Below are 61723 nucleotides of genomic sequence, written 5' to 3' on the forward strand. Positions count from 1 at the left end.
AATTACAAATGGGAAGCTTAACATGGGGACGTGGCAGGTAATAAAATTCATTTGTACAATGATCTTTCCAAAATCATTCAAACTTATGTTGGTTCTATATATAGTGTGTGAGGGAGAGAGGGAGGGAGTACAACTTTAAAGTGCAGAGTGAAAGTACACTTGGATAACCAAGCTTTTTTTCATCACTTTTGGAATATTTTGGAACTCGTTCATGAACAATTCAATTGTTGTCTGTATAATATGATATTTAAGCCAAACGGTTAAGAACGTTGGCCGATTGGTTAATTGGATATGATATTTAAGCTGAACGGTTAAGAACGTTAGCCGACCGGTTAATTGGATTGGGTCAACGATTGCGTGACTTGTATTAAGATCTCGTAATAAAATTAATGTATTGATGGGCCAATAAAGTAAACTGGGCTTGTAGTCCAAACAAATAAATAGCAGAATAATCAAAGATATCGGATCAAAGATATTGATGAGCTGTTTATGAGCAACCGAGCAAAATCAAAGATATATGATCAAAGATATTGATGAGCTGTTTATGAGCAACCGACTGGATTTTAAGATAAATTTGTTTAAGGTAAGTATTGGGCTTGTGAAAACTTATAAATAGAGAGTCAAGGCCAAAAGTCAGGTATGTTCCACTCACTCGAAAATACTCCATAGTGATAACAAATCACTAAATATTCTCTTGAGAGCAAAAGCTCCTTAACCTGCGCCTAACTTTGAGCGTCGGAGTACCTTTTATAGGTATCTCCTCCCGTTTTATCTCTCAAGAGGGAGAGTGAGCGACCTAGATTGAAGGAGAGACGATCCATGCGTTCGGAGGCAAGAAAGACACGTCAACAAGGTTAGTCTCCTGGTCCTACAAATCCATACTAAAACATTTTGGCGTCCACTGTGGGGCTTGAGACTTGAAGACACCCGATGGTGACCATAAGAAACATGGAAGAGCAGAACACCAGAGATTTAATCAAAGTTACAAGTCTAGATCGAATCACATGCACAAACCATACAGGAACAATAGGAGTTACAGTGGAAACAAGCGAAAGAAATTGCGATGTTAAGGGCACAATGACCCCACCCGAACTATCCGCCTCAAACAGACATGAGGATAATGAGGGTAGCCGTAACGGGGAACGATCTACCCATATCGAGCCTGACGGTCGGGGAAGAAGGGAACTCACACCAACACCCCTTAAACCATTCGGCCTATTTGTCTACTTCCGTTTACAGCGACCATCATGCAAACTCCTATGTCGGAGAAACCTCCTCCGACATTAGAGAGATACGATGGCTCGACGGACTCTGATAACCACCTCAGGATCTTCACTAATGCGATGACATTCTACACAGATAGTGATCCAGTCATATGCAGGGCTTTCTCCTTGTCGTTAAGGGATGGAGCGTTGGAATGGTACCATACCCTCCCTCCAAACACGGTAGACTGATTTGCCACGGTAGAAACTCTTTTTTGAAAACCGTATGCATCCAATCGAAAGCAAGAGATGACGCCAGTAGAATTGGTCAACACCAAGCAAGGAAAAGAGGAAACCTTAAAGGCACCACGAGACCGCGCAACGAGCGAAAGACACAAATCACACTTTCGTCATCAATAACTTAACGACATGGAGAAATCCTTGCATATGACTAGATCACTATCTGTGTAGAATGCCATCGCATTGGTGAAGATCCTGAGGTGGTTATCAGAGTCGTCGAGCCATCGTATCTCTTTAATGTTTGAAGAGGTTTCTTCGTCATAGGAGTTTGTACGATGGTTGATGTAAATGGAAGTAGACTGATAGGCTAAATGGTTTGAAGGGGTGTGGGTTCCCTTCTTCCCCGATCATTAGGCTTAGTATGAGCATATCGTTCCCTGTTATGACTACCCTCATTATCCCTTGTCTGTTTGAGGCGGATAGTTCGGGTGGGGGTCGTTGTGCCCTTAACGTCGCAATTTCTTCCGCTTGTTTCCGTTGTAACTCCTGTTGTTCCTGTATGGTCCGTGCCTGTGATTCGATCTGGGCTTGTAACTCTAGTTAAATCTCTGGTGTTCTGCTCTTCCATGTTTCTTGTGGTGACCATTGGGTGTCTTCAAGTCTTAGGCCTCACTGTGGGCATCAAAATGTTTTAGTATGGATTTGTAGGACCGAGAGACTAACCTTGGTGACATGTCTTTCTTGCCTCCGAATGCTTGGATCGTCTGAACTGCTCGGTCTCCTTCAGTCTAGACCGCTTGGTCTCCTTTAGTTTGGGCCGCTTGCTTTCCCTCTTGACAGATAAAAAGCGGGGAGGTACCTGTAAAAGGTACTCCGATGCTCAAGTTAGGTGCAGGTTAAGAAGCTTTTGCTCTCAAGAGAATATTTAGTGATTTGTTGTCACTATGGAGTATTTTCGAGTGTGAGTGGAACGTACCTGGCTTTTAGCCTTGGCTCTGTATTTATAAGTTTTTACAAGCCCAATAAAATACAAACAAACTTATCTTAAACAGGTTTACCTTAAAATTTGGTCAGTTGCTCATAAACAGCTCATCAATATCTTTGATTATTGTGCTCGGTTGCTCATAAACAACTCATTAATATCTTTGATTATTGTGCTCGGTTGCTCATAAACTACTCATCAATATCTTTGATCCGATATCTTTGATTATTTCGCTACTTATTTGTTTGGACTACAGGCCGAGTTTACTTTATGGGCCCATCAACGCATTAATCTTATTACGAGATCTTAATATAAGTCACGTAATCGCTGGGCCAACTATGGCCTAATCCAATTAGCCGATCGACTAATGTTCTTAACTGCTCGGCTTAGATATCATATCGAATTAACCGATTGGCCAACATTCTTAAGTTTAGATATAATACTATACAAGGGTTTTCTTAAAGAAGTCAATCTTTATAATTTGAGAAACGCCATTGAAATACTATACAAACACTCTTTAGAAGTTCTTGAGATTGCATGTGACTTCCCTTGCTTCTTATACATTTACAACAACAACGATTACAGGGGTGCAAAATGTGATTTGCTTTTTGGGTCATACAGAGTGTCAATGTAATGTATATAGTTTGTTTTAGGTTAAAGTTTGTAAAGTAAGAAGGATATTACAGAGGTAAAAAAGGGAGGGACATCCCAGAAATTGACTAGATCTCAGCATATAGGTAAATTCAATTTAATATGGAAGTGTTTAATATCTATAGTTTTCTATAGATGATGATGGTTAGAATATTTTATGGTAGGATCTGTGCTAGTGGAGTTGGTTTGGTTGACACGAATAACTAGTTAATATTTGCAGATGTTATTGCTTCAAATATTGAAAACAAACACTCACACACCTTGATTTGGTTAATGTAATATCCAAATTAATAACGTATTTCTTCTTTTATGTTTAAGGGTATATGGTTATGCGAGCATCGAGATCATCCTACCTCACGAAGAGTCGTTGTCACTCTTAATGGAATATGAGGTTTTAAGATCTGTGCTCTTTACCTCTTTGTCGTAAACTCTTTGTAATTTACAGCAGGATGTCTGCTCCACATCTACCTTTTTTAGCTAATGTAATTTGAATATGTTCTCAACTTGGAACAGCATTATGATATGATCTTTTAATGCCAAGACGTATTCTAAATAATTATTATTGGCGTAAATCAGACTAACACCGTCTTAATACTTTTAATCTCATACAAGCCTTCCTCAATTTATATAACAACATAATTTATTCTAGTAATATTAGATTGATTTATGTTTTATTATATTTGTATTTCTCACAGTTGTTACCCAATAAAAATGAAATTTAATTGATAGATAGCTATTATAAAATATGATTGCGCATATCTTTTATTTCACATAAATGGTTGGATAGGACTCGTACATTTGAAAATGCATATATGTTTGATCTATATTTGGACATATTTATTTAAAAAAAATACTAAAATTTAATGTAATTAAGATATATTATATAAAATATACTAATGGTGTCTCGTACTTGATATCACAGAATAAGTAATTGTTTCAAAGTATTCCGTAAATCAATGTTACAATATCAAGTATAAATTAATTTAAAATAACTTTGTTATCGAAAAAACATACAAACGCAAATATATTTTTATTGAAAAATATTTTATTTTGAAAAATAAGATTAGATTATATATCTCAGTAATTGCACAAACGGTTTTACAGTTAGATATCAATTAAACTAACTATTTTTAAATAAAAAATGAATAAATACGAAGTTTATGTTAAATTATTTAAGATTGAGATTTCTTATTAAAATTATGAATAAAAAAAGTTATATACAACTAGAAAAATACTGATAGAGGTAATATTTTTAAAAGAGTATCTATTAATTAAAGTTATGTGAAATATATATGAATAAAAAATTATTTGAATTAATATTAACATTTAAATTTATTTATTCTAGTAATTAGTATATATATATATATATATATATATATATATATATATATATATATTGATATATGCAAATGTCTAATTGATAATTTAAACAATACAAGAGAGTAAAAAACTATCATATAAGAAATATCACGTGATAATATTATAGTAGTTTTTTTTAATTTTTTTTACATGGAATAATAGCGAAGGTAATTGTCATCAATATATATATTTTAGTTAAATCAATCAAATAAATCATTCCAACTTTATATACTATTATTTTAATTTTAATTTATTACATTTTATGAAGTATTTTTATAATTATGAAAGTGTTTTATAATGCTAATATTTATTCATTCTAATTCGTAAGATATTATAAGTAAAGCAAACATGATTATATAATAGTAGATAGATTAATGCCCGGGTAGTTTATGAGAAAAATGAATTAAATAAATAATATGACACTATATAAAATTACAAAATAAGTAATGAAATTGATATAGTTAATAATATAAGAACATAAATGATAAAGAAATATAATAAATAAAAAAATTAAAATGTGATGATATATTGAAAATAATTCAACGGTACAAATTGAAAATAATTCTATACAATAATTTGTATTTAATACATAACTTATTAGATGATTTTGAGTGATTGATATTCTAGTTGTTAAAGCTAACAAATATCTATAAGATAATCTTTAACTTCATTAACGTTCTTTTTCAAATCATATTATACTTAAAAAAATTGTATACACACACAAACTTTATTTTAATCTTTTCATTATCTTAAAATATTTTAATGCCTTTTCAAATTTCAAATATTAAAAATACACACACACACACACATATATATATATATATATATATATATATATATATATATATATATATATATATATTGTTAACGTTATAGGAAAAAATGTAATATATTATGGAACCGAGATGTCCGAATCGTACAATTCATGATTTCTTAGGTAAGGTTCCTTTTAATATGAATAATTAATTAAAAAATTAAGAACGTTAGACGTGACTAATTTCGGGTTACTCAGTTTAAAATTAAGGGTTGATAAAATTAACTAGACTGCAATAAATGATCAGTTAATTATATTATATTATATTAAAAATATTGAATTGTTTAGATTAAAAACTGAACGGTATTTTTAATTTTAAAAATTTGATTGTCGTAGTTTAGTTAAATACTTATTAATTTAGAACTACTTTTTTTTTTTTTTTCACTTTTTGCTTATTTGAGAGTAAATCATAAATTAATTTGGTTGCTACTAATTCGACTTAATGTTCACTTGATTAAATATAGTGGATTTTCAGTCAAAGTCAATTAGGCTGAATTTTGGTGGAAACATACACTAATTAGTTTTGGTTGAATTTGGTCAATTTTTTTATTGGGATAACTTAACTAAATTTGATCGAATGTTGGTTAAAAACGTCTCTATTGAATTTCAATTGTGTCCTAGTCGAATTCGATGATCTTTTAACATGATCAACTCAATCAAATTTCGGCCGAGAATTACTCAACAAAGTTTTGATTATGGCAGTCCCAACCATATTTGGCCAATTTTCTACCATAGCCAACTTTCGGTCAAGACTGACTCAATCAAGTTTCGACTATGGTTATCTTTGTCAGGGCTAACTTGGCTAAATTCTACCAAATTTCGTTCAAGACCAACTCTACCGAGTTTCGGTCGTGGTCATTCTGATTAAATTCGTTTGATTTTTGGTAAGTACCACTTTGTCTAAGTAGGGTCAAATTTCAGTTAGAACCGACTCAATCGAGTTTCAATCGTGGACATCCTAACTGAATTTCGGTCCAGGCTCGTCTGAAGATTTCGGCAAAACCTAACTCATCTCAACCTTTGGCCCAACTCGAGTCATCTCAACCTTTAGTCTGACATGACTCATCTCAACCTTTGACCTAATTTGGTTCCCCTTAAACGACCCAGGTCAGTCTGTCTCAACTTTCGATCTTATCCGACTTATCTCAACCTTAGATTTAACTCGATTCATCTCGACATTTGACTTGATCTGAGCCGTCTTAATCTCTGGCCTGATCCATTTTAACCTTTGTCGTTATCCATTTTAACCTTTAGGAATTGTTAACTTGAGGGAGTATGAAGGAGATGATTTGGGAGAGAGTGTTTGAATGGATTTGAGGAGATTTGGGAATAAATTTTTTGTTGTTTATTTGAGTGAATTTGGAGGTAAGTGAGAGTGAATTTGGAAGTAAAGTTTGTGAGAACTAGTGTAGGATTTGATTGATGTGACATATTTGAAAAATTTGTTTAACCGGTAGAAATTAAAGATTACCAATATACCCATAGTTATTAAAGTAATATAAAATGATAATTTTTAATGTTATATTTAATTGCAAAAATGTTTATAAAAAGTAAAAAATTAAAAATAATTAAACGAAGTTAGAATATTACATGATATAAAAAAAAGTACAAACATAATAACACACAAATATATTTGTCATAGTTTATAATGAAGTTGTTTTGGTGAGGTATGTAAGCAATTTATTGAAACAATGTTGTATTGATATGCCTATTAGATATCTTGTATGAGATGAATGTAAAAATAAAAAATCGAAGCAATGTCTAAATAAATTATATTCATAGTATATAATAAATTATACTGGACTAATGATGAAATGAAATATATTCATATTTATTTTTCACATATTATAAGAATAAAATAGTAAACTTTTTACTTTAAAAAATTAGTAAAAAATAAAAAAAAAATAATTTCTAATGGTATAATTTCTATTTAATATTGAATCCTACATGCTGCAAGATAAAACCGACGTGGCACTCTCCTTAGCCTGCATTTGTCAACTGAACCTCTCTTTATAGCACGCGTCATCAACAAACATATGGTAATGATGAATCAGACACACAATTTTCATTTTACCAAAATTAGTCACTGACTTTGGCCATGCTATTGAGAATCAGAATGAAGATTAAAAACAGAGTAGCATGTTAGCTTTTGGAGGTTGGCAATTTCAAGCTTCTTTATCTTACACTCTGTTTAGGTACAACTCTGATCCACATTCTTCTATTATCTTCCTTCTCTTCCTAGACTGCATTATTCTCTTTACCGTTTTAACTTTATTCAATTGCTAATTAGTAATGTTGATGTAATACGCATAGGCATGCATAGATAAAACGTCTTTAATCTCTAGACATATTAAGTTTTTGTTTCAACTTTCAATAGCATTAGTTGGTGTATATATTATAGGATGGAATTTGAAGAAGCAGAAGAAGAAAAGTGGGATAACGACCAAGCTTGAACCGGAAGAAGACATGTTCATTTTTTATTACAAACTTGAACCGGAAGCACAACCGACATTTCCATCTTACATTAGTTTGGAAGAGAGAGAAGTGTAAAGTCTCTGATCTTGTGAGAACATCTCTACCTTTGGATAATAAATAATAAATAACTTATTTAATCAAGATATAAGATATAAGATATAAATTTATAAGATATAAGATAGAATTTTATTTTATTCTTAATAAATCTTATAAGATATAATTTTTTTTTATTCTACTTTCATAACATAAATATATAAGCGGTGTTGATTTCAGTAATCACCATTATATCAATATAACCACTTTAAAGTCAGTTATTTTATTATTTCTTATATCAAACATGAATTAATTATTTAATCTTCAAGCATGATTGTTATATTATACCAGTTTATATTAGAAAATTAGAAAAAAAAATTGTAATAATACCTGAAATATTTATTGGGTATTTATTTTTGCCAAGTAGCGTGTATTCGAAGCCCAAACCAGAGCCCGTGGAAGACAGAAGCGCGCCACGTGTTTTCAGGAGCCACTCATAACAGAAAATCATTGAAAACTACCCCTGCACATGATTTTTTATTTCAAATAATTTTATTAAAATGAGCCACTTATATTCATGCGGTTCCCTCTTATAAGAACGGTTAGTCGATTACTCTACACACAGTCGCGTCTCTTGCGCTTCTTTTTTTCTTTCACTCTCAAACCCTTCTTCTTTTCTTCTTCTTCTACATCGGTACGCTTTTTCTCTTCGCTTCTCTCTCATCATCGCTTCCTTGTTGCACTGTTTTTTATTCGTAACGTTTTCAATCATTGTTATCTTTTTCGTCATTGCCACGTTTTATCTGTTCTTTATTTCATATTTTTTTTTATCGTATCATTCGTATTTTGCGTTTGTGGATGTTCTTCAGTAGTTCTTTGTGTTCCGATCAGACAATAGAGTTGTTGTTGTTTGTTTGTTTAACAAGATTTTATTTTATTTATTTTTGTTTAGAAACGAAAAATTAGAGAAAAAATAATTTAGGTCTGGCTGGTTTGAACTGTATGATCATGTTGGATACTATATTTTGTCGTGATGGAAGCGAATGTGCATGTGCCTTGTTCTTCTTTTAAGCATTATCATATAGATTGCTGGTTAGTTCTTAAGAACGAGTTTATTGTGTGTCGATCATTGTGATTTCAACTGTAGAGGTTGACAGTAATGGTTGTCATTTGAGCTTTCTAAATACTGGTTCATGTGTGAAGTTTGAAACGCTTTTGTTACGTTTGACTGTATTTACACAACGCAGACACTGCTGTTTATTTTCTAATGTGACAGCGTAGTATAGTAAATATATATCGTCATGGGCTTGAACGATAAGCAAAACAATGCTGATGGGAAAGACCCGGATTTTGGAGCAATCTTTATGTCAAATAGTGAGACTAAAAGAGAATGCTTCGAAATGGGAGTGTTTGGCCTCCCATCAACTGAAATCCAGTTTGTAGAGCAGGTTAAAGCTGGAATGATTCTATTCTTATATGAAAATGAGAAGAGACAACTTCATGGTGTGTTCAACGCTTCCTGTGATGGAGGTATCAATATTGTGCCTAATGCATTTGCGAAACAGGGGAAGCAATTTCCTGCTCAGGTAACCATTCAATAACCTCATTTTATAAATTTCCCCTTCCACCGGGAATGAACAATTCCTTGTTCTGATTTTGAGTGCGAGAGTTAATTTTTTCTTACTTTGATCTGATGTAGGTTAAGTTTGATACAATTTGGTTCTGTAAGCCACTCCCAGAAAAATTATTCCGTGATGCAATCAGAGAAAATTACTTTTCAGCTAAAAAGTTTAACTTTGGGCTATCTGAAAATCAGGTCTGCTCTTGGTTAAACATTATTGGTTTTCAAAAATAATGAGGATGATTTGCTTAAAGATTTAATCAATTTGCTGTGCAGGTCTATAAACTTATATATTTGTTCAGCAAGAGAAAGCTGGAACCTGAGCTCCCTGGGAGACCATTGTCCAGAACCGAATACTTGAAATCAGAAAGGTACCCTTTAGGCAATTTAAGAAGATCTGTTGATCATGGAATGCAAATTGAAAGAGGACAAAGTGGGCAAGGTTTGGGTGATAACATATCACCTGTCATATTGCATAAACACCAAGGCGATTCTTTTAATTACAATGGTAAAGTTGAATATACTGGATTAAATGCAAGTGATATTAAGCGAGGAAGGGCTGCTCAGTTTGCTGCGGTGGATAATGCAAGTGAGTATGTTTGTGACTATTCAGGATTAAAAGATGAACGTAGGTTTATTGCATATGAGAATGAGGATTATATGGATACCTGTCACAGGCCAAAAACTAATGGTGGATACCCCAAAAGTCTATGTGATAAAATTAGAATTCATGGTGAGGGAAGCTTATCAATTAATGATAGGCTCATGGGTAATTCCCTTCCAGAGACGGATCAGAGGATGGTATTTTCAAATGATATTCCTGGTCAACATAATTCCCATATCAACTCATCTGGCTTTTACAGCAATCCTATTTTGGAGCATAGTTCTTTGGCTCAAAATCAGCTTAGGACAACTTCAACCATGGTTCAACCAATGCCGGTACAGCTCTTAAGTAATACATGTGCAACACAAGGAAGTGCTAATTCTAAGAGGGAATCCCTTCTATATGATCCAGATGTTCCTGGTTTAAATTTTAGTCAGGCATCATCTTTTGGAGTTATTGATGGTTCTAAGCCAGTAATAGAAAGGATTACCCCTGTAAACAACTTCGGAAGGAATTCCTTGAACAGTCAACCATATCTCATCCATAATAACGAGCTGAGAGATACGAGCAGGTGGCACCCTGTTGACTTTCAAAATTCTATTTTGTATAGTAGTAACAGGGATTTCATACCTCTAAACACGGTTCAAAATTCTGACCAGTTGGCAGCAGAATCTGTTGTTTCTGAGGCTTGTGATGATGTTCCTTCCTTAAAGTCTTTGTCATCCCCTATCCCTCCAGATATTGGAAAGAGTAGCCGCAGTCTACATGAGCCCTTTTCTTCCTTGTTCCATAATCACCAACCGTGGTTAGGCAACAAATTATATTCCACAACTTTGCAAGAAAACCCAAGCCATGAGATAACACTACAGAAAAGCAACGAAAGATTTGCTCATGATATTTCATGGGAAAATGAGGGTCATTTCAAAGAGGATGATCCAATAATCTATGAATATGATATTGGATGTTATGGTGACACTCAAAATAATAATTCTGGTTATGCAAAGCAAAAAATTAGTGTTTTTTCTCGATTATCTTTTATGCAGGATATGAACGAACAAGATGGACACAATGATTTCCATACTTCAGTTGATGAAGTGATGAAAAGGGTTCGGCAGAGTCACAAAAAGTGGATGACAAAAAGAAAGCTTGTCAAGCCCAAGCGCAACAAAGCTGAAAGTTTGAAGGATTATACTCAAAGAAGTAGCTTGAGGACGAAGGAGGGTGATTTCTCTGAAAATACCTTGAATGATCAAATAATGGATTCAACTACTGCAACTGTGGGCAATACTAACAAAACAGCCGAAGACACATGTTTTGTGGATTTCAAGCGGCGTAGCAAAGTCAGGAAACCTAGTGCTGGAAATGAGAATTCGGTGGTTGGGCAACAAAAGAGAAGAAAGTTGATCCGCCCAAATTTCTGCAAGAGTTTAACTTCTGATGATAAGGTCATTGATCTCGATGCTTCTCAAAACTTACGACTTGGAAGTTGTATTGTCGAGGATGTTAAGGGAAGCTGCTGTGCTTTGATTCAAACTGAGGTTAACACTAAGGCAGGTGTTGAAGTAAGAGACATTATTAGTGAAATACATTCTGATGACAAGAATAGTTGTCGTGCTAGGGGATATGGCAGCAGTGATGGAGGAGAAAGAGCATCCGATAGTGCTCTTGCTGTATTTAATGATAAGTCAGAATGTCTGGATAGCATTAAAGCAGATACTAATATTCAAAACATTAATGGTGGAACACATACTGAAGATAAGGAAACTAGTCATGCCTGGGGATATGTCTGCGATGAAGGAGGACAAAAAGCAAACGGTGGTGCTCTTACTGCATTTAGTGATGAATCAAAATGTCCGGAGAACGTAACCCACAATATTTTTTCTTCAGCTTCTTGCAGAGGCAATAGATGTCATACCAAGAAAGGTTTATGTACGATGGATATTATAAAATCAATTTCTCTGAACTCAGAATCATCGTTTTCAATTTGTCAAGACCATCAGGTGCATAAGATCGTATCTGCTGGCAGAGGTACCAATGCTGACAAAGAAATCCCCAAAGAGTGCAGCTTAACTATTGCAGTTAAAGATGGTTCTGAAAAGGTTCTAATTGAAACTTCTGCTCCTATAAATGAAAGTTTACATGGGATTGATAGTTTAAAGCAAGTACATGCAGGTACAGACTCAATGTGTTCAACATTTCAAGAGCACGATACTGGTAAGATCACTTCTTCTGGCGAAGGAAGTGATTCTAGAGAACAATTGTCGAAAGATGGCAGCTCCTTCGATGCAGGAGTTAAAGATGGATTGGACTGTTTACAGAACTCCAACATTGGAAGTGGTGCAATTGTTCCTTCTTTTTTCGAGGAAGTCTTATCTATGACTGGGAGTAAAAAGTCAGTATGCTCAGATTCAGAATCACTGCCTTCTATATGTTTAGAATGTCGTGTTGACAAGGGTAGATGTGCTGGCAGGCCTATTAAGACTGAGGATTGTAGATCCTCCGTTATTGCTGAAGTTAAAGATGGATCGGACGGTTCACAGGACCGTGACTACTATACTATTAAACAAAAGATGATTTGAGCGTATTGAAACCTCATTTCTAAGGTGTGGCTCCTTGCATCCGTGGTACTCATGTTTACAAGGGGTAAATCAAGTTGCTGATCTTTTTTGCATATTATGATTTGAATTCCCCGACATTGAAGAGTTGGTTTTGTTAGCTGAGACAGCGTTGGGGATTTCTTTTCCATGGGTTTTTAGCTTTTCTTTTCAATTTCCGTTCACCAAACAAATGATGGCTTTAGTGTCGTCGTTCACACGTCTTATTCGTAAGTTCTGAAACATCTATAGGATGTTCTGAGACTTACTATAGACCTTATTTTGGGAAGGCAGCATTTAGAAAAATTGAAGAGTTGCCTAAAAAGTCTTGTTGGTGTTTTGATCAGATGCTGAAAAATGAAAATCTGATTTTAGAACAAGTTCAAATGTTGAAAACGATTCGATTTTCACCTTGAAATAGATTAAATTCAACTTCAATCAAAGGTTTTTAATGATTTTTTTCTTTATCCAAAAACTAACTGGAATAATTAAAAAAATACAGGGAAGTTTGTACATCACTTTTATAAATTTAAGCATTTGTTTACGCTTAAATAAGTTGAGCGGTAAATTTTGCTGTACCTGTTTAAAACGTAATAATAGCCATGCATGATGAGGAAATGGTGATTCGTAATTATAGTATAAATCTTTATCCTCTAGATATGTGATTCAAAATTATGAATGTGTTTTTCAATAAATGGTGAGGGTGTTTTCTTGTTTACTTTTCAAATTTTATTCCTCATGTTCAGAATTATCTCCCTTCATCTTTGTAATGAGAATGGTTATTTATTGTTTACGTCTTCATTTACGACTATAGCCCCAAATAGTAGATTCCCGTGTTCATATAGCCATAAACCTCCTCTATAAGTGCCCAAAACCATTCTATTCATATTTGTTTACTCTTCCTTATTCTGAAGAGTTGGGAAGAGAAAAATGACAGGAGTGGAAAAACAGGCTAACATGGAAACGGGTTAAAATGCATAGCCCGTCCCGTAACGGATGGGTGGTTGATATGTCACTCTTGATTTTTTAATTATTTTGTTAACTGCAAGCCCAGTTTGTCATGTGATAGCTTTTTAAAAGCACAAACAAATAAGTGGCAGAAACCAAACAAATAATACTCCTGTTAATTAGAAAATAAAAAATGTGATTCTCAAATATGCACGAAATCAGCATAAATACAATCACACAAAAATGTGATTTAGAATACATAAACAGAGAGTAAAGCAACCTTAATCCACATGATAACACAATATGGAATTGGATAAACACAATCACAACATAACAAAATCGTAAAATGACTCAAAATAATTAGTCTCAGATCATGTTAAGACAATATCATCTAAAAATATTAGACTGTTTAAATGACACTAAAAGCTTTGCTAATCGAGGGTTTTTCTTAGACTCATTTGACAAATTATGCACGCAAAGGGAAATGAACCTGACAAAGTCCTCTAGTGCCAGTAACATCATCTACTCCCTTTAACATTTTCTTCGCCATGATGCTTTCCTTCCTCCTTACCCTTTTGATATTTATCAAATAAGGGAGAAAAGGAAAGGCCAAACACCTCATGCTGTTAAACTCAGGGGGAGTTTACTGTAAGGAAGCTAGCATTTAGGAGTTAGAAGAATAAAGAGCATGCATCCATTCATGTAAACATGTTTACTTAATGAGATGTGATATATTTTTCATGCTTTAAATATATCTTACATGCTCTGATACATTATTTGTATGTTGCTATGATATTTCTTGATCTGATATATCAAAATGAACTAATATGCTGAGAAAATGAAATTGGATTGATATTACTAGAAAGTATGCCTTTAATGTTGATAAATAACTTACGGAAGCTATACATCATCTGATATATTGGATAAAACCTACATAATATTGCTAAGAGTATCCTCAATTAAGATTGCTCTGATACATACATGTTATGTGAAAGCCAAATCTGCTTTGATACAAACATGAAATGCTTACTCTGATATGTACTAAAATTATGATTGGATGAAGCAGGTTAAGTTAAAAATCTAACATGTCAAATGCAAAGATCTAAAAAGAAAAAAATTTGGTATCAAAATAAAAGCTTTGGAAAACTCGTATCACACAATCTGATACAATAATATTGAAAATATCATCAAGAAATATAAAAATATCATCAAGAAATATAATGTGAATGCTCTTATACACATGCTCTTAAAAATAAATTCAAAATCAAGTAGTTTAGCATGAATATTTGTTAAACATAAAAAAGGGAAAGATTGGTTAAGATAAGATCATCTAAAACGACTAGACTGTTTAACAACTCGAAGTTTTGAAGTTTAACAAATATACATGATGAAACATTCCTCAGAAAGAACATCGTCTGAGAAAACATTAAGTAGGATTAATTGAGTCTAGACAAGAAAATCCTAGATGAAAAACAAGTATAGACAAACTAGCTCAAAATAAGAACAAATCATGAAACAAATCGAACAATATCTAGAACTCCTAAAGTGGACCATGGCGTCACACTGGTAATGGTTGTTGGTGGCAGAAATAGGCCACGACTAGCCTGACTTAATGTGCAAGCTAGCTCGCCAGGTTGATAGGTTGGGCGGGTCAAATTAATGAAGATTGACGATTTGAAATCATTGTACCACACAAATTTTTTTGGGTGAGTTGGCTTATCAAGTCTTGCCTATTTTGTCATCCCTAAAGAATGCACCAAAGATTACCTCTAGTTAAGACTACATCTAGTGTCTTAAGCCATATGCTTAAGAAAATCATTAACAATGTGTATCAACCTCTTTAGGTTACAATGAGTCACTCCTCTTTAGGTGTGAGTTTATCCTCTCTAGGACCACGAGTAAAAACCTTTGTAGGTTATAATGAGTTTAACGTCTCTAGATTACAAGTTTAACCTCTTTAGGTATCACATCTTAATTTCCCCTTGAGATAAAGAACTCACAATTACAATAATCAAATGACCTCTCACATAGGAAGAGTTACAATAATGTTCAAAGGGTTTACTTCACATAAAGGATTTACTTTGGTTTCACTCGATCCAATATCACTTAACATGAATATGATAATATAAGGTTTTAGAGTATTCTCTCTTTCTATTTTCTCCTTTCTCTTCAAGAATGAATTTAGCAGTATTTCAATACATCTTATTTTTCTTTCTTGTCTTTTGTCTTCTTCATCTAGGTCTTTATATATATATATATATATATATATATATATATATATATATATATATATATATATATATATATATATATATATATATATATATATATAGACACTACTCAATTCTCTTAATCATTTTGATCATTAATTTCAATGTTCAGATTTTATTGATCAATTTTTAATTGATCTTTATAAGCCTATGTCTTAATAGATTTCTTTTCTACCATTATAAACATGATTTGTTTGATCAATCTAATAATCATTTCATGTTTTTATCTATCTATATATATATATATATATACACTAAATTCTGTTAATCATTTTGATCATTAATTTCAATGTTCAGATTTCATTGATCAATTTTTAATTGATCTTTATAAGCCTATGTTTTAATAGATTTCTTTTCTGCCATTATAAACATGATTTGTTTGATCAATCTAATAATCATTTCATGTTATGACTCTTTAGTAGTATAGTCATTCTTCCATTTAGGGCATGTAATAGATATTTCCATTTAGGGCTTCTAATGGAAGTACTCCTCTAATAAGTGTTCAACATTATGCTTCATGAGTTAACTTTGACTCGTTTAATAGATACTCGTCTAATATCTTTGTGTGCCTTTGCATTGACTTGTCAAATGCATCATATGTATGCTTTTATGCTTGTTTTGACTCTTCTATGTTAAGAAGTGGACTTTAAGCCTAACTCAACCCCAAAAAACCGGTTTGTAAGGTGAGGTTTGCACCTACTTATATATTATAAATTGGTCTTATCTCTAGTTGATATGAGGCTTCCAACACACCCTCCTCACGTCGAGATATAGACATCATATCGAACGTGAGACTAGACATTAATGGGTGGTTCGATAGCGGGTGGAACAACATGTCCAACAAACAACAAATATCGCTAAGATAGACTCTAACCATAACTCTGATACCATGTTAAGAAGTGGACTTTAAGCCTAACTCAACCCCAAAAAATCGGCTTGTAAGGTGAGGTTTGCACCCACTTATATAAATTGACCTTATCTCTAGTTGATGCGGGACTTCCAACATTTTACTCCTCTGTATCTAGTGCTTTATTACTTTAGGTTGACTCGTTTGGTCAACACGATCATCTAATACATTCATTCTACTCTTACACTATTTGAATCGTCTGGTCTTTGTATTTTGACCTATATTCTTAAGTCATTTAACACTTGTGTAGAACCTGAGTTGTCTAATGACTTGGTCCTCTGATCTAACCTTCAACTTGTCTAATTAGTGCTTTCAACTAAGCTCGTCTAAGCCTTATTTTTTCATATGTATGTTTCTTTCTTTCAAGCCTTTACCTATTCTTTGTTGTGTTGTGCTTGTTTAAATTAATTGAACACAAATAGCTAAACCAAAACACAGACACATTTATATTCACACACATTTATATTCATAAGTAGTGTACACATTGCTGGTTTATGTAATGGTCATGTGTGTATCTCTTACAAGTCTATTACTTAATTGACTTTTTTTTTTGTCCAGAACTTTATCTAAGATATTATATAAATTAATCTAAACTTACCTAGAACATGTACATTTACTTATCCGTGATTGTTTCTTCATACATTTTGTTATAATAAAAACCTATTCAATCTTAGACTTATCTAATCCAACGTCCAATGCTAACATTATTTGCATGGAATGAAAACAAAAGGCCTAATTGTTACATTCGAAATAAAGACCCAAAAGCTTATTTATGTTGGTTTTTTTCTCTTTTGTAAAAAAAGGTAAAAATAATTTGGAAATGAAGGGAATACACAAAATGTTTGAAGTGAGAGAAATTCTCTATTAGGATTCTTTCTTGAATAATTTTGATCTTATCAAGATTTATATGTGATTTTCAAGATTTATCTTATTATTTGTGCTGTCTATTTTTATGTCTTGTCTATCTAATTAAAGGTTTGCAAGTCATAATATATATTTCTTAATTTTGTAAGTTTTTTTTTAAGATCAATAAATGTTATATTTTTTAAATCTCATTTTTGTTTATGTTTCTTCATATAATTTCATTTGTATTATGAGTTATTTTTAAACCCTAATAAGATCCAAAATTTATTGAGATCAATAATAATTCTCATAATTTAAAAAACTCTTTATCATGTTGTTAAATGGACAAAATAATAATATATACACAATCATAAAAAAAAATAAATTATTATTTTTTTCTTCCTTTTTGTTGGTAACTTTTTTTTTTCTTTCAATTATTTGTTCTTTTTTCTTTTCTTCTATGTTATTCTTCCTTTTCCTCAACTCCTCCTTTTAAGTTATTTTTATCTCTTAACTCCTTCTTTAAGTTATTTTTATCTGAACTGCTCCTCTTTTCTTTATTTTTCTCTTTCTTCATTTTTTATTTCTTTTTTTCTCAACTCCTAATCTTTTATTTTTCTTTTCTTCATTATTTTTTTTCTTCATTTTTTTTTTCATGACAATTTGATCATGTTTTTTTTTTCAATATTCATCAAATATTTGATGTCTACTCTATGAATCATGACTTTCTGGGATTAAATATATTCATAATGTTAAACAATATTTTAACACTTATGACTAAACAATATTAAATCTTTTTTAAGTGTTAAAAAAGTATTCGGACATTATGACTAAACAATTGAAATGATTGTTTAGTAGTCTTAAAAGAAAATTGAGAATAATTAAATATGTAATTACTGCTAATTTGTTTACCATGTAAATATAAAAAAAAGAGAATTTGTTAGTTTTGTGTTAATAGTTACTGTTTATTATAACGAATTGATTTGGTTAATATGTATGAGAAGTCCAGCCCATTAGAAAACACATTGAACATTTTATTGCTCCACAAAATCATGTTTTAAAACATAGCTTCATTTCATCATTTGAGAAGTAAAATATAAATACGACTTTAATATTTTTAAAATAATATAATAAAACAATTAAATTGAATTTTTAATTTCAGAAAGTACGGAGATATACAAACCCAAAGAATAAAAAATATTTAAAAGATAGTTAACTGTATTAATTATTGTATATTATTTTACTATTCAGTAATTAGTGGAAGTTGGGTGAGTGATTATATTATACAAGTGTCTAATTAACTATCTTTCTAAACTATAGATTCCTAAAAAGGGCACAGTGGTCTGTGCAATGCGAGGTGATCCCTATTCAAAAATGGCGGAAACAACGGCAGAGCACCACCGTCACCGCCACCACCACCACCACCACTTGGTACTGAAATCTGCAATATATTCCAGACTCCTCCTCCTCGCCCTAATCGTCTTCTTCCGCACTCTTCTCTCACCCTACGACACATCTGCAGCGTTAAACCCTCCGTGCCTCTCCACCCCCAACGCCACACTCTCCTCCCCTCTCCAAAACGCCGTCGTCTGGGACTCCGTCTACTTCCTCCGCATCGTTCGGTGCGGCTACGAGTACGAACAATCCTTTGCCTTCCTCCCCCTCCTTCCTCTCTCTCTTTCCCTCGTCTCCTTCCTCCCCACCCAAACACCCCTCTTTGTTTTCTTCGGCTACCTCATCAACAACCTCGCCTTCGTTCTCGCCGCTCTCTACTTCTACAGACTCTCCTTGACCCTATTGAAGGACCCCGACATTGCGTTAAGGGCTACTCTTTTGTTCTGCTTCAACCCCGCCTCTGTCTTTTACTCCTCCATGTAAATCTTCTTTTTCTCGCACCTCTTTATGGATTTCTTGCCTCTGTGTTTGATTTCTCCTGAGATGGCAGATATTCCGAGAGTTTGTACGCTCTTTTGTGTTTTGGAGGGATGTATCACTTCGTCTGCGGCCGAAACAATTTGGCCGCTCTTTTCTTCGCGCTCTCCGGTTGTGCAAGGTCTAATGGCGTGCTTAATGCTGGCTATCTCTGTTTTCAGACTATGCATCGCTCTTATCACGCCCTGTTTCACCAGAAGCGTCTTCTTGTTAGTTCCTTCCCCTCCTACATTCTCCTTTTACTCTTTTCATTCCCACCCTTTTGGATAAACATTTTTCGTAAATCTGTACGCTTTATTTTACTACACTTATCGCTGTCTCATAATTATACCATTAGTATAGGCGTAGCATTGGGGCCTTGATTTTATTTATTTATTTGTTTTTCTTATGAAAATCCAATACAACTTGAGACATAGAAAATATGTTTAGTTGGAAATGTAGAAGCATTGTCTCTTGATGAACTAAAAATGGATTTTGTTTCCCTCTTTGTGGATGATGTCAAGAAAGGAATGAGGTTTACAATGGGTAATCCTACTTGTAGATGGTAGAAAGAAATTTGTGATGATTTTGTTTTTAGTAATGTCAAGAGGTATTTCTTAATTTAGGTTTGCAGAATTGCTTACAATCATGTTTTATAAGTTTGTATACTTGTTTAGATATGTATTTTAATAACAATCTATCCTACATAATTTTTAGAATAACTGTATCGTTGTATCTCATTCACATGTCAGATCTGTGTCATAATAACTTCTTGATATGCGTAAATTGATTTTAAACCATAGGAGCGATTCCATTCATTTTATCTTTTTTATTTTCTTTTTCTGTAATTGTTTGCCAGGAAGTTTATCCAAATAGGAGGACCTTGATAAATGATTTGGGAGTCTGAGTGGAAAATGTCATTTGCATTCAGTCTCGCATGACTGTCTTTGTATTAATTAACGATGCAACTGTTTTCCATGTCTGGGAATTTGAATCAACCATGTTAATAATTTGCAAAATTAGGAATGTGGTTGCTGATGTTTGATGGAGAAAGAGTGGTGAATTCAATGAACTTGGTTGCTAGTCTGAAGAAATATATTGCTTCTTCAATATTTGTAATGTCGTTTAAATAAAAGACTATAGATGGTTATGATATTCGGTGTGGAAGATGGGGGATAAAAAGTGGTAGGGGCGTGATATTGTATGCTACAAAAGAAAATTGAGGGAATTTTGTAGTTGTGGATATTTCATGTGATAGGTCATAAAGTAGAAAAGTGTGTAACAGGAACTAATAATTTTCTTAACTTGTTTAATTTGTTTCTTAACTACGTCCTTGATGCAAGGACCCTCATTAGGAAAATGCGTGTGCGAAGACAGAAGAATAGAAATATAGTAACTAACTCACAGTGTTAAGTAGTTAAGTTAGTTATAACTCACTGGGATACAAACAAAGTCGTAACTAACTCAGAGCAGTTAGAGTAGTTATAATTAACTTCTCTGTCAGTGTTAGAATAAATTGGAGGTTGGTCTGAGAGGAGAGGAGAGGGAAGTTGTTTGTAGTCTTGAATTGCTGGGAGAGTTTCTAGGCAGTCTTGAATTGCCACGAGTTGCACATAATTTTCTATTGCCTGATATGGATAAAGGATCCTTTAATGAAAAGTCCGTTTTCTTTCTGTGTTTTTGCTTTAGATCCCTAAATCTTACCCCTCACCACCATTCTATCAGGGCTAAAGAAACATTTGTAAACTGAGGTATAGATGCAGCTCAAGTAGTTAGGGTGTTTTAGGATTGATTCCCATTTAAACTGAAAAGAAAAAGGTTTTCAATCATTGCTATGAATTATAAACTGGAATACTTAATTGATTCTTTGTCATTTTTCCAGTTGGCTTTGCAGATTATTTTTGTTGGAGCTTTACGCACTGCATGTATTTTTTCTCCATTTTTAGCTTTCCAGGCTTATGGCTATTACAATATGTGTGTTGGTCGTTCCCATGATGAAATAAGGCCCTGGTGCAAGGCAAGGATACCTTTACTTTACAGCTACATTCAAAGTCATTATTGGTATGTTCACCATAAAGTTCCAAAATTTATGTTGATTTATTTTGCTAATCATATGCTATTGACTGATTATTATACTCTATTCTATGGCTCTATGCAACCTATTATGATGTATTTTCTTTGTAGTGTATAATGTTAGAATTTGGATGTTTAAATATTCAGTTTTCCAGTTGATCATTGTTAAGTTCTGATTGTCCAGGGGTGTAGGTTTCTTGAGATATTTTCAGCTGAAACAATTGCCTAACTTTCTTCTTGCATCCCCAATACTGTCTCTGGCACTGTGCTCGATTGTCCATTATGCCAAGTCAAGGCCTCAGAACTTTTTCTCATTGGGTTTTTTAGCTCCAATGGAAGAAAAGAGCTGTGGAGTTGTGTTTTTGTCAGATGATCTCTCAAAGTCCAAAGAAGCTGATAGTGTGGGGAAGTCCTCCTCTGTTAGGGTAGAAGGTATGATTCTCAAATTTACAATTGTGTTTCGTAATTACTTTGCACACTTTGAAGTACGTTACTCTATGAGGAAAGGTGATAGTTAATTCACCAAATTGAGTATAACAATTTAATCATCTGCTTTGACAGTTTTTATATGGTGGTGTATCCTTTTCATTCTCTCACATGCGGTTTGGCCATTTTGTTGTTTATCCGGTGTTCTGGTCATTCCTTTCTGCTGTATATGTACAAAACTACAAGCTATACTTAATTGTTTCATCCATTGCTCTGTACAGCATATAAGCATGCATACATAATCTTGTGACTTTGAATATTTAATCAGGTTTTATATCTTACTTTTGCAACCGTAACACTACTCACTCCTGCAACAGAACACTTAAATCTTAGGAGAAGAAAGAATGTGATCAAGGGAGACGTTGCCACTGTTCCAATAGAATCCGAGTCAGCAGAAGCATGGCCAGGATACTTGTCTGCATCTGTGCTCCCATTCGTGTTACACTTGGGATTCATGGCATGTACTGCTTTCTTTGTCATGCATGTACAGGTTAGTGTCAACTATCATGTTTTTTTATTATGCTTTTGTCTTTCATATTAAGAGAACTAACCCGTGTAAACTTGAACTTTAGCTAATCATCATATTTTTAAGACCTTGTCCTCTTAAATGTTCTAAACTTGGTAACGAGGGTGGGCTTAGTGAAAAATGGGGCAACGAAAATCGACATGAACTTCTTATAGAAGAGAAAAATAAAAAGAAAAAATGAAATGATTTTTCCGCAAGTTAAAAATAGTTTAGTTACGAGTTTAAAAAATAAAGGTTCAGAAAGATTACGAATGAACTTTTATAAATTAGCTCATGTACAGACTAATTTGAATCTTTAGATAAACTTTTGTTTTTTCTATTTTCTCTTAAAAGTTCTTATGGGGAAGTTTTTTAAATAGTATTTGACAACAAGAAAAGTATTTGCAGGCATCCTGCATTTTCCATACTCCGTTTTCTGTCACTAATGGGAACTTTTGGTGATTGAGATTTAACAGGTGGCTACTCGTTTCTTGTCAGCGAGCCCTCCTCTTTATTGGTTTGCAGCGTACATAATGGCATATCCTACAAAATACTATAGATGGGGATACGTGATATGGGCATACTCTATAGCATATATATTTCTTGGTAGTTTGTTGTTTTCAAACTTCTATCCTTTTACTTAATGAGAAGAATGGAAGATGGTTCTCCATGAAAGCTTTTGATCATCTATTTCATGCAATGCCACGCACAAAGGCATATGAAGCATCGCTGATACATTTTAGATTTCTCTAGGTTGCTTCGATTGAACTAATGCACCTTTCTTTTTTCTCTTTTTGTAATTTTCACTTTGTTTATTGTTTTTTCTGTGTTCGATACTTATATTGTATCATGTCACAATACAAACACGAATAGAAATGAAATACGTTTTCCTCCACCTCTGATTTCATATTTTCTTGTAGTATCTTGAAACTACTCGAAAGACATGAATGAACAAAACAATTCAATTGGTACATGTGGTAGAAAAAAAAGAAACAACTTGGTTTCTTTTAAACTTTGATTCAAAATTGTTTTAGTAGAAACAATTTCTTAGTCTATTTTTCATTTTTGGTCAGAAAAATTATGAATAAAATCTATTTGAAAGTTTTCTGCTCAAATTTTCTTGAGTTCATTTAACCCTTTAAAATTCACTTAGCGAATTTGAGTTCTACAGCTTAAAATTTAGGTTTTCTGTTGCTGAAGCTATTATGTTTAGTACTTTGGAATGTGCTAAGCAAAAATAACACATTTTCTTAGCAAATGTAATTTGTTAAAACACACCAATTTTAGAATTTGCCCATAGGAATGACTCCACTTAGATAAAGGAGATTTTTAACAATTGACTTAATTTGGAATTTTCTCCAAAAATTAACCATTGCAAGTTAAGTATAAATAGTCCAAAGTTGTTTTATTTTCTCATTTCGAGTGAAAGATAGGTGAGAGAAATTGGAGCTCCTTACTATAAATAGAGTTGAACGAAATTGGAGCTTCTTTTTACCTTTCCTTGCCTCCTTGTCATCTTCCTCTTCAAGTTCCATCAAATTGTTTTCTCTATAGCTAAGTGTTTCTTCTATTTCCATATTTCTCCTCTTTATGGTATGATATGTGACCTAGAAACAATCTAGTGTCATGGGTTACCAAACCCTAATTCCTTCATTTTTTTTTTATTTTCTAAAATCATGGGTTTCCTAATATATAATACCATGTATACATAGACTTTTAGTTTGATAATTATTTTATTAGTTGTTTGAGAAAAAAAGTTCTCAAATATACATGTTTAAAGTATATAACTTAAAAGGTGTACGGTAGTATATCTTTGACGTCCGGTCTGCTAAACCGAGCGGCCAAGGCCAAGCTTGTTAATCAAACGGGCGAATCAACAGATTGGTCCAGCTCTATTGGACTCGAGGTTCATCATCTCGCAAATACGAATAAATGAATAATATCATTTATCACGTACCAAATAATATATCAGTAGAGATATATCAGGTAAAGTTTGTTTATATTTTATTCTGTTTATATTTTATTTTGTTCTGTTAATCTCGTATCAATCCAAAGCTTATAAATAAAGAACTAAAGGCTCCAAACAAGGTACGCTGATATTCTCTCACACTCATACTTTCGCACCTAATTGAGTTTCCACCCTTTCTCCGTTCTAAGCATCCACTTGAGGACTGAGGGTTTTCCTACACCGATGTCTAGTACACCGATGTCTAACTTGATCGTCGGAGTGCCTTTACAGGTACCACCCCCCTCCCGGGTGAAGGTTGGAACTTGACGGACGGTCTGAAGAACGGACAGCGAAGGAATTTGAAGATCTCGCGTCAGAAGGAAGCAGAATCGCGTCATCAAAGTTAGTGCTTTCGGTTCCAGAAAATCCCTACCGAAACAAAAGGTATTCAAGTGTTTGTCACTAAATGACTTGAAAGGTATTCAAGTGCAAAGCTGGATTGATTTCATGATGGAGAAGTCGTGTCATTCAAACACGATTTCAATTAAATTAAATTGGAATCGTGACACACTATAATGACTTTGGTATATAAGTAGAAATTATTAGAGCTTCACACGATTTTGATTAAAGTTAAGCATTCTGCAAAACAAAGTCATGCCAACATGACACGTCTTCAATGAATTTATTTATAATATAAAAGTTGTATTATGTTCACACGACTTAGTTTCTACTCTCTTGATAATATTGTAATTAAACATTTGTACTCTCGTGCACTTTGTTAGTATGTTTTTTTTATCACTACAATCGCTGCTCATCGAATTTCCAATAAGATAGAAATTATTTTAAATATATTTCTATATATTATATTATTAACATACAATTTAATCTTTATAATTTAAACTGTATTCTAATAATAAAATACAAAAACTAAATTACATTTTAATAATAATAATATATACATGAAATAAAAATAACTGCGAATGATAAAAGTTATTTAAGGAGTATTTATTTTAATTTTTTTTAAATATTATGACTAACTTTGAATTTTTTTTACAGTTTTAATGACTAAATTAACTATTCAATTGTTATATTAACTTTTCAATTTTTTTATTTTTTTTCTCATCTTATCTTGTTATAATAATTACCATATGTCTAAATCTGACAATAAAGTAAATTAGTACAACATTGAATAATCCAATCGAAGATACAAATATTTTAGTGACAACCATTTGTAAATCTATATTAAATTCAAGTTGTGAAAACATACTACAACTTCTATATTATCAATAATACATTGAAGTCGTGTCACTATATTAGGACTTTTATATTATAAATAAAAGTATTGAAGTCGTGCCATGTTGACACGATTTTGTTTTGTAGAATGATTACTTTTAATTAAAATCGTGTAAAATTTGACTACATTTAATTATACGCTGTCTAGTTGAGTTTCATCCACTCTTAGTTTTCACTAGACAATCCTGGTATCAATATGATACATTGTTTAGAATTGAGTTTCACCCACTTCTGGTTTCTACTAGACAATCTTGGTATCAATATGATATGTTGCCTAGTAATCGTTTCACTTAATTGAGTTAATCAACAAATGCTTGAATTCTCTTCAGAATGTGTAATCAATCAAATTGTTAACAAGTCTTAGACAATAACTCTTACAAAGAGGATGCGTTTACAATATAATTCAATTTAATAGACTTTGTAGAATTTTCTCTTTTCTTACACATGTAAGCTTATAGTTCTATGAAGCTTGAGAATATATTCTTTCACTGACATGAGTTTTGCTTCAGATATTCTTTACGTTGTTCGTGCGCTTATTCTCTTGATATTATCTTCAAGGATCTTCTATTTATAGGCTTCATGAGAAAATATCCGTTAGATAGCACTTGTTTTTTTATCTTCTGATCTTTATAGCCTTTTTATAGGTAGTAGTCACGGGTTGAAGTCAACTTGTCAGAGTAGACATGTTTTTTCAATACTTTAACCAAAGTAGGTTGTACGAACTTTTCAGCATGGTTTTTGAAGGTGAGAACATTTTGTGAATGTCTTCTTTGTTTCTAACATCCAGTTATGACTTGTATATGATAGAGCATGTGGATGCTTGTAATAAGCAACTGCAAATAGTATAATAGATATGCATGCAGGCAAATGTGTCCTTTTTCTTATCACTTTTGTTGAACAACAATGTACTTTTCAAGTTTTCTATTGTTCAAACAAGATTTGATTGTTTAAGAATTTTTGAAAAGATACGAAGTAATTCATAAAGGTTTGATCGTTAGATGAAATTATCGTTTGGTACAATGTATGGTTTAGCCTATACAAGGCATTGACTACCAATGTTTTGTTTATTGATCTTGTTTAGTGTAAGAGCTCATTTAGGATAGTGTTACTTAACACATTTGTTTTTGGAGCGTTGTTTATAGCTTTTAGTGTGTTTTTCAAAAACATCATTTAGCACATTATTTTGCAAAGCATAGTGAAAGATCGTTTAACAAAACATATTGATGCATTTTATGAGGATATCGTTTGATAATGCATCTAATAAGATATCAACATGTTTACTAAAACTTTTCTTCAAACATCTAGATCTCACATCGCTTTTTCATAAGGTGCTTCTTATTCTACGACATTATTTTTACAAAGACAATACTTTGTAAAGTACTCATTTCGTTTATTCTTTTTTGTTAAACTGCAAAACATGAAAGTTTTAGACAATTTTGTCTTATAGAGGATCTTGTCTTCGCAAAGTGCATATGCATTTCTTCCCTGTCCAAAGGCACTATTTGTACGTTTCCATATACGTATATATACACATTCATATACTTATCTATGAATGCCCATGATTCCAAAGCTTACCAAACCAAACCAAACCAAAAAGCTTCAACTTTGGCATTAGTGTCGGCGTCACCTTCCTAATCATCACTGACCTCACGTATTCTCCGCATTGCAAGCAATCTCATGGCCTCTTCGGCATCATTTTCGTAGTCAAGATCTTCTTCACCCGTTGTAGCCATTCCTAAAACCTAAAATCCAAAAATTTGAATAAATTTCAACCACTAAAAGCACGAAAGACAAACCCATGACACGTAGAACCCAAAAGAGAATGAGCAATTGGAAACCCAAAATTATTAGAGTGTACGAGAAGGGAAGGAAAAAGGGTTAAATATATGAAACCCTAGATTATGGGGATGAAAGTGGGAGGAAAGATTTTTGACGTGCGTTAGGAAACCCTAGATTAGGAGATTTGATTTTGAGTGGTTTATGATTGAAATAGAGAAGGAAGAAATGAGTGTGAGAAGAAGGTGAGAGTTACAACCTTTTCAACTTCTTCTCCAAGAGACTTTCTTTTTTTTAGTGAGTGCGCATGCGAGAGTGAAAAGTTTTAGGAGAGTGTAGCACTAAACTTTAATTTTATTTTTAATAATTATGTTTTTGAAATTTGTATGTAAAATCGATAGCTAAATTTTGTTTTACTAATATTATCTACAGATCCTATATAATTACATATGAATAATATCGTTCGCAAAAATCTCGTTCTAACATGCCAACATTACATAGGAAAATCGATATGAAATTTTTTTTGCATCACCTATAGAAAAATCCATATGTAACTCGATTTTTCATATCCGTATGTAACGACTAATTTCCCTAAGGATTCGAATCCGTATGTAATCATCTACAGGTAAATTACATTTTTCTTGTAGTACTTTTATCACTGTTATGTAGTTTGAAATCGTAATATGAAAGTGGTACATCCTTTAAAAGAATTTACAGTGAGGGTGAGTCATGGAAAGATGTGATGACTTCATTATGAAGAAGTCATAGGAAGCTAACCCGATTTTATTTAGATTGGCTTAAAGTTGTCCCACTTTTTGGTGACTTTAGTACAATTGGTGAAGTCGTCGTAGTTAGACATGACTTAAGCTAATTGAAATTTTAGACGAAAGCAAAGTCTTGCCATATTAGCACAACTTCAGTTGGAGTTGAAGTCATCAAAGCACTACATGACTTTTATGTAATGTAGTGTGTGTTGAAGTCGTTGTAGGCTTGTACGACTTCTTTCTGAATGCCATTTTTTTATATCTTTTAATACTAAATACATTAAATAAATGTTAAATATTTGTTGAATAAAAGATAGGAGAAGAAAGTAAATAAATCATAGAAGAAAAAAAAATTGTTTTGCTTAATAAGAAGTACATCTAATAACATCCTTGGTAAAGAGAAAATAACATATATTCAAACTAAAGTAAACAAAGTTGATGTAATGCTATGATTACAGTTACACGAAATGAAATCTTAGTTTCTATTTAGGTAGGTGCTTTTACTATGGTCAATACTTTTATAATAGGAACATTTTGTAGTTTGTATGGAATTGACTAATCCATTTTGTTGTGGATACAACTTGTAATTGGTCTTTCCAATTCTTTGTGTCGCATGCAAGGATCAAAAATTAAATTTTGGCGAATATAAGTAGATCAATAATCTTCATTTTTAATAGGATAAAGTTGCACTTCATAAGCCTTGAAATTATTTTGGAAGTTGTAGACAAGATTTACAAATTTAGTCAGCTATAAATGGGAGTACGAGCAAACAACCATTACATGAAGACAAGGTAGGCAAAGAGCTTGAAACTCTCTACATTCACACCACCAATCATTTAACTTAACTATGTATGACATTGAGTGGTGTCCAAGTTGAGGAGTAACAATCTCATCGACACCAAACACAAAATTCTATTGATTAAATCTTTGGACATGACACATGACTGATTATTGTTCATTTTTTATCAATAAAGCATAAATATCCTCCAAATATCGATGGTCAGCTCGTAACAAGCATTCAGTCTTTGTCCCTCGTTCCACAAACCATGTTTTGGTTCTTTTGAAAATTGTCTTAACAAGAGCACAAATTGACAATGATCTTGCTCCTTTTAAAATGGAGTTCATACATTGAGCTAATTTTGTTCATGTTTCCGTACCTTTTGACTCCATCATAAGCTTAGGTCCACTTTTCCAATGGTAGTTTGTCTATCTAAGAAGGTGCTTGTTGAAATTTGTCTTTCATAGCAGATAACTTTGCTTCAAGCATTAGTGGTTTCATTTCATAACCTATGACAATGTAAAATTAGAATTAACTAAATATGTAACATGTCTATTTTTGTAAATTGAAAAATAATTAATATAGGTACCCATGTATATTAGTTGTCTCTTCAACTCTGCATTTTTGAACCGTTTTTTAAAATTGCAACATGACTTATGCAATAAATAGATGCGATTCCATCTCATTTCAAGCAACTTTCGGAGATTGCAATGATGCGAGTATGGTAGTGTCTCTGCTAGTGATCAAGCATACATTAGGTTGAGTTGTCATATATTCTTGCAACAGTCGGAAGAACCAAATCATAACTTCCTTTGTTTCATCTTTAACAATATCAAAGGCTAAAAGAAATATGTTGTAATTACAATCTTCACCAATTGTTGTCAATATGGTACCATGGTATTTTTCAGTAAAAAAAAAATGCCATCAACTTGCAATGTTGGCTTGCAATAGTTGAATCCATCAATGCATGGCCTAAAAGACAAAAAAAAAAACCCTTTGTAAGATGTATAATGACATGTTTTGTACATTTTCAACAATATAAGGTCGAGTCACATATTTGACAATTGTACTAGGAACACTATTTTGCACAACTTCAAACAACTTGGAAGATAGTTATAAGATTGATCCCATTCACCAAATTTCATTGCAAGTGCCTTATGTTTCACAATCCAAGCTTTTCTATATGTCACAATATATCCAAGGAGATTTTTTATTTCATCAATTAAACTTTTTAATTGGGAATATAGGATTCGCCTTGACCGAATTTATGATGATGGTAGCAATTTGGGCAAAGTCCAAGTTAATGTGATCATCAGAAAGAAATGTTGACAAACATGTATGTGACAACATGCTATAAATTTGTTTGATTTTGTTGAATAACGCTCATATTCTAAATTGGCAGTAATTTCCATAACGTGTTCAACATGCTACAAAAGTTGTTTAATTTATATTAACCACCACAAACTTAAAACCTTATCAATATGAAATTGCTTTATCACTAGAGTTGTCAACATTTTTTTTGGCCCCAACAGCCCCCAGAAAATGGTTGAGATTTAATTAGGGCCGGGTCAGCCCTAACCCCCAAATATTCTAGTTTATACTCTAAAGCCCCATAGCCCCCATCAAGCTATTCTTTTTCGAGATTGACTTATTCTCTGATCAAGCACTTGCTTAAGAGCTAGCAACCGTAGGTCGACGACAGACGGCAGTACAAAGTCAACGGCAGACGATGGTAGACGACGGGGCATGGTGGACGGCAACATACGGTGAATGACAGCACAAAGTAGAGTCAATGACACTTGACGACAGTGGTGGTACAAGCGGCGAAGAAGAATCAAGGTTAACTTCTTTCAAATACTTTTCATGTTTTTTCTAAAGATTGTTGTGACCCAGTTGAAATATTCTACGTTGGAGTTGATGAGTTGAGGAGAAGGAGTGACGAGAAATGTATCAGTGTGGAAGAGTCTAGTATTAAAGAAATAAAAATGCAGTAGGAATAGAAAGAGGAAGAGCAAAATAGGATTTACTAGTTATGGTTGTGAAAAGAAAATTTGGGAGAAGGTGGGCTGTGAGAGGATGGGAGGTTTACAGGATTTTGAGATTTAGGAAAAAGAATTTTGAGAACTAGAAGAGTGAATCAGAACTGGATTTGGGGTTGAGATGAAAGAATAGGGTTTGTATGAGATATAGAAGAAAAAGTGAATATTTGCATATAGGGAGTGACATTAATAAACATAGAAATCAACTCGATCTTGAGTTCTTTTTTACCAAAACACTATTAGGTTTTTAGTAATTATGAGTAAATATTTTACCACAAAATTCTTACAGAGAGAAGGGTTAAGATCAGTTTTGTTATGTTGATTATATGATTTACTCGTGCAATCAACTTCTGGATTGATAAAGTTATCATTAAATGTTGTAATGTTGTAATTTTGTTTTTTCTGCCTTTTGTTTTGTTTTTTGTTTTTTTTTTTGTTTTATTGAACTCTTGCAGTTTGCATTCTTTGTATTGAAAGAAACGAGTGATGAATTATGTGAGGGTGAATCGAGTGATGAACTCTACAAGGGTGAAGAGTGAATAAGTTTTTTGGTGCTGAATTCTGTTTGTATGATACAAGCAACGTGTATTCTCTTCAAAGATAATTTATTTCCTCCTCCGGTTAGTAGCTCTGCTCCTTACTAACTTGTAACTAGCTTGATTATTTGGTTCTGTTATTGCGTATCACACTGTAAGGAACCTTTTTTAGCTCTAATGTTTGTTTGATATGTCTTGCCTGTAATAGTGGAACATTTGTAATTCTGTTGTAAATTAATGAACAAATTAAGGCTCATATTTTCTGTTACCATTGAAATTCAAGACGTCTATTGGAAGGCCTATATTCATTCCTGTGAATTGAAGTTTATTACATAATTCATAAAGAATTAGTTAGAAAGCTGGTTGCATCCTGATTTTACATTATTTATTGCATTGTCGGATTTTATCACAAAATTAAATTTGATTTAGAAGTAATTGGTCTAAATTTTGTATATTTTCTTTTTATTTCTTTCTATTAATTTCCACTCTCTTCTAGTAGACATAGCTTCTTTAAGCACCTTAAAGCCTATTGCCAATATGAGGGTGGTCTCGAACACAATTCGACTGCTACATCTGTCTGTCTATGTATTTCAATTCCTTGTGATAGATGAAATTGTTGAAGATATTTTTAGTCATGAGGAAATTGATGAGTCTAAACATTTAGAAGATGTTGAAAGTCTTCAATATTGTGGTCAGTGAAAGTAATCACAGGTATTAAATTAATTTGTTGTGTGAACTAATCTGTATGTTAATTGTGTAGCTTGATTCTTGGTATTAAATTAATCTGTTGCAGTTGTGGCCATGTTCAATATCCACTTGTTTACTTAGTTCAGCATTCTCAACCAAAGCTTAGATCATTGCTATCAGATTCTTAGTAGATAATCCAAGGTAACGGTGATTTCTTTCTTTCCTCTTTTATTTTGGAAAAACATTTTCTGTTGTTGTACATGTTCTGGAAATGATACTTTCATTGTCAGGAAGAGGATGTTGCATTGTTTTTGGTTGCATTAATGGTGATTATGAAATTCTTCTATGACTAAGGTGATTCTTTAGATTTTTACATGTACATAAATTGACACGCCATTCCTCAACTTTTTAATATTCAGTGGAGACAGTAGAAAATGCTTTACCTTTGTCCTTGCAATCTTATCTTAAACACTTCACTGTAATATCCCTCCTCCTAAAGGTTATAACTTATAGCAATGTTTTTACCATCTGCAACCTACACTTCATTTCTTTCAGAATAGGAAAATGGCCGATGTTCTTGTAGGTGCTGATGTTGCACGATTGACCAATATCACAGAGAAACTCTTCAAGTAATCCTTCGGAGTTTTACTTTATGTTATGCTTTGTAATATGAGCATGCACTGGGAGGCTGTTATCTCCCTCTGTCCACTAGGATTTTTAAGTAACATTGTCATTCTATATTAAATCTGAAGAGGATATTTAGTTTTTTTTTTTTTTTTTTTTTTGTAAAAAAGAAAGCCCATGAGCTGGCCCTGACCCATAGGGCTTTGGGGGTTTTTTAGCCCTGGGGGCTTTTTTAATAAAGGAATTTTTTGGCCCTGTGGGCTTTTTTGGCCCCAACCCACATGGGTTAGGGCCAAGACCTATTATTAGGACTAATTTGACAGGTCTATTTATCACATTTAGAGTTGTCCTTTTTGTACTAAAACCCATCAGCTCCGAAAGTTGAAGTTGAATATTCTAAGCAACCTTACTAAATTATTGCACATGTCAAATAGATGTAGGGACAAAGGTCTTCCTTTTCATCAAATTCATCATTGGACTCATCAATGCTAAAATCATTGACCGTGTCTCTAATTGTTGGTTCAACCTTAAAACTTCTTGAACTAAAACCTATGTTATAGTAATCCATCTGCCATTAAAAAAATTGAACAATAAGAAAGTAAATATAATTTTGAACATTATGTTAGATAAAGAAAACGGTGAAAAAAATATTAGATGGACCTATGTGGAAAAATCTATTCTTATCCCCTTTGTAAGAAGACTCTTGGTTAACATTGTAAGAAGACTCTAGATTAACATTGTAAGATGACTTTGGTTTAACATTATGCCTTGGTTGGTTCCTATCAACTTTTACAAATTCAACATGTTCCATTATCATGTGTGATATATAGTGGTAATGTTAAAATGTTTATCATTGACATTATTGGAACTTGGTGTTAATGAGGTGCAAGTTCCTAAGACCCATTGTGTTATGAAGCATATATAACTTACAATCTACACTGACACTTGTAGCCATTGAATTTTTTATGAGGATTATTCTTAGCCTCAATGAATTTTGGACCTAACTAAGGCTTGAAAATAACTTATAATATTAGTAATATTGTATGAACAAATATGAATGAATATGAGATTTACATAATGATATAATCAAGGATTGACTCTAGCACTTAAAGAATTGGGAAATACAATTTCTGACTATAAAATTTATAATAGATAGGAAAAGACATAAAAAATAGGTGCCAAAAAAAATTAAGTTTTACAAGCCTTGAAGATCACCACAAGAATTACAAACTCTTGATAAGATAAAAAATGGTTAAGGGAATAACCCTAATAAAGAATTTATCTCACTTCAAATGATAACTAAAACATTCTTCCTATTCTCTTCCTTCAAAAAATTATTTATACCCCTTTTACAGAAGAAAAAAAAAACATAAATAAATTTTTGGATCTTTTATTTAGAGTCTAACAATTAGGCCTTATATTATCATTCCAAGCAAATAATACATGCGAGTAACACTTCCACATGTTGGGCCTCATCATGTAATTGTACCTCCATTAGATTAACCACCATCTTTTGCAAAACTTTCCTAAGCCAATTCAATTCTTATTCTTATCATGGCCCCTCCTAAGCCTTGTATTGGGACTTGGGCTTCCCTTTGATTGGGAGTATGAGATTCATGATTGTTAAGGGTTTCGTCATTGTCAATGATGTCCACATTAATTTTCAAATCAACTAAAGTCGTCTTATAACTTCATAACTTCTTTATACGACTTGAACTGAAGTTGCCACTAAATGGCACAAATTCTTCGTATAGTGAAGTCACATGATTTTGGTACGACTTCATCATATAGTGGTCACTACATTTTGGCACAACTTCACCATACATAAGTTGTTGTATTTTGTCACGACTTTTGATGTGGGGAAATGACAAAATTGATGTTGTAGACCCATGTTTTTGCTTTGTTTTATTTGGTCTTCACTTCTGCAATGCACAACAATGCACAACAAGTGATGGTCATGCAATTATTGAACACATAGTTACAAAGGACAACGACCAATGAAATTAAGGGTGGCAGAGATTCTCAGTACTCTACACATGATGTATAACAGTGGGTGATGGGTGTACCATTCATAGAAAGGTTGAATGCATGCCGTGATTCTCTTTCACAAGCCATATGAAACAACTAATGGTGTTGCCAAACCAACTCATTTGAGATGTGAAAGCATGTTTTCCCTACACCAAGTAGAATGTCTTTACAATAATTGATGTTGAGATTTATCCAATTTGCAGGCAATAGTCTCTATGATTTGTTTTGCTACTTTGAAATTTCATCAGGCTGATCGGGTCATGCGGCAATTTGAAGTTCACTAAACTATTCGTATTGACCCTTTAGATTTTGATCAAGTTCGTAAAGAAGACATGAGAGGCAAAATATACAAATATTGGCCTTAATACCATGCCATATGGATATCAATGTGCAATATAATCGTCCTATTGAAGGTACTAATTTCGCTAACAATGGCCATTTGTGTGACACAACAACATACATGAAATGGTATACTAACCATGTTATTTGTTATATCTTGCCTCCCCAATCATCATCCGACGATTATGTAAGTCACAGGCCTTCAACAACATTTTGGTATTTTCTTTCATCTTAACTAAACATTGCCCTATCTTTATTACAATATGATGCATCACAAAAGTCTACCCAACCTCCACCACAAAGTCCTTATCAACATGTAGGGTCTTCCTCATAATCTCAACAACCCTAATACCAATCATTTGGTCAGTCTAGTTTCCAACAATAGCCTTTTCCCTCATACATCCAAGAACAAATGTCTTCTCACACACTTCATTCCAACAAATTCCCTACACATATAACAATTTTTCCTTCACAACCATGTATTTTTTTTGTTCCACGCAAAATCTATTTGCAACTTCTTCATTAACATTTCCATCTGCATACCATCCCACATCCTTCGTGCCATATTATTGGTTTATAATGCAGCCACAAATGTAACATTCTATTAATTATAATATTAAACTATAATAGAGTTCTTACACTATAATAGTTGACACAAAGAAGAATAAAAGTTCTCCTCATAGTTATACAAACCATAACTAAAATTTAAACTTAATACAGTCCAACTTAAAATAGAAACTAAAAACATGGATCTTGTCCATGGAAAATTCAACATTGGTCGCTCCGCCCTCTAAAGTCTGCTCCACTGGTATCTCATCACCTTATGCTCACACCCACTAGATAATCATCGCCGAGAAAACACAAGGCACAAAAATACACAACCAGACAACAACAAAGCAATGGTGAGCTAATGCAACAGAAAACAACATGGGATATTGAAAACTAAAACATAACTCAAACTTTCAAGCCAAATAATCCAACATACAATAAACATATCATAATTATAAACTTGTATAATCCAAATAAAACATTGATGGAAGTCTTAGGTGGTCTTGCACTTGTGGTGGTAATTCTGTTGGCTTAATCCAGGTTACCATACAAGGCTAATCCTTTCCTACTCTAACTCCGACTGGATCCACGAATAAGAACCTTACACAAGGTTAGTCCGTTAACACCTATGTCCAAAACCGACACATAGGCTAGGATCTCCTACCCCTCTCACCATATAATTCATCCTTCTCTACTTGAGTCTAGAGGGTTATTAGAGTATCAGGATGACCTTTCATTCAGAACCCTCAACATCAATATGCACACTAATACCATACTACTACAAAATCTCTCCACAAGACTTATACCATGTTCAAATCCATAAATTCATATTATTTTGGTAGGGTTGAAATCCCTAACTCAAAGCATTAAATGTTGTCCGCTCCATCACCCAGGTTACGCTATTCTCTCTCTTCTCCTTGTCCTAGCCGTGGGGTAGGGTGCTTGTAGAAGATAGTCCGACGCTCAAGTCAGTGACTTTGCGTAATAATCTTATAATAAAGATTAGTAACTAGAGTTAATTACTTGCCTTTTTTGTTAGACATATATTTATAAATTATCATAACGAGCTTACCATTAAGTCTGACTCATTAATCACTGATAAATGACATCATTCCTATTAATTGTCAATCAATGACTATTATTTTCATTAACTGTCTATTAATTGTTGTTAGTGCTCAGATTAATTTTCAGACCGATTGATTGTTTTCTCACTAGATGGTCAGTCGCACGGTTCTTTATTAATCGGGTGGTCCTAAAATACACATATAAGCATCATTAATCATCATATCATAATCATAATACACAATACGTATTTAACTTCATTACATCACCAGAGCATAAAAATAATTTAACAGTCTCATACAAACCATGCTACATTTTCATGTTCATTTGATACATCAAAACATCATATTCATACACATCAGAAACATCATGAACATAACAAACTATTCCCATTAGAGAACCTCAAAAACCTCATGTAACTGTTTAACACATCAAAGACAGACTTGCTGTCTTGAGCTACTCGCCCGACGAGTAGCTTCACTCGCCTAGCGAGTGGACACTCAACGTTGGTCACTCTGGAAAAATGCGACTAGAGGCGCTCAGTCCTGCAACAACAACCCAAATTAAATCCAGATTCATCAAATCTACCTTTTAATCTACTATACCATTTTTTTTAACATTATGAACCTTCCAAACATCCAAAATTCATCAACTATTATATAGATGCTAAAAATCATCACAAGCGTCAATGATTTATGTTTTAACTTCACATCTCATTTTCAGAGTCTAAATCACGTACAACCATCATAAACATCAGATTTACCTCCCGATCCATCTCTTAAGTTCATACATAGATTCTACCTAGATCATACCAACAACCTAGACTCATCAAAATCCTATAAATATCCAAAATCAGCACCAAAACCAACATACTCATGAACAACCGCGGATAAACGGTACTAACAACATCTGATCATAACACTCCTTCCATAATTATCATCAATATACTAATCTAACAAAAAATGGAACATAAACCCATTCTATAAACATTCACCGATTCAAAATACATAACAAAAGCCTAATCTCATTCTAAATCCATAAACAATCTCAGAATCATCAAAACATAGGCATATCTTAATTTCAAAACCTTTCATCGATTCAAAATATACAACATAATCATATTCTTACTCTAAAACCATAAACAGAACCAAAATCCCAATCATATTCAAAAATCAAGATCATACAGAAACAAAAGACTCAAGGTTAACTCCACTTACAGTTTTCTCCTAAGCTTACTCTTCGAAAACGCTTTGCAAACATTCTCGTGATTTAGAATCCTCTCTTGCAAACTCAATCTAGAACCTTCTCGGCTTCAAGATCTCCACGCCTCAGGTCTCTGGTTCGACTTAGGAACCATTTTTAGCCCCAGGACACTCGTTAAATAGCCAATAATGCGTTCTGAATACAAGGTCAATTCGCTTAAGCGAACCCATTAGCGCGCTTAAGCGAGTTGCTAGCAAATAAACAAATCTTCGACAACTTTTTCTGCTTTCAACACCTTCTCAAAAGGAATCTTGACTTTCCAGGCTCGCTCAAGGGAAACTTCAAACTCGCTCGAGCGAAAAAAAAAGATATACAAAACTATTTTCACGTTGTTGGACACTTTTCAAAGAGAAATCTTGACTTTCCATGTTAGTAGCTCACCCAAACAAGTCTAAACAAATTTTAACTTTCCAAACTACCAAATTTCCTTCCACACACGTGGTAACTCGTCCAGTTAATGTGTTTTGACCTTTTAGTAAGTTAAAATTTATCTTTTGAAATTTCAAAGAGTCTTTTAACAAACGCCATAAAATATTAAACAAAGGAAAAAAAAACCAATAAGATAATGGTATTGAAGATCTAATTTAACCTACTCAAATAAGACCTGTATTCTTTTTTAAACGTCATCTCATAAATACTTTTTTCACCACTTTGTAATGAACAAATTATAATAAACATGCTTTAGTATTTATATTTCAGATTTACTTTCTATAATTCATTATTTTACTATTATATAACTACAAAAATATTTAATTTTTATTTAACCTACAACAAAAGTCGTTGTAATTCCAAAGGACTTCCTATTAAAAAACTCGTACCAATATAACATAACTCTAACACAATCTTATTAACACTAAAATCGTTCCATAATACTATGGATTTTTCGTTTCATTTGTATCATAAAATCTTGTTATAATATTACGACTTATTCATTTCATGAACATTATTAAAGTCGTGTCATATTGGCAAATTTTACTTTGTTTAATAATTAATGTTTAATCAAAATGGAGTGATTATCTAATTACTTAAACTTATATTAAAAAGTTTTATTGTTTTGGCATAACTTCAACTCCATATAAATAACTCAATTTAAATGTAGTAACGTGTGAGGCAAAATTAAAGTTAAAAAAAAAGGTAAGTTAATGTAGATTTGTACATAATAGATAGATTATAAGTCAAACAATAAAATATATATTTTTTTTCAAATTCTACTTTTGAATGTTATTAATATATATATATTTTTTCATTTAAATGGAGTCAATATAATTACTCCTTTTAATAATAAAATCGTTATTACAATAATATATGGAGCGTCACACTATAACTAATTTATAATCAATTTAATAAAAAAGGGGCGAAGACTTTGAAAATATAAGATAAAATTAAAAAAAATAATAAAATCCTGAGAGAAAATTTAAAAGTTGATAGTAAGAGTTAGAAAAGAAACAAAAAAGGACGTTGAAGTAATAAAATATGAAGTGATTAAGAGCTGTATGTGAAGAATCTGCATAAGACTGTCCAAATAATTAAACGTGATTTCTTGTTTTCAAAGAAGAGAGTGCAATAGAGTCAAACAATAATGTGCTTTATCCTTCGCATTTCACAGAGATCGTGGAATTGAGTCAAATGCTACGATCTCGGCGGCGCTCCCCTTACGGCGCCTACCTCTGCGCCGTCATCTCCGCCCTGCTCCTCCTCCTCTCCGTCTCCCTCCTCTACTCCCGCTTATCCCGCTCCCACCCTCACTCCGACCATCTCCCCCGCCCCTCCTTCTCCCACTCCGCCGACCTCTCCGCCGCCGATGACCCCATCGACGAGGTCGACTTCGTAGACGAAACCCTAGACCCTCCTTCCCTCCGCCTCAACCCTTCTCCCCGTTACTACTTCGACCCCCTTACTGCCTCCATTCGCCGTTCCTTCCTCTCCCCTCCCTCCCTCCGCCAATCGCGCACCGACAACGACTTACCCCTCCGATCCTTCCCCGACCACGACCCCTCCAAGGCCGCCTTCGCTTCCGATGACGTCCCCGTCGATGACGCTGTCAGGAATATGGCCACCCGCGTCACCACAATCGAGGACGCGCTGCTACTCAAAAACTCTCCCCTCAGGGACGGCTGGGGCGACTGGTTCGACAAGAAAAGCGTGTTTCTCAGGAAAGATAGAATGTTCAGATCCAACTTCGATTTGTTGAACCCCCTGAACAACCCCTTGCTTCAGGATCCCGACGCTGTCGGCACCACCGGGCTCACCAGGGGTGACCGCACTGTCCAAAAGTGGTGGATCCACGAGTTCAAGAAAGTCCCCTTCCCTAGTAACAAGAAGGTTCCACTTAACATCAATGTACTACCCACTCCAGTCACCAAAGTTGGAGCAGAACGCAGAACTTTGAACCATAATACCATCATCACCAACAACGATAATAATGAACATGGGATTATTCAGGAAGTTATGAATTCAGGTACCAATGGTGGTGAATCAAGCATTCAGAATGATGCAAATGTCATTGGTGCTGGGATTCAGCCTAGGAAGAATCATATATATGCGGATGGGGATACTTGGGGATACTATCCTGGGTTGCGGTTGCGGTTGCCATTCAACGACTTCATGGATGCGTTTTTCAGGGTGGGGAAATGTGTTACCAGGGTGTTTATGGTGTGGAATTCGCCTCCTTGGATGTACACTGTCCGGCACCAGCGTGGCCTCGAGAGTTTGCTCTTTCATCACCCTGCTGCTTGTGTTGTTGTGTTCTCCGAGACGGTTGAGCTTGATTTCTTCAAAGAGAGCTTTGTTAAGGATGGGTAATTGTTGCCTCTCTTGGTTTAGCTTTTGCTTCCTTGCGGTGCAAGTTACTGTGTTTTTTAATTTTAAGGACTTACTTTTACCAGTTACAAAGTTGCTGTTGCTATGCCAAATCTCGACGAGTTGCTGAAGGATACGCCTGCTCACATTTTTGCTTCTGTGTGGTTTGAATGGAAGAAGACAGAGTTCTATTCCACTCATTACAGTGAGCTTATCCGCCTAGCTGCTCTGTACAAGTAGGTTTTCATGGTTGTCTTGGCTATTAGGTGGTTCGCTATATGCTTAGATTTGTATAATAATTTGGTGAAGTATTCTTCATGCTGAGTGTTCAGTTTTGCTATGTATGTGTATGTGTGTGTGTATTTGGAGTAGGCTGTGAGCTGAATGTTTCGAATGCTATTTTTTATGGGAAATAAGAGTAGGGATCAATGATGGCAATGCTTTTTTTTTTTTATTGTTTTATCAGGTATGGTGGGATCTATCTAGACTCAGATATCATTGTTTTGAAGCCAATTTCTCTTCTTAATAATTGTGTTGGTATGGAGGATCGTGGTGCTGGAAGTGCTTTGAATGGTGCTGTGATGGCTTTTCAAAGGCACAGGTATTGTTTCCATGCTCTCTATATTTGCAGAATATTTTCATTTTCTAAATAAATAATTTTCAAGGACGCTATTGAAATGAGGGTAATCTCATGAGTGACCTAATTCTATTCTGTCATGGACTGGCTACGTTAATTCAAGAGTTGTGGTGTTGTTTGTTCTCTTGCGTCTCAACGGGATAAGAGTTGGTTGTAGTTGGATACTCTTTCCATAATATTTTTATGTGTTTAGTTGGTTATTCCGAATGAGAATTTCTTGAGTATGAGAAATCACGACATGTGAACATTTCTATCTTGTTCAATTTTGTTGATGCCACCATAACTGTCATTTGGAGAAGCACAACTTTGTCTTCGATCGCCGCCTCTTTTATTTTTGAGTGCCCTTTCTTTGTGATTGGAACACTTCTATTTCCTTCAGTACATAAGCATGGGTAGGAATTCCCTATCAAAATAGAGAAAACATGGATTATTTTACTGAAAATGAGCAGAACAATGAAACGTGCTCTCACCTAGGGGTTTCCCCTTCACATGAAATACAATGCCTTTAATGTCCTCTATACCCTTGTTTCCCCTTATTTATTGAATTAAGTTATCTTGTTGCTGAAGTCTTAACTTCGCTCCTGGTTTTGGAAAGGCTCACTTGGGCTCACCGATTCCTATCAACCAATGCTGCAAATGCGTGCAGTTGGCAGTCCAGTTCTATTTAACCTCATTTAACTAGCTCCCTAAAGTAGAATTCTGTTTATTATCATAAATACGGGGATGAATGGAAGGTGTAAGTCTTGTGTTCCGAATCCTTATTCGGGATATCTTAAACTTTTAGATACCACAACAAATTTCATTACAAATATGCATACATTTCAAATGTCATGACTAAATTTTTGGATTAATCTATAGACATTCTAAATTAAATGTGTTTCTCTTTCCTTTTGTAATCATATTGAACTTTAAGGTTGACCGTTCGAAATGCAGTTTGTTCATAAAGGAGTGCTTAGAAGAGTTCTATATGACGTACGATGATACCAGTCTGAGAGGGAATGGTGCTGATCTGTTGACAAGAGTTGCACAGAAATATTTGATGGAGGAGAATAAATCTGTCAAGGACTTGAAGTTGAAAGTAGAACCCTCTTATATTTTCTTCCCTGTTGGTTCTCAGAACATATCAAGGTAAATTGACATTTTCCTCCATTGATTAGTATTGAGTAATAGAAATACACGTGTTGCATTTTTCACTAGCCAGCTCTTTTGATAGAGTCTAATTTGGAGAGTAATACTGCCTTGGTTTTTTGTTTACTTTTTTGGGCTTGAGTACCTTACCCTAATTAAACTGTAAACAGATACTTTATTGCACCGACAACAGAGACTGATAAAGCTCAAGAAGATGTGCTGCTTGAAAATATCCTGCACAATTCATTGACATTCCATTTCTGGAACAGCTTGACATTTTCTCTCATCCCTGAACCAGATAGTCTTGTGTCTAGACTTTTTAATCATGCATGTATCCGATGCCTGGAATTACTATGATTGTCAACTTCCACCAATTTTGTCTCGAGATTCCATTCAGATTACAGTCCAGAAAATATCGGCAGGGTCTTGTCCATGCAGTTGTACAATTTTATTGTATGTTACTAAAAGATAGCTAAGATATACAGAAAATTTTGTAAAGCAAAATATAATGATAATGTATTAATATCTGAGTTTATAGGCTGTGAGAACATGTTATTTATCATTTCTTAATTTTTTAATAAATTATTAATTTCTTGATGTGATATTGAGCTATACTATTCAAGACATTGGAACTATCTTTAGCTATTACTTGTTTGAAGAGAAACTCTATCATTTGGTGATTTCACGTGAGTTCTACATAAAAAAGAGAATGGGCAAATTTTTTAAGCGAGAGTATAGTGAAATTTGTTTGATAATAAAATGTCCATTAGCGTTATTTAACACTGTTGAGTCATTGAATCTATCGAATAATGGTTAACGTTACTTGAATGAATTATTAGGTCTTTAAATTTGAAATTTCATCACAGGTTAATTTGCGCCAAAACGATGATTATGGGTTCAGCATAGTCCTTCATATTTATTTATGCACCTTCAAAATGTCAGATTACTCATTGCTGTAACGTAGAACGCACTGAAGATTTCATCCATTTAAAAGGAAATAGAAAATGTATTTTGCTCATTAGGAACGCCAGAATATCCTTGTACATCTGAAGACATTACTTTATAACAGACTAACCGTTTTGGACTTCTGCACGAATTGAGACACGTGGATAAAGTTCTCCTGAAAAATTACCTGTTCATTCAGCTTTACATTTCCAAGGGCTTTTTTGTTAGAAAATAATTTTTGAAACAATAATTAACTCGTCAAAAATGGGTAGTTCTTTTATTCTTTTCTTATGACTGATGTTATCAGGCCATCATCATTCACAATATCATTCATTTCATTTGTGACACATTATGAATGATGATAACAAATAGAAAAAGGTTTTTTTTTTTTTTTTTTCTTCCCTCATATCAGGAGTTGCAATGGTATCAGATGGAAACTTTAAGGTACTAATGGATGCATGAAAAATAAGGTTTCCAGCAGATTTTGGAGTTACCTACCTATGGTTTCAAGATGATTCTTTTTCTCAGCTCAGCGACCACTGGATATAAAACCTTTGTTTTGGTTAGCTTCATGTTATCCCCCTGTTTCTTTCTCATCTCAGTTAATATATCTCTTCACAATCCTAGTTACACTTTCAGACTCCCTTCTATTCAGGTTGCAGTTCACTTTCTATGCGAAGCCTTTCAGTATTTGCGATCAAAAGAGGTCTGACCCCGCACTTCTTAACAATGTCCAACCTTTGAGATGGACCCTTGAATTTAAAGATTACTCTGAGTCTTATGTCATTGGCATCATAGTACAAGCTTAAATCCTTGAAATCTTGTAATATGGAGGCATTAAAAGAGGGATAGTAGCATATAAATATATGATCTGAATTAAAACCTCTTGGGACCTGCATTACAGTTGTGCAATGTCCAAGAAAGGGAACACTGGGGCCAGAGTAGGAGGCAGATTTTACAAAGTGATAACAATTGATATCTGGATCATACCCTTCATAACTGTTCTGTTGGAAACTACCAATTACAAGGCACAGAGCAAAACCTAAGAACATCGAGTCAACGAACCACTCAAGAGGAATTTCCATGTCCAGTGAAGAGTTTGTTGATTGGTGGCTGAACCAGTCTGGGATTTCAGTTCCTGGCAAACAAATAGAAATAAGAGGACCAAGAGGTGTTCTTTCTTTCAAAGAAGTAAAGGCTGCCTCAAAGGGTGCATCTGCAATGATGTTGTTGCGTGACTTTTGGTCTAAGTTTATGCAATTCCAATAGAATGTATACCTATCTTCTATTAAGATATTCTTTGTACTTCGAACAATCTTAAGTGATGTGCAGTCAGCTGCACACAATGATTGCAGGCACTGTGGAAGCTCTGGTAGAGCCTTGAGCTTCTTGCACTCAATTAAGGTGATCTTTCGCAAGTGAACTAGATCTCTGATGCTTGTTGGCAAGCTTTCAATGTCACATCCACTTACAAACAAATCTTCCAAATTTGGCGGAAGCTCTGGTAAATACTGCAGCCTCGTGCACTTTGTGAAGGCTAGTTTCCTCATATGTGAAAGAATTTTAATGCTTTCAGGTATGAACTTAATATTGCTTTCACTTAGTGAAAATTCTTCCAAGAATGGTGGAAGCTCTGGTAGAGAATGAAACATTTTCCACTTAACCTGAGGAAACATCTGTAGTTGAGAAAGACCTTTCATGCTCACAAGGTGTGGATCAACTTTACTTTCACTGAGTAATGGAGCTTTCAAAGATGGTGGAAGATCGTGTGGAGTCAAAAGCTTCTTGTGGTTAATTAGGGCTAGTTTTCTCAAATGGGAAAGATCTTTGATACTTACAGGTAAGCACACAATATTACTTTCATCTAAGGATAAGTCTTCCAAGGATGGTGGAAGGCTTGGTAATGATCGCAGCTTCTTGCACTCAGTCAAGGTAAGTTTTTTTAGACTAGGAAGATCTTTGATGCTTGCAGGTAAATTCTCAACCGTGCTTCCTTTCAGTGACAAATCTGCTAAGGATGACAAAGTCCATAGTTCATCCATATTTGGCCTTTCAGAGGAGGATAGGAGAGGTAAATCCTCAAGTTTTGGTCTTTCAGGAAAATTCACCAGTTTTTTACAGGAATGAAGAACCAAAGTATAAAGCTTGTTATTGCGCCAAACTGATGTTGGCAATTCTCTTATTGATGTGCCTCTCAAATTCAAGTATTCCATGCTCTCCGAAGTCACAGAAAACTCTTCGAGAATTGAACAATCTCTCAGATTGAGTCTTTGAAGAGATTTTAAGTGAATCTTGCTTGTAAGACTCTTGAGTTTGTTGCAGGATTCAAGATTCAAGTAAACAAGCTTGTTCAGATGCTGCCAAACAGACTCTGGGAAATCTGCTATTTTTGTTTCTCTCAAGTCTAGGCGTGTCATGTTCTCCGAAGTCAATGAAAACTCATCAAGACTAGAACAGCGTCTGAGAATGAACATCCCAAGAGAAGATAAGTGAATGTTTCTTGGAAGACTCTTGAGACTCTTGCAGGATTCCAAGTTAAACAGAAGAAGCTTCTTGACATATTGGATGGATAAAGGAACATGAAGCAGACTTGTGCAATTAGAAACATCTATAGTTTCAAGATTTGGTGCCTGAGATAAATCTGGGAGATTAGTTAATTTTTTGCTGGCATGGAGGTTCATCTCTTTCAAGCTTGGAAGACACTGCAGCAGCAAAGATTAAAAAAGTCTTTAGTAGCACAATCATGCAACTTGACCTGTTGAAAAGTGAAATAAATTACCTTGGTTCCATCCCAAAGTTTCTCAACGTGGCTTTCCATCATGGAAAGCACAACAAGGTTGTCAGGACAAAAAGTTGATGGCAGAGACTTGGAAGGGTATCCATCCCATTGTAGGTACATTAATTTATTAGGCAAGGATTGGAGACCTGAAGGAAGGTGCAAATTGCATTTTCTACCCTTCCCCATATAGAATTTGAGAAATCTCATATTTATCATCCTTGAGAAAGTCTCACAGCTCAGCAGCAGGACTCTTATTTGAGACACATCTAAGATTATGCCTTCAACTGCTTCAGTTCCCTGATAAACAAAAGTTACAATGTTAGGTAATAAAAAGTATCACACCTAACCAGATCTGCATCATTTTCAAAAGGGGAAGTCGGTTTATCTTTCTTACCCTGTTATTTTTCAACACATCATAGACTTCGTTAAGATCCCAGAGTCGGCTGCGCCTTCCAGGATCTTTGATAGATTCCTGATGAACAATTTCCCAACCCATTTCCTGTATCAATTCATGCATACAGACGTCACCATCATCAGAAAAAGTTATAAGACCTTTTTCTAGAAGGATTTTTATACCAATATATGCATAGAAACCACAGATGTCGAGCAACCTTATAACATTTTCTTTATTTTCTCCTCGGAAAAAGCATGCAATGTCCAGGAACATGTTCTTTTGTTCATAATCTAATCCATCATAACTCCATCTCAAGACATTCTGAATTTCAGTATTAGGAACCTTCTTGAATTTTCTCATAGCATTGTCCCATTGCTGCTCATTTCTGGAATGGAGAACTGAACCTAAAACTTTTAAAGCCAATGGATTTCCATTTGCATGATCAACCGCCTGTTTAGACAGCATTTCAAAGCCCCTTTCAGGATAAGTTTTCCCGAAGGCCTTTAAACTAAAAAGCCTAACAGCATGATCAAGGGACAGTCCCTTAACCTCATAGATTGCATCTACCCCTTTGCTAAGGACATGCTTGTCTCTTGTGGTGACAATGACCCTACTCCCAGATCCCAAGCAACCATGTTGTGCAACAAGATCTTCGAGTTTCTTTGGATCGTCCACATCATCAAGTACTATCAAAACCTTTTTCTGTCTAAGCCTCTTCATAACAAACGTAGATCTCACTTTGGAAGTGCTTATATGGGGATTCACATCTTCTAATATCTCAGAAAGAAGTTTATTGCGCAAATAATCAAGTCCTTGCTTTTCATGTTCTTCCATTACATTTGCCAAGAAGCAACTAGCTTCAAATTGAGATGATAATTTGTCAAATAAAGCTCTCGCAATGGTTGTCTTACCTAATCCACCCATTCCCCAAATTCCAATTATGCGAACTTCTTTTGACCTTAGTCTTAATAATGATTCAATAGGAGCAAGATTTTGATCAATTCCGACAAGTGTTTTTACTTCAGTGGGATACATATGGTTGAGTTTTTGCATAACGTCTTTGACAATTTCCTGAATGAGTTCATTCTCCGTCCTAATATGCAGAGAAAGAAAGAATATTTACATATATAAGGTGAAATGTGCATCACAACATGAAACAAAATGTAATCACATAGTTACTTACGTTAAACAAGTGCTTTACAGTATGTTTATAAGTAAAAAGATGTAATTCATCTTCACATAACATTGATTTGACTTATGATCTGAGAAATTCTATACTACCGTTTGAAAAATTGAAGGACTCTGTGTTACTGAAAAACTCTCCCCCACTATTTGTCCAAACTCCTACATTATTGATTTATCTGGTTAGCACAGTAACTCTAAATATAAACTTAATCAATCAATGACTGTGTTTGAAGAAAGAAAACAAGAGGGGAGTAAAAGATTTCTAAAAGAAAAAGTGTATCTGTTACCTAAAATTCTTTGATTCCCACCCAACTATATCTGCCACTTCAGTGAGAGCAGCTTTCCATTTCTGCAACATGGCCATGTTTTGTTTGACATCTTCTTTATATTTTTGAAACGCCATTCCGTAAGTTCCTGTCTGCTTCCTTACATGGGAAGGGTCAATCTTATAGAAAACAGGTATCACAATGTGTCCTCCACGTTTCCTGAGTTGAAGTATTTTGGCGAGCTCACGCAAGCACCAGGTGGAGGAAGCATAGTACTTGGAGAGAACAACAAGAGAAACATTGGAGTGTTCGATGGCTTCAAAGATAGAGGGAGAGATCACATCCCCTTTCTGAAGCCTGTTATCTATGAAGGCTTGGATGTTCTTGTGCTGAAAGGCTGCATAGAGATGGCTTGTGAAGCTGTTGCGCGTGTCCTCACCTCTAAAACTGATGAAAACATCGTGTCTTTTAAGCTGTGCTGTAGAAGAGAAAGAGGAAGAAGAAGAAGAAGAAGAAGAAGGCTGAGCTGAAATTTTAACCATTCTGGGTGGACATGAGCATGATGATTGTCTAAGTCTGCTGCTTCTTTTGCTATCCCCACCTAGCATACTGCTACTAAATTTGACCTTTGTTTCAACAAGGTAAGGTTGCTATGTGCACTTGTTTTGTGGTTGTTATCTTCCAAAAGTTAACTTCTTTTCTTTGTGATCTTTGCATGAGTGTTGGTAAAACAAAACATGATTTTGATAAAGAACAAACAGTTAACAGAAAATGGAAGACCTCCATTAAGTCAAGGTCAACTATAGCAATTCAATTTGGAAACAAAACTACACTTTCCGAGTCCCAATTTTCCAGTGTGCCACTTGTATTGTTATTATTGGAAAGCCTCTAATATTTATATTTAATTAAATCTGAAATAAAAAATCTTCAAATATTATATAAAGACAAAATATTTACATTGACTTGTCTTTTTGTTTAGTTGATTTATTCTTTTATGTCTTGCCTTAACTTCATTGAACTACTTTTCTTACATTTATAAATATTTGGCTTAGTTAAATTTTAAGTTCTTTGTAAATTTACATATTTTTAATTAAGTTTTTATTAATTTTTTAAATTATTGAGTTGTTAAAGTGTTTATATTTTTAATTGAATTCTTACTATTTAATTTTTTCAGCTAATTGGATGACACCTTGTTGTATAATGTTGTTTTTTTATTTTTCTTCAAGTGTTAAAATAAATTTGAGATTTTTATTAATATAAAATAATATTACAGTTAATGTAAAATGGATGACTTTTGATACTCTATCATTATGAAAAAGTTCTTTTAACAACACTTTTTTAATAATTTTTTGACAACGTATATATGGTAGTTTGTGATTGATCCGTTTCAAATATTTTTTTAAATATAAATTTAAATAGACTAATAAAGTAATAACATGTGTTCTGTTATAAAAAATTGTTAAAAAATATTCTCAAATATCACGGTCTTTTATAAAAATAGTTAATTCAGCTTTGTATGATATCCAAATTAAGATTATAAACACTTTCCCTGTCTTAGTATATACAAATTTCTCTTAGAAAACGCGTTTACGAGAAAGATGTTAGTCTCTAACGCGCAACTAGACTTTCAGAAGTCTTCCAACATGAAACTGGATTGCAGTTAGTTTACATGCTAAATAATGCACAACTGTTAATTAAATATGATTTTATGAAGAAAACATGTTGAGTTTTATGTAAGCATATGCGTATACGCCGAATCAGTTTTGAGAAACTATTTTCTCACAAAACAAGATTATTAATGTTCTTGTTCTTGAGTGTTAAGGAGATGATGTCTGGTCACATAAAAAGATATTTTATTTTCATTGTTTTATACATCGAAAATTATGAAAACAAATGGGTTTGTCATCAATTGATAATACTTTTTAAGGTAACTGTAATTAAATAGAAAATTTGCAACTTAATTCTTCCTTTGTGTTATGCTAAATGATCTCATCTCTATTTTTAAAATAAATATTTAGTTTTTCATGGTGTGTTTGAATAGAAATTATAATTCTTAAAGATTGAATCAGTTCTTAAGACAAAATTGTTTAATAAGAAAAAAGACTGTATATAACAACCAGTGTTTTAAAATTTAATAAACCGTGTTTAAAAAAATAGCATATAATAAAATGAAATGTTTAAGATAAATATATTAAAAGCTATAATCATATAAACTTTATCCTAAACGTCCAACCTTACTCTAAAATTAGAAATTGCTTAATGATAAGTACAAATATCTTACTTAAACGCTAAATGACTTTTACTTTTAATGTATTAAATGCATGTTTGAATAATTTTTTTTTTGTCTATTATGTTATCTTTATTTGTATTAATGATAAAAGTATAAAGTTTTTTTTTCAAAAGTTCTGCATTAGATCAGGAGAACGTTAAGAGATAGAAAGATATTGTAGAAATATCTTTGCAAAAACACATAACATCTGACTTTGTATCAAAGGCTACCGACTTACAAGAAAGTCAATACATATGAGTAACGGATCCTTTTCGAAGAAGGTTATATAAAGAGAATCACATAAAGAGAAGTTAAGAAAAACAATGCTCTAAATTTTACGCTCTCAAGTTTTCATCGTCTAACACTTATTAAAACCTTTAGGGTTCGAACAAGTGTCCAAGCAAACAAACACAATAACCACTTACCCATTACGCAAACAATGATAAGATTGCATAACAATAAACATATAAGCCTATTAACACACATAAGGTCATTACAAAATAAAATTAAATAAACCTTTTATGCATACACATGTATTAAACTCAAGAACACTAGCTCAAAACAAAGTGCTCTAACCACCCAAGCTTTATAATACTTTATTTTAATATATCTAAAGGATATCCAAACACCACCTCATAACTTAGCTATTTTTCTAGGGTCTTACATTCTTTCCACCCTAAAAAATTTTTGTCCTCGAAATTGTACTTACCAAGAAACATGTATCATGAAGAAATCCATAAACTTCCCAAAAGCTTATTCACATGCAACATATCATATTAGCACATCATCATGGCCCCTAAAGAAAGTTATCAAAACATAAGAGTTTACTGATTTAGTTTTGACATAGTAAAAGAACCCATGCAATATCCTAATCATGGCCCAACAATTCATTAATTTCAAAACTAATCATAACTTAGTTATTTTACCCCTGACCTTTTGCGAATGGGGAATGAATATTTTGGGTCTTTTTGCTCTAGGAAAAGGACAATTTCTCCTGGTTGGCATCAACTAATTCAGCAAGTGGATCGAGGCTCAGCCCTTAGCCACCATCATGGGACAATAGGTTCAACGATTTGTATAGAAGAACATAATCTGCCAATATGGAGTCCCTCAAACCATAATCACGGGCAATGAACGATAGTTCATAGATAAAATGTTGGCTAAGTTCTACTCAAGACTGAATATTCGGCATATAAAAAGTTTGATGGAGCACCCTCAATGTAATGGGAAAGTTAAGACTGCGAACAAGGTCATTCTCATCGAATTGAAGAAGAGGTTGGACTCGGCCAAAGGCATATGATCGGAAGAGTTGCTGGAAGTATAGCAAAGAAAACAATCAGGAATGTATTAGCATCAACCTCAATCTGATAGTTGAAAAGAGGGAGAAGGCCCAAATACAGGAGGTGACTACTAAACAAAGAGTTTCACAAAGATATCATTCCTAATTGGAACCATGGATGTTTAAAGAGGAGACTTAGTGTGGAGAATGAAAAGTAGTGGAAGGTAGACTAATGACAAGTTCTCGACAAACTGGAAAAGACTATTTCAGGTACTAAAAGAAGTCAGCAAAAAAGCCTACAAGCCGGAGCACTTGTCAGGACAACCAATCCCCAACAATTGAAATGTATCTCACTTAAAATTTCATTTCACTAGTAGCCTGTTGAACAACTGAGTAACATTGTAACCTTGAGTGTACTATTTCCCTACTTGGTCTTTTATCCCTATAGAGGGTTTTGGTCGGGAAGGTTTTAATGAGGCACCTCATTCAATAAAATGAGGGTTTATTCACATAAGTCTTCTTTAAATTGTTTTGCAAGAAATTATATTCCCTACCGGCTACCTCATCGGTCCTGACCGAAATTCAATGTAGTATCAACTTCCTTGTCAATCCTGGTTAAACCTTCTATGCAGTTCCCTATTGGCTACCTTGTCAGTCCTGGTTGAACCTTTCATGGCGTTCCCTACTACTTCCTTTGTTGGTCCTGGTTAAAAAAAGAAAAACTACAAGTTTCTTTGAGTTAAAAAACCTATTTCCTATTGATTAGTTTCATCATCATTTTCCACCTCAACAACCATGGGTTCAACTTAAGTGGAAGGACTAACCCAGGTACCCTCCTCCCCGAATCCTTCCCTGACATCTTGCTTAGCAGCGACATCTTCAACCTCCTTAGCAGCATACATAGCGTCATTGCCTTAAAGTCTTTATCTTGTCCACATTAGGCATGCACCCCTCATAAATATCTTTGTTCCCATCGAACCAAGTGTTGGTTGTTGACACCTCTTTATAGAGGAACTCAACTTGACATAGGGCCTTCAAGAACCCTTTCTTATACTCGACGAAGATATACTTGTACAACTCCTTTATTTCGGCCTGGTCGCTTGCTCACTCTCTTCCTTCTCCTTCAAAGACAACTTCAAAGCACTAGCTTCATCCTTTAACTCCTTAACTTCTTCCTTGGCCTTTTTCTCGTAATCCAGGCGTCAAACTTTCCAGATTTTCTTTTGTTGGTCCTCTTCCTCCATGAGTTTTTGCTTGTCCGCCTAGTTCTTCTACTTCTTTGCCCACGATTTTTGCTCCTCCTTTCAGGTCTTTTTTTCTCAACAATTAACTATTCAACAATCTTCTTCTTACCATCACCCCACATCTCTTTATGGGCCATGTTCACGATCCAACGACTGAGAACAATAAATTGACTTTAGAACTCGAGTAAGCCTCGAAACAACACCTTTAGATCAAATTCATTGACTACCTTTAACTCATTCTTATTAATCCTGAAAGTCACTCCCTGGCACATGCATATTTAGGGGCCTTCCAGCTCGCCTAGATTCAAAGACTTATCCCCAGAAATGGTCAAAGGACTTACAAAAGCTTCTTTTCCAGCATCGAAAAGTTCAATCCTTAGTTTTTTCCTTTCTTTTCCAACACCCCTTAGTTTTATGGGTATCAACCTCTTCGTACTGACACTCAACTTGTGGATGTCTACTTCGACTTACTAATGGTTAAGGATGTTGGACCTTCCTGCTTCCTTTGTTTCTTCATCCATCTAGCCCTTGATGTAGTGGAACAAGTCATCCTCCCCTAACTTTCAGAGCATGATGAGCCATAAAACATGCAAACACAACAAAGTTCTCATATATTAGTTCAAAAAATATCCAAGTTAGAAAAATTCTTGACACTTATCTTTCAATTTGATAATTTGTTTACTACACAGATAAATTCTAACAAGATGTTGGGTTGGATGCTCTATGGCAGCTTCTCCAAGATTCCTATAATTCTTTGGTCTTCCAAAGGCAAGGGATCCCGAGGCCAATCCTAGTACCCCAATGGGTTGTTGGTCCAATAGAAGGGACATTTCTTGTTCCCCTTACTGTCATAGAAATGAGATTGACCATTCTGGTTGATCACCACATGAAAGAATCTCTTTTTGAAGTTTTTAAAATAATTCGGATACAGACTGAACAATGGAGTTCGGCTTCCTTATTAATGAAACTCACATAGCCGCCGGTTGCTGAGGATACGTGTAATAAAAATGCAAAAAGCATTCAAGAGAAGAGGATAGATACAAGGCTTTGCACAACAATTTAAAAGTTTTCATACACCTCCACCCATTAGGGTGCAACTATGTCGAGGCCACATTAAGAAGCCGAAGAACACCTATTGTGAGCTCATCAAAGGGTAGCCAAACAGGAGTTGGGTGAAGAAGGCCATGTATATGTAGAAAAAACTCATCCTCGTAGCTTTTCTTACCATGACAAACACAGTTGATGGAACATGCTCTTCTGAGGGAGATAATATCTTCCAATACTCCATGCTTGAATATATAAATTCTTTGTAGCTATGAATTTAGTATCTGGTCCCACTTGAAGTTTGAAAACTATGTTTGGACCTGAACATCCACCCAATCATACCCATACCTTCTTTTTCACTCAGATTCAGCATGTTCCTCAAGGGGATCCACTCTTTTCTCTCTAATTATATCCAGGCTTACTCCTAGACCTAAGGAGGATGTGTCATGTAACACCCCTACTGGGATGCCACATGTAAAAGAATAATCGTAGAGTACTTTGTATAAAACGTTTTCGAAAATTAATATAAAAACTAACATTAATTAATTTTCATTAACTTTCTTAACACTTTCTACACACCAATACACACCATAATTAATTATTTATTATTGCAAAATATAAAAATAAACTAGAAAATACTTTTATTTTTTGTGGGTCTTACATGGCATTTGATGATACCGACACCCGACTACCTGCACACTACCACTATCAGATCTCAACATACCTTTTGCAATGGATGACTATTTTGCTTCAATAGCAACGCTCGTCTCTCACAATTATGAACAATAGAGCTCTCAAATGAACTTGGTGACAAATTATGGCCAGGCTTGCCCCATATTTATAATTTGCTAGTGACGGTTCATCTTTAAACCTGGTGGGCCCACAAAACGCCACATTCAATGTTGTTAATAGGGGGAGCTATACCTACCCCACATATCTATGTTTTTTATGATGAATAAGAAAATGGTTTTATGATTTCTTGCACAACAAATGACATAATATAGTTTTATCATTATTGTGTTTCTGCTTAATGTGCTTGATATATATATATATATATATATATATATATATATATATATATATATATATATATTATTTGTTGATTAATCGTGCTTTAAAACAGATTGAACATTTAATTTCTAGAAGAAATAATTAGTTAAGCAATAAGAAATAATCAGTTAAGCAATGTATATAATCTGTTAGATTTCTCCAAGTTACTTGTATGCTTAATAGGGACAAATAGTTGTGTAATAACTGATTACATAAGTTGTATAATTGATTAAAACACGTTACTATGTCAATATTTGTTTCTTTAGCGTTTTGATCTGTTTAGAATGGAAATTGATTTGAAAATTTGCTTAAGTGTTGACATAACCGATTATAATTGATTAAAACATGTTACTATGTCAATATTTGTTTCTTTAGCGTTTTGATCTGTTTAGAATGGAAATTGATTTGAAAATTTGCTTAAGTGTTGACATAACCGATTATATAAGTTTCTTAATCGGTTAAATATATTTCATATGTCAAAATGAATTTCATTTAAAGCCTTCACTGTTTTTAACGGTCAAATGAGTTTATTATTGGCTTATGAGATTTTTATAATCAACTGCATGTGTTGTATAATCTGTTAAATGAAAACAGAAGAAAATATGTTAAGGTAGAAGGAAAAATACAGGAGCGTCTAAGAAGAGTCTCGAAGAATCAAGGATCAAATTTGGGTTTTACACATCAAGATTCTATCAAGAAACTGGGCTGAATTGTTTTGATTGAATCTGCACTACTAGAGTGTATTTAAAAGATCAGTTTCATCATCTACAATTCGAGGATTGCATTCCTGTGCAGGTGTGCCAAGGGAGAGAGTCGTGTATGTTCTCATTGAGAGTTGAGATTGTTCTCAAGGTGTTAAGAGAGTTGTGATTGTTCTATGTTTGGTAAGAGTGTGAGGGTGTTCACCTCTTGTTTGCTATAGTGATTTGAGTGGGGTGAGAAGTACATTAAGAAGTGATATCTCTGTATTCTAGTAACTCTATCATTATAGTGGAATCCCTTCAACTCAAATTGTTGAAGGAAGACTGGATGTAGGCTTGGCCAAACCAATATAAGTTGCTTGTATTAATCTTTCCCTATCATTTTCTCTTTTATTGTTGATTCATCATTATTGTTTTATTGATTTCAAGAAAACCAAAGATTTTGCAAAGCTTTTGAAAAGATCAAAATTTTAAATCAAAATCCAATTCAATTCTTGAACCTTTACAATGCTCCCCAACACCTACCACTTCAATTTTCGTACCACACCTACCCCCATCAGTCACATCCCCTCAGATTTGACAATCCATCACTCAAACATATTCTTCAATACGCTATTTGAGGATGGGGGCTATTGTACTTGTAATGTTATGGCCAAAGATAATAATTTTTCTTTGAAAAATCACACACTCCAACTACCGGACACCTGGACCTTAGTTTAATCGCACACCAAACACCAACACCATACATGAACCGAATACTGATATTCTTTGCATGCCTTCAAGACATGAAAAGATTGGAGGGTTGATGTACTGTATTGATTGAAGACCTTCGATCATATCAACTATAATCTTTAATATAAGTTACCTAAGACACTAACATAATATTGTTTACCAAGAACGAGTACTTGACGACTTATAGCCAATAGAATTAATAAGATGACCACCAAATAATCTGTGAGAGATGGACTATCTACTGTATACCGAAGACTGTACTCCTAAAGGGGTAAGTATAATTGTTGATAGGGGGAACTATGTGAAAGCTAAACCCAAACCCTTGTATATTTTTTATGATGACAACAACATAAATGTTTTAATAGTTTCTTGCACATGACAAAAATAGAAAATATTTTAATACTTTCTTACACACATTATGCAAAGCTGTGTTTATATGTTTGTTTGTGCTTGAATTATTTGTTTTGCATACTTACTGTGGTTATATATGATTTTATATCTGTGGTATGCATATTCATGGTTTTGAATGATAAAACTCATTGCAAAATGCATATATGTATGAATTAATTGATTACAATGTTTATATAATTAGTTAGATTCATTAGATACCAGTAAATGCTTAAGTGTGGCAAACTGCAAGTTTTAACCAATTACGTTATATGTGTAATCGATTAAAACTCGTACCTTTGCTTATACTTGTTTGTTGAGTGTAGTGATGTGTTTTCAAATGAAAAAGTTTTCAAATTTGCTTAAGTGTTATCTTAACCGATTATATTGTTCTCTTAATCGGTTAAAGCTCATGTACACTTAAAATTATTTTCTTGACAAGTCTTAACAACCATAATGGTCATATTTTGAATTGTTTTGACTTTCAGTAATTGTGCAATCGATTATAATAAATGTGTAATTTGTTAAATGTGGTTTAATGTAACTTTGTTATAACAGTGTTAATTACTTAACCGATTACATTAATATTGTAACCGATTAAGATGCATCAGACTTTAGAAAACTATATATTGATGCATAACTCTCTGCATTAAAAAGACTTTTGGAATATTATCATTAAGATATGACAAAATTAGATGAGATTAGAAATTGCAGGAGTGTTCATTCTCCAAGAATCAAGAAGCGTTGGGTTTGGAATATTCAAAGGATTCTTGAAGGAATTGTTGTGTGTTTTCGTTTGCTGATTACCATCAACACTCTTAGGTGTTCTGAATCAGATCAGTATTGATTTTGCAATCTGTAGATTGTGGTTTCCCTGTTGTTGGTGGCCAAGAAGAGAACGTGGAGCTCTAGTTTCTTTGAGAGGGGTATCTCAAAGGGTTTGCAAAAAGAGGATTGTTCTTTTTGTGTTTGTCTATAGTAGATTTGGAGTTAGAGAGAATGATACATTGAAAGGGTGTCTCTGTATTGCTTGCTATAAAACTCAATCTATATAGTGCATTTGCTTTCAATCTTAGGTTGATTGATAGGACATTGGATGTAGGAATTGAGACTGAACCAATATAAAAACTTGGTGTTTGTCTTTCTATCTCTTATCTCTTTCATTTTATTACATTCTTTATTTGCTTGAACTTCAAGAAAGGGTTAAAGATTTTCCAAAAAGGTTTAAAAAATAATATTTTTTTAATGCACAACCAATGTCTTAAAACATGAAGTTTCGTTTTGTCATCTCTGGATCAAGTTTAAAACCACTGGGTCTGGGTGAGAAAAAAAAGGAGGAAAACTTTTGTGAACAAAAAGATATTTTATTTTATCTTTTAATGATAAAATAATAAATTATTGTTATACTATTTTATAGTTTTTTGTCAAATTATATACAAAATATAAGCTTTTCAAAAGTTTTAAAAAATAAGAATTACATCCTTCAATATTTTTTTTTCTAGAAAACAGTAACATCTCTTACTTTTTTTTGATAAAATCACATCCATCTCTTTTATGTTATTATAATAAACGGTTAATTATTTTAAGTAAAATTTAATTAAAATTATTCGAAATTTAAAAATTAAGGATTTTATAAATAAAAATTGGACGATTTGATTATTCAAAAAATGTATTAATCTCTTCACATTTTCTTAATGGCATTTCTAACTTTTCGGGGTTTTAAAAGGAACATTTGCTTTCTTTATGTTGTTAATAAAATAACACTTCTTATTCTTTATTGTATTTATGTTTTACTTATATTTGTATACATGTTTATATAAGTATTAAAGTCATCAATATTGCATATAATAAGAAGTCGAAAATTTTAATACGATATTTAATAAGTATTTATTTATTTTTATATTAACAGTATTTTCTCTGAAATACAGTTTTGATATGCAAATTTATAATTGACTGACAATGCAATTCTTTTAGATATTCTTAATATAATAATTAAATGTGTTGATCTTTTATAACAAAAATTATGTTATCATTATTCTACAAAACTTTAATTATTCCGGTTTCGTAATTTTTATTAAAGTTTTTAATTATTATTATTATTTCATATTTAAATAAAATAATTTTAAAAAAATCTATAAGAAAGATGAATATTTTAAAAAAAATTATAAGAATTACAATTGTTGTTTTCTTAAAAGTTTAAGAGATGTGAGTATCTATTGCAAAACTAGAGAATTTTTTTTTTCACTCACCAAAATAAGCAAAAAGTCCATAAAATTAGTAAAATGATGAAAATATGTCTCATAGCATTAATGATACATTTTGGCTGTTTGGTTTTGTGAAGACATTTACATATTTTAAAAGTGACAATAGTTTAAAAGCGACTATTTTAATATTAAAATATTTTAATATTAATAGTTTTATTATAAAATAGTTTTATTATCTTAAATCATATTATTTTTCTAATTTTTTTAAAACTTTTTATCCTTTTTTTAAGCTTTTTAACCACCTATTCATCTGGTTGAATATTGACAATCGTCTAAGTAATCCTTGATGTGAGTTACCCATTTCCACCCACTTACGTTATCAGATAAAGTAAGTTGGTCTTCTGCTTCTCCCTATGGTATCCTTTGTCTTTATTTGCATGCAAACTATCTTGGGCTGCATGTGGGGTCTGAGTCTTTTATAAGACTCTCTGTTGATCAATAGTTGTAACCGTTAACCTGATTGTGTTTCCGTGTTTATATATGAGCATATTGATTTTCTCTGCTTTTGGAGTTATTGTAGAATTTCTAAAGTTATTTGGTCATTTTCTAGGTAAGGAAGTTAATTATCTTTTTTTAATTTTTGATGCTACAATTGTGTTTGCATGTTTGTTTTGTCTAAGATTGATAAAACTGTTGATATTGTTTGTTGAATTATTGAGTAATATGTGTCATTGTTATGTGCTGCTTGTATTTATCTAAATTGGTTTTAAGTTGAGGAATTAAGGATTTGACCTTGAGCAAGTTGGTACGCACTCTAATATTGAAAACTGATTTTGAACTAAACACTCAGTTAGGAATACCGATTTGATCATCTCAATAAGTCTCTGGTTCCCTAAATCACAGATGGAGTTGACTCAAATCTGATATGGCGTTGAGCGATACTTGTGTGATGCAAAACGCAAGCTTGATTATACAAGTCTAGAAGCTTCTTTGCTCCAGACTGTTGAGCACCCTTTTTCACTGTTGAGCGACCATTTTTGTGATTGCTTTGGCGTTGAGCAATGGTAGAAGTCATTGAACGCCATCTTGCATGACATGTCTGAAGTAGTTTTAGTTCCAATATGCTAAGTGGCAGGATGGTATTGCTAAGCATGACATATTGCAAGACGAATGATGTTGAGCACCAAGATTGCCGCTAAGTGTCACCTTTTGTGAAATGTTTGGTGTTGGGTGTCAAAGTTGTTGTTGAGCACCACCTTTATATGAGATGTTTCGCATTGAGCACAACCGTGAGCTCCATTCTATATAACTATTTTGGTTTCTTTTTTTTTTTGGTTGTTTGGTATTGATTTGTATAATCATTGATTTTTATTGTGAGTATAGTAATTGAATGTATGTATATGAGGATCTTTGGTATGTTTATGTGTGGTATGGTTGTTGAGAGAATTTCAAGGGAAATTTTATGTGATGGTGTTGTTTAATGTATGCTTTGACATATGGGAGTTTAGAAGCGAGGCATCTTGATATATTATTAATCATTCAACTCATACAAAGATGAATGAGATGGAGAGAATGGTAGGAGGTCTTTGGCCTCGACTTTTGATCTTAGGCTTGAAAAGATTAACATCGTGAGAAGTAGGGTGATAAACCCTGTGTTTATGACTTTGCAGAAGATAAATACTATTACGAGTGCACACCTATAGTGAAGTCATATGTCAAAGCATATATTCGAATAATTGAGCCTAAATTGTTTATGTGTGTTTATGAGTTATTGTACTTCATAAATGTTTAGCTTATATATGATATAATTTAATTGTCTGAAAATCCTTTTTGTAAATTAACTTACTCTTGCGATTTCTTTTGATGTTTTATTGTGTTTTTTTTTACAATAATCATCTTATTAAAGTGAATATATATGAAGGATAGGAGTTGAAACATATCTGATAGAAGATGGTAATGCTACATAATAATTTTCATAGTCAGTGAATAATTTTCTTCAATTGATTTATTTTAGATAGGGTTAAATATGTTTTTAGTTCCTATACTTTGGGGCAATTTTGGTTTTAGTCTATTTTCAAACTATGGTACAATTTAGCCCTTCAATTTTAGAAAACTCTGGTTTTATGTGTCAAACAATGTAAACAATCCAAATGCTATAATGAAACGTGTTTGAAAGAACAAATGAAGTTAAAAAAAATTGCTAAAAAAGACTAAAACTAGAGTTTTCTAAAATTGAAGGACTAAATTGTACCATAGTTTGAAAATGGACTAAAACCAAAATCGCCCTAAAATATAGGAACTAAAAACATATTTAACCCTTTTAGATAACTATATTAATATAATTTGTTCATATGTTTGAGACAATTTAATTTGCTTTTATCAATTTTATAATATCATATTTTATCTTTGTTTAAGTTAACGGCTAAAATTAGGGATATTGTAAGTTTTCTAATTATATAATTCTTTTTTTCTATAC

General features: G+C 33.4%; 5 protein-coding genes across 7 annotated transcripts in view; 4 read left to right on the forward strand and 1 right to left on the reverse strand.

The window, feature by feature from the left end:
* The window catches only part of LOC106769499 (UPF0047 protein YjbQ), a 5081-nt gene extending 1447 nt beyond the window's left edge, over positions 1 to 3634 (forward strand). Inside the window, exons 6-7 of the mRNA XM_014655140.2 lie at positions 1 to 37; positions 3394 to 3634. The exon at positions 1 to 37 is cut by the window's left edge and continues 6 nt beyond it. Coding sequence (XP_014510626.1) covers positions 1 to 37; positions 3394 to 3465 — 109 coding nt within the window. The 3' untranslated portion in view covers positions 3466 to 3634. The remainder of the gene's footprint in view (positions 38 to 3393) is intronic.
* Positions 3635 to 7305: 3671 nt separating this feature from the next.
* On the forward strand, positions 7306 to 13018 carry LOC106765860. Of its 2 annotated transcripts, none has more exons than XM_014650627.2 (6): positions 7306 to 7443; positions 7650 to 7794; positions 8184 to 8450; positions 9004 to 9342; positions 9456 to 9572; positions 9654 to 13018. In XM_014650627.2, exons 4-6 carry the CDS (start codon positions 9058 to 9060, stop codon positions 12558 to 12560), a joined length of 3309 nt encoding a protein of 1102 aa, XP_014506113.1. In that variant the 5' UTR covers positions 7306 to 7443; positions 7650 to 7794; positions 8184 to 8450; positions 9004 to 9057; the 3' UTR covers positions 12561 to 13018. The 2 variants fall into 2 exon arrangements, with proteins under 2 accessions (XP_014506113.1, XP_022638811.1); XM_022783090.1 differs by having other exon boundaries at positions 9033 to 9342.
* A 5799-nt stretch (positions 13019 to 18817) lies between these two features.
* LOC106765586 (GPI mannosyltransferase 2) lies at positions 18818 to 23413 on the forward strand. 2 transcript variants are annotated; one of them, XM_022783091.1, is made up of 6 exons: positions 18818 to 19417; positions 19489 to 19684; positions 21337 to 21515; positions 21712 to 21959; positions 22331 to 22503; positions 22986 to 23116. In XM_022783091.1, exons 1-6 carry the CDS (start codon positions 18894 to 18896, stop codon positions 22989 to 22991), a joined length of 1326 nt encoding a protein of 441 aa, XP_022638812.1. In that variant the 5' UTR covers positions 18818 to 18893; the 3' UTR covers positions 22992 to 23116. The 2 variants fall into 2 exon arrangements, with proteins under 2 accessions (XP_022638812.1, XP_014505750.1); XM_014650264.2 differs by having other exon boundaries at positions 18821 to 19417; positions 22995 to 23413.
* A 16272-nt stretch (positions 23414 to 39685) lies between these two features.
* LOC106768685 (uncharacterized protein At4g19900) lies at positions 39686 to 43370 on the forward strand. Its single transcript, XM_014653952.2, has 5 exons — positions 39686 to 41002; positions 41090 to 41239; positions 41470 to 41604; positions 42574 to 42768; positions 42939 to 43370. Exons 1-5 carry the CDS (start codon positions 39831 to 39833, stop codon positions 43123 to 43125), a joined length of 1839 nt encoding a protein of 612 aa, XP_014509438.1. The 5' UTR covers positions 39686 to 39830; the 3' UTR covers positions 43126 to 43370.
* A 71-nt stretch (positions 43371 to 43441) lies between these two features.
* Positions 43442 to 49133, reverse strand: LOC106768684 (TMV resistance protein N). The gene is made up of 4 exons (XM_014653951.2): positions 48359 to 49133; positions 46887 to 47979; positions 46493 to 46789; positions 43442 to 46415 (listed from the first exon to the last, which is right to left on the reverse strand). Exons 1-4 carry the CDS (start codon positions 48943 to 48945, stop codon positions 44361 to 44363), a joined length of 4032 nt encoding a protein of 1343 aa, XP_014509437.1. The 5' UTR covers positions 48946 to 49133; the 3' UTR covers positions 43442 to 44360.
* Positions 49134 to 61723: the final 12590 nt, after the last annotated feature.

The sequence above is a fragment of the Vigna radiata genome, chromosome 7 (assembly GCF_000741045.1).
Source record: "Vigna radiata var. radiata cultivar VC1973A chromosome 7, Vradiata_ver6, whole genome shotgun sequence".
In the NCBI taxonomy this organism is placed as follows: domain Eukaryota; kingdom Viridiplantae; phylum Streptophyta; class Magnoliopsida; order Fabales; family Fabaceae; genus Vigna; species Vigna radiata.

Coding starts and splice junctions, on each gene's coding strand:
- LOC106768684 (XM_014653951.2), bottom strand. CDS start 48,945: ATGCTAGGTGGGGATAGCAAAAGAAGCAGCAGACTTAGACAATCATCA. Junction 47,980..48,358: donor TGGGAATCAAAGAATTTTAG/GTAACAGATACA, acceptor TCTGCATATTAG/GACGGAGAATGAACTCATTC. Junction 46,416..46,492: donor AACTTTGGGATGGAACCAAG/GTAATTTATTTC, acceptor TTGCTGCTGCAG/TGTCTTCCAAGCTTGAAAGA.
- LOC106765860 (XM_014650627.2), top strand. CDS start 9,058: ATGGGCTTGAACGATAAGCAAAACAATGCTGATGGGAAAGACCCGGAT. Junction 9,343..9,455: donor GGAAGCAATTTCCTGCTCAG/GTAACCATTCAA, acceptor GATCTGATGTAG/GTTAAGTTTGATACAATTTG. Junction 9,573..9,653: donor TTGGGCTATCTGAAAATCAG/GTCTGCTCTTGG, acceptor TTTGCTGTGCAG/GTCTATAAACTTATATATTT.
- LOC106768685 (XM_014653952.2), top strand. CDS start 39,831: ATGCTACGATCTCGGCGGCGCTCCCCTTACGGCGCCTACCTCTGCGCC. Junction 41,240..41,469: donor CGCCTAGCTGCTCTGTACAA/GTAGGTTTTCAT, acceptor TTGTTTTATCAG/GTATGGTGGGATCTATCTAG. Junction 41,605..42,573: donor ATGGCTTTTCAAAGGCACAG/GTATTGTTTCCA, acceptor TTCGAAATGCAG/TTTGTTCATAAAGGAGTGCT.
- LOC106765586 (XM_014650264.2), top strand. CDS start 18,894: ATGCGAGGTGATCCCTATTCAAAAATGGCGGAAACAACGGCAGAGCAC. Junction 19,685..21,336: donor TTCACCAGAAGCGTCTTCTT/GTTAGTTCCTTC, acceptor TCATTTTTCCAG/TTGGCTTTGCAGATTATTTT. Junction 21,960..22,330: donor CTCCTCTGTTAGGGTAGAAG/GTATGATTCTCA, acceptor CTCCTGCAACAG/AACACTTAAATCTTAGGAGA.